General features: G+C 45.0%; 1 protein-coding gene across 1 annotated transcript; it reads left to right on the top strand.

The window, feature by feature from the left end:
• Positions 1 to 18892: 18892 nt before the first annotated feature.
• On the top strand, positions 18893 to 43879 carry ntn2 (netrin 2; the record flags this gene model as incomplete). Its single annotated transcript, XM_079183091.1, has 6 exons — positions 18893 to 19943; positions 30820 to 31008; positions 36704 to 36853; positions 39116 to 39169; positions 43327 to 43401; positions 43494 to 43879. The coding sequence occupies 6 exons, from the start codon at positions 18893 to 18895 to the stop codon at positions 43877 to 43879; spliced, it is 1905 nt and encodes a 634-aa protein (XP_079039217.1).
• Between the last annotated feature and the right edge of the window lie 28210 nt (positions 43880 to 72089).

Below are 72089 nucleotides of genomic sequence, written 5' to 3'. Positions count from 1 at the left end.
TTCCAGTAACGCCTCAGTGGAGTCAATTATTGTAGTCATTACACAGGGTGAAATCCATTGTAGAGGAAGCAGATGTTCCAATACTACATCATCAAAGCTCAACTCAATTGATCAGAATCTGTGGCAGCCTATAAGACATGTTAACTTGGTGCTGAACAACTGCTGCCACTTTAAAGCCACGGTGTGTAAAAACAAGACAATTCTGGTGGAAAATGGTGCGGTCAGTGTGTTGGTTTTTTGCAAGTCAAACTCTCCTTGTTGTTTCCAACGCACGGCCAGGGAGATCTCTTTATCTACGCACACAACCCACAGCTCAGTACAACAACTTCAGTCGACAGGCATTGTGGGACATGAAGGAATTCACTAATATAGGCACATGAGATGATAGAAATCGTCGCAAAATAACTTCTGGAACACCATGCATGAGAGATAAAACTGTGTCTAACAGTGTAAAGGTATCAAATGAATGTGTCCTTTAGCACTGATCACTATAAAAGGGGTGAAGAGGGCAGTGTACTCGATCCCACTGAAAGGACAGAATAGGCATTAAGAGTGGAGTCTCAAACACTCAGGCCATTGTTTTACTCTCTTTCTCCCGTAAGACAAAGAGCGCGAGGGAACCAAACAGGTGAACACAACTGGCTGTATTTTCCCCAATGGGCCGCCATGCACGACTTGGGCTGCTGAACCTGATGTCCTGACGCCTGCCTGTCTGTCGTATTCACCCGAGGTGGTCTATTCAGAGTGAGGGACCAGGGGACACACAACCCAGGGGGTGTGGACGTCTGTGTGTGTGTGTGTGTGTGTTCATGTATGTGTGTGTTGGTGTGTAGGAGGGGGGGGGCAGGAGGCACTGTGAGCAGCAGAGAATGCTTGGTGATGGGTTACCAAAAACAGAGCACCAGGGGACAATAGGACCCAGGACATTCCTGACATAACCCCAACACACCGGGGAGGAAGTGGAAGGGGGGGATTTATTGGTGTCAACGGCCCCTCGCCCCGAGAGGAGGAACGGGTGCCTCTTTTGTCCCCTCTGGCGTTGGAGATGGACTGAATCGAGACGCCTTGCATAGAGAGGACGCCTCTAAACACATACACACATAATCACTCCTTTGAAAGAAGAACCACCAATTAGGGAATGGACATATACGGCTATAGAGGTTTAGACTCAAAGGGGGCAGGTTTTTGTGTGAGTGTGTGTTGTTGCGTGCTTTCCTGCGTGCACTTGTCAATGGGATCTGGATGTAAAGGGAGAGCCGAATGGGATGCTTTTCAGCTCAGATTGCACAAGGGTTGACCCCATGGGAACACTGCTATGAACTTGTTTGAATCAGAGGGCATTTAGTCTCATTTAGGAATGGTTCATGTTACACTGAGAGAGACCACAATGAACAAGACAATGTAATACTCTATAGTAGTTGGCCGGACAATTGTCAAGTGAATTTCCCATAGTGTTACCCAAAACTTTGTATGCGCCACTTAAGACGTGGGTCATACTCTCGTGTCGAGTGAAATTTAATTTAATTAATTCACAATGTTGCTTTAATCCCTCAAAACAAAACATTGTCCGAACATTAAAAGTCAGTTTGTGTTGTCTTATGACAGATATTTAAGAATGTTCCCAGAAAAGGCATGGGTCAGACCATACCATTACGCCCATTTAATATTATTGAGCTGGTGAGAAGAAACATCCTTTTTTAGTAATGGGAGGGCTGGTTTTGAATTGCATTGTAATTACTGACCCACCCCAAGCCTCCTTACAGCTTATGTAAACCATATTGAGGGTAAATAACCCTTTTGTGAACGGAAATGACTACGGAAAGCTGACCACTGGGCCTGACAAAGAATACTTTTTCTCCAAAGACACTTGAGACTTAAACCCCACAGAAAACATCAACATTGGCCAAAGACTATATGTAAGTCCTTATATACCACCGCTAACTATCTATCTGTAAGGATTTACACTTGCAGAGAGCTACATTGATGACAGAAAATCACAGCATTTGTCCTATGTAGCCAGCAGCTACAGGAAACCTCTGGTATCAGTCAGCACAGTTTGTGTTACTACGCCGGTGACAATTTTGAGCATTTTGACCGGATATAGTCTTGGTCAATGGTCTTATACTTTAACCTGCCCTGCAAACCTTGAAACAGGTGGAAGAACATGTCAAACTAGACCTATATCGCCATCTAGTGGTGAAGTGTTGTGCTATTGCTCACTGTATTTATGGGTGCGCTTACATGCAGTGTGACCACACTGTGGTTATCTGTGATCCCAAATAACTGGTAAGAAGCTAACCCTTTGATGACCTGTTAAACCAATCGGTTAACTTGCATGTAATTGGTCTGGCAGGGATCAAATGTAGCTTCATAATCAGATAAACTGACTGTTATCTCACTCATTTCCAAACATGCTAACGCATCTTCAATTTATTTTGACAGCAGTGTGTAATTCAGGTTGGATAGCCTAAAAAACTCTTGCTGCTTGCAAGCTGAATGTTGTTCATCCAATCTGGAACACGCCTCTTTTTTCAATGTAATTATGAAAGTCTTAGATGAAACTGAGAGTCCACAGCCATTCTTGTGGCTCTGTGAGGCTGTACTTAAATGCAGCGGTGTTTTGAGCTAAATGCTAACATGCTCAAAATGACTCGTGCTGATTCTAAGCAGGCGTCACATTTATCTTGAGAAAAAAAAGTCATCCACCAAAGATCTGTGCATGTCTGTGCCACATTGTGTACCAATCCATCCAATAGATGGTTGTAGATATTTCACATTATAAGTGAAAACGTTGAGCTGCTGCTAGAGCTATAAGAAAGGTCAAGGGATCACCAAAGTCGTTGAGATTAATCCTCTCGAAATCATGAATATCCTTGAGATATTTCAGTCTGGATCAAAATGGCATTGCCATCCCAAGAGTTTCCTGAGATTATTGACACGGGCAAAGAAATGTGGTTCTCTGGTGGCTTTGGGTTAATTGTCCCAGTAAAGGACAAACAATAGCATACACTTGATCATTACATCCAGGAATTTATTTTGTCTCTTCACTCTTTCCAGTTGCCACAAGTGCATCCACCGAATTATCACCCAGAAAACAAAACTGCTAATAATTACCGTGTTGGATGTTGATGAATTTAGGCAAGAGGGGGGGGAAACTCAAACATTTTAAAGTTTTCTTCAAATAGATTGCAGACTTGTGTGGCTGTTGTTAATCAGTCTGCTTGAACTGAACCTTCATCATCATCCACTTCCAGCTCACTGGATTACAACTAATTCATAGAGAGGCTCTGTAGCCTTGGGTGGCATTGTTGTGGCTGCGCAATTTATTAGCTAATCGACAAGACAGTGCCAGATTATGCCGCTCATGAATATCAAGGCGGAATGAGAACCAGAACGTGAGCGTTCATTAGAGTGTTACGGCCCTCTTGCTCTTTCTACTTCTACAGAACACACATAGAGTTCAAATGGGAACTCCCAAGCGCTTCCAGCTGGCAACACTTTGGGATAATGATGCTGGATTCCACACAAATGAAGGGTCTAAATACCACCAGAGAGGTACCTGAACCCCCTCCTCAATGCATAGACATGCATACATGTATGAAAAACACACTAATACTTCCAAGTGATCTCCCCCCCCCCTCAGTGGGTTAATCACTCATGCACTACACACTGAGTGCAGGGAATGCCAATTTCCCACCGTCATTCTGGACCATCACTACTGTCAAATGTGAGCAGCTAACCCAAAAATAATCCCACAGCAAGTCAACAGTACCCCCCTCAACACACACACACACATGTACACACTGCCGGCACACATCCTCCGAGTCTTCAGGACTGCAGATTGGGTTACTGCAGAGTCCTAGCTGCGGCCTCAAGGTATCCTCATTTAAAAACTCTCTGCGGTTGAGTCATCAGTGTGAGCTGGGAAGAGACCACCTTCAGTGGTGTGATGTCAAAATGATGGATGGGACAATAATACTGGCAGAAGAGCTATTGATAGCTCTCGTTCCTTAATGTTGACATGCTGATACCGCACACCCCAAGCGATGGATGTGTGTGTGTGTGTGCAAACACACACACACACATGCACTGCACAAGGACATGCCGGTATTATACCCATTAATATCTCTTCCGTTCCCACTCAGGCCCTGGGTCTTTGAAGTGGAGTGGCAGCTGAGACCCTGAGTGAGTGAGTGTGTGAGAGGATGTATACAATAACGCCAACACGCCGTCCCGACTTAAGATGAGTCGGCAGAGGGAAAGTAAACAGGCAGGGTTCCCCAAGCGGCTGTCGTTATAAACAGGGGGTGTGCTGAGAGGGGCTCAAGCTGTTTATTTTTACATGGGACCTCAATGTCGTTTGAAGTGCCCTCAGTGCTCTCTCTCTCGCTCTCTCTCTGTCTTTTGACTTCCTTTTCCCATTTTCCCCCAAAACCTTGCCATAACCTTCCCGATGTTACCCCACCCCTTTTAACCCACCCGCCCATCCCCTCTGGGATTCTTGCCAGCAGCAACTAATTATCAGTCGGTTGGGTTCCACTGTGCTTGGCCCACTTCCCTACCACCGACTGTAAAGGCGTGTTGGATGTGCAGTGTCACGTTTCTGTACGGTGGCACAGAGTTGCGGTGCCGAACTGAAGGGCATCAGCAGGAGGCTGCAGAACAGCGAAGAACAGCACTGGCACAGTGGGAGTCAGGTGTTTGGGTTTGTGCAGAGGCATGGACATATTGGATAAGCTGTGAGCTTAACTCTTACTCTTGTTCATAACATACAACGGTACCACATACTGTACTAATAAGGTCACCTTTATGAAGGTTAATAGTAACCAATGGCAGTGGGAGAAAGTACACTTACTCATGTAGTGTGCATATACAGTATGAGGTAGTGGTTACATAGTGGACGAACAGCATGATAGTGATGCTATGATGAAGCTTCATATGATCTCTGCTGGGAGTTTGAAGACTGCAATATACACACCTGCGGGTCCATCCTCACAAATGTACAGACAAGCATTGTTGAGAAACCCATTGTGTTGCGTTCTGATCAACGAGGGATCCAACAAATTGGTCATAAAAACATGAACTTACTATTCTACTGAATTACAAGGACAAATGCGGTAATGCTCAAAAGATCTTGTTTCAGGAAGTTGAAGTAAATTTTGTAGATCAAAATGAAAATACAACAGCTGGTGATGTGATCCCAACATATCACATACACATGTTGTGTACCCAGGTCCGACACCCGTCACACACAGGTGTGTCTAAACTAAAATAGGGTCTATATGATTGACTGAATTCCGTTAAAGTGTTATTATTGTGTGTAGGCATTTCCTGGCTCACTTGCACTTGCAGGGCTTATTCTGCATTCACATGGAATCAGGCAGACGGTAGACAGTTCAGATCGCTTTATCATTCTAGTGATGCTTGTAGTTACAAATACAGCTTTCTTCTTGGGTGAGAGAGACACAACATCCGGTTGTAAATTCCGTGGCAGGGGACGGCCAAATGTTTAAATATTTCAACTTTGGACGCAGGATACCGTTACCGGTTTTCTCTGCCGGTTTTCTCTGCCGGTCTTTCATGTGGATGCATTACCGGGACATCTAAATGCAACAGGGTTTCATTCTGTTAACGTTTACTGTGCTTTTGTGGCTATGACAACGTCTAAACGTCTGCATTGACAAAGGTCTGTTATGGCTTCCTCATGACGTTAGTTGATTATTTCTTTTAAACGAGGACTTCTAATATTATAAGGACAAGAACGACAATGAATTAAGTGTTACAGAATATAAATCTATGGTCATATTCCAGACGGAGCTTTATTCGTTCAGCCACACGATGGCGCCTCTGTACCGCTGAAAACCAGGTACGGGGGTCCATGGTCGACCCCCCCGTGCAAGGTAAGCGTCTGTCCTCGCGCCTAACAGCAGGGGCGCTCAGCAGCGGGGGTGCCAAAAAATTGGAGCGAGGAAAGAGCCGAAGGCTGACATTTTTCTCCAGGGTGCCCGCCGCAGGGAACCCAGTGCTGAGAGCCCCGGGCTTTGAACAGACAGACCACTTGAGTCTTGTTTTGTAGACAAAAATCAGCAGACGGATCCAAGTGCAACAACTCTAAAGGACCGAGGAGAGCTCCCCGCCTGAATCCCTTCTGACAGCAAGTGAGTGTGTTGCCTGTTGTTAGTGTTGTTTTCTTTCATTATGTCTTTAATGCAGTCTAATATCCCCCAATTGTAATTGGAGAGATAATCTAACTAGATTAGTGCTTGGCTGGCGGGGCTCCTTTATTTCACAGAAATGCGTCAAACTTGGCCCTGTATGGGGAATTCTCGTGGACATAGACTATTCTGTCACTGCGTATGTCTGTGATGGAAACAGATGAGATGAGAGGAGCTGACAGCAGAAGGTTTCATTTTGTTGTTTTGTTCCTGAACTAAAAATGTGCAGTATTTTGTTCAATTCCAAGAAACTCTGTTGGCCCAAATTATTGAAAGCCTGCCGTGATTGTTCCAATTGTTCCGTTTACTGGCCTACTCTCTCTTGTCTCAGTTTAAACTCAAGCGTTTTAATTGAAAACATATAAAGCAAATGATAACAGTGTGTTTGTTGCACCACGCTATGAGAGATTTCAGGAAGTTCACAGTGTGGGGAATACAAATAAACAGCGTGGGAACACTGGGGGGAAAAAATGCAAATAGAAGAGAATAATGAAGATTAATTATAAAACGTATTTAGACTCCCGTGAAGCACAAAATAATATTTTAGTCTGATTCACCTGAGGAAATTTCAAATGAAGAATTGGGTTCAGACAAATAAGAGAATAAAAAGGGCTAATGATAATAATGCTTTATTTGAATGACACCTTTCATACAAGAAATGCAGCATATAAGGGGAAATAGACATAGAATGAGCATAACACAGGGAGGACATTTAATTGGATCAAATTGAACAGAATATCAGAAGAGCAAAAGGAGTCATTAAAACAATAGTCTGATGGCAGATACAGATATGTGTCACGTTTTCACCTTCAGAATGTTGCTGTAATTCTTTACAATAATTGATGTGCTCATTTATTTTGGCTCGAGTTTGATTCAATTTAATTAATTTGAGCCTACTTTTGATATAAGCTGGCATCACATTCCCCTTTGTGTTTAAACCCATTAATCGGTGTCCTTTTCATTTGATTTCTGTCCCATTGCGTCATTGACACCCTTAATTATAGTATTGGCTGCAGGTGTGTTCTAATCGGCACCACACACACGTACACGAACATAGGATTGAGGTTAATGCGTATTATCTTAAATTAAACCGCGGGTTTGCATACATATTTAAACGGTCTTTGTTTTGAGATGAATTAAAGGCACCAAAGCGCAGCTCGGTCCCGGGGCCGAGCCGGGCCAGGCCGGGCTGATACCCCCAGAGGATGGTACAGCAAATACAGGAGGAATGTTGATCAGCTTACAGCGGAGCCGGGAGGTGCTCGGGATTTGATCGGCCGTGATGCTCGAATAATGAGCCGTCGGTAGAAAGGCTGCACCTGCAATAACATGGAGAGCAACACGCCTTCAGTCGCGTATGAACAGAATTCCATTAAGCGGATTGTGGCCGTGCTTGCGCCTCTACTGGACTGGTTTTACAACATTCTACACGCATTTTACAATATTGTGGTTGTCGGATACGATTGGCTGAGACAATATTAATATTAATGTCCCAAACCAAAGTTACCACTTGTGTTCGTCCACCGCTTTATGTGTCAATATGCCAAATAGGGTTCACGAGTCAATTGTAAGAAATGTCACCACGTAAACCAGTGACCTTTCCAGCGTGCTTTTACGCACACTCTGATAGGCTACATACAATTGCAAACACTCATCATGACAAACCAGATTTAGCTGTTGCTCTTTAACCTACACACTGAGAGAGGGGTATGAAGCCATATGAATGCAGTTAATGAGGTAATGTGTTGCTGTCATAGCCGAGGGCGCAGGGGGCACTTTTTCTGTGCCAGAACGAACCCCTCTCCCTAAGCGCGCGCGCAAACACACACACGCTCACACACACACACACACACACACACACACACACACACACACACACACACACACACACACACACACACACACACACACACACACACACACACACACACACACACACACAGCAGACCATCCTCAAGATGCAACCACAAGCCAATACAATAATAAATTGGTGCTCCACTTATATTATTACACATTAATAAAACCATTAAAACGTTAACATTTTTTTGCTGCTTTGACGCACATAGGCGATACACTAATACATCCAGCATGTGTTGGACTATTATTAGGATTAATAAGTTAGAGCATTCTGCATCTGCCTCTTGTTTCTGTGGGCCCCGGAGCCCTGCTAGGGCAACTCCTTTTCAACAGGTTCAACGGTGTGTTCTCATTACGACCTCCATATGGCTGCCTGCGAGCCAAGGGGCATTTAGAGCAGGCAGCGCAGTGAGAATCAGTCCGTAAAGCGGCGGAGGTATTTGTTGTAAAAGTGAGAGCAGTCGAGTTGTTTGAGAAAGAAAACAAAAAATCTTGAAGCAAGCGGTCGTTTGGTCAAGTGTTTATGTTCGTTTGCGCGTTATTTTGGCTACACGAGTAAATTACACGCTTCACCAAGTTACAGGTAAAATTAAACGTAAGTTAACAAAACCCAGAACACAGTGAATATTTAGACTTCTCTCTCTCTCGCTCACTCACTTCCACCCTCTCCCCCTCTCTCTCTCTCTGTCTCCCTCTCCCTTCCCCTCTCTCTCTCTCTCTCTCTCGCGCGCGCATACATGGTTGAGAAAATCTGGGTTTGATTTTAACGGGGAGTAGCCTACCTCGGGCTCGCTTTACAACCTATGGATGTACTGGACGGCTTTCAGTTGGTTTGAGCTTTGGGCGCGGATGCAGTGGTCCCCCTTCTCTCGGCTGACGCGTTTCTCTTTAATATCTCTACAACGCAAGTGTGATAAACGCGAGACACTTCATCGTTTGGAGAGGACAATTTCCGACGCAGGACAACCTTTAGGCTAATTGGTGTGGATCTCAGGGGGACGTCCTTTTTTAATTCAGAGACAGCGACATTCAAGACTTGACACTGGGGTAAGTTTATAATTTACGGTTCGTTGTGTCGGTCTATTTTAGGCTACATCCAGCGTGTTTTCGGGAGCAGATTTCAATTTTACGCACCACTTATGCTGTTAGAAAAGAAGCGAGTGACACATAACGCTTTATGTGACGGGTTGTCCATTAGGCGACCTGTCATTTGTTTCAGATAAAGGCAATGACTGTCATTACTTTATTATAAGCTGAGGTCGTGTGACCGTAAGTAGGTGTTTGGGTCGCTGAATCAGCGGGGCGCGTTGGATCGCAGCGGCGGACGCCACAGACAGGTGTCAGCCTCCTCGGTTTACAACTATAGCCCCTGGGTCGCAAGCAAAAAAAAGCAAGAAAAACAGCCGAGGATTTAATACGAGGTACAAGAGGTGGACTATACGGAGCCAGTGAGCTTTAATAGCGACTTGGAATCAGAACCAAGTGCGGATGCCAAAGCAAGCAGCGCGCTTCTCGTTGCCGTCTTCCTCGACACTACCCTGGCCAAGTCTCCAAAATGCGTTTGTCACTTCTAATATTTTCCCCTTTCACTTTAACGCCACCACCTGCATATTGAAAAACATTTGTGTGAGAAAAAACATCATTTTTCAGTATTGAAGATTGATATTGTAGATCAACTTTTAAAGAGAAAAAGTACAAGTACTTCTCTGTGGTTAAAGTGATGATGAGCTTGATTTGACAGTGTGGTCCACTGTGGTCAAGGTGTGACAGGTAACATCACGGTAAGGATGCACTCTCTTAGCTCATCTACTCTCCACTCACAAGCAGCAACAAGCCTGGAAGTGAAAGCGAGAGTCCCGTGTAGATTGCTTATCTTAACTGCTTCAATAGACTTAAAGTATGCCCCTATTGCACTCCGAAACAGTGTCAGCCACTTGACCTACTTCTCACCACAAATGACTGGAATCAGTCCACGAAGAAGGCCTCTGAATCCTCACGGCTCACCGAGGTCAGAGAGAATGTGAACCGCCAAACCAGGCGACATGTTTGAGTCGAATGCATGTGGGAAAGCGAGGTGCTGTTAATCTGGCAATCGCTTCCCTGTTTCTGCAAATCAATCATCATTGTTTAATTGCATCATTCCCTGCTTGCATCAATAACACAGCGAGGGAGGTAGAGCCATGCAGCAGCTGAGGGCACATGATGTGGAAGCTAATCCAAGGCAACATAGTGCAGATTTTATTCACTCCTGGCTCTGTGTGTGTGTGTGTGTGTGTGTGTGTGTGTGTGTGTGTGTGCACTTGTGTCATGGTATTTATGAACCCCAGAGAAAAGCGGATGGATTGAGATGGAGAAAGCTGCAGTAACATAAGCAGATCATTCTCTTCTGCTTGGAAAAGCAGGATTCCTCAGAACTCTTGGCTCCGTCCACCTGAGCGAGTAAAATCAACACATCCAATATATTTCTTTCTCCTATATGGCTTGAACAGTTTGACGGGGCAAAGTAATCTCTCTTTCTGCCAGTCCTTCCCTTTCTGTTTTTGCTGGGTTTCCATCCCTTCTTTTAGTCAATCGTTTGTCATTTTGAACAAATGAGTTTGAGCCAATTTTAAAAAAAGTTGCTCTGTTCATGACCCTGCTGGTGAATCAGTGAGATCGGAATGATCACCTTTCATAATACAGATGTTTCTCTGGAGCAACATCCGGCTCTGGCACCTGATTCCACAGTAACTATAACACTCTTGTTCTTGAATTCCAGTCTAACATTGTTATTTGACTCAATTTCTCATGTAGAAATGTGATGTTCTTTCCCTCCTGGGGGATTTCCAGCCCCTATATGATTTTATATTTAGACCTGGATCAGGAGGCGGTGATAAAGTAGACACTCACAAACTCACACATTCATTGTCTCCACTAAAGAGGTGAGAATGCGGTCTTACTGACTTAAGTGGCCAGGTGTTTTCTCTTCAAGTGACAAATTGGGTGTGTGTGCACTTATGTTTCCTGTTAAAATACCTGTCATTCGTCAGCATGACACCCAAGATGTCTCACACTGTGTGAAGAGGATCCAGGGGAAAAGATTCACATGCTTCCTCCTGCCACTCCCTGCACCCTGCTAGGCCTGGATGTGTCAGCCACACATTTTATCCAGATGCAGAGTAATGTGTGTGTGTGTGAGGTCCGCAAGTGTGTCTGTACCCAGTTATCAGTATCCTTTCCTGACTTGGACACACACACACAGTAGATGTCTTCTGTATTGATTTACAAACTCTGAGTTCTCAGACATAATGAGCAGACAGTTGATTTCTCCTTCCTGTCTGATCAGTTGTTAACGGATTGACAATTTACTGGATTGGTGTTTGGCTCTCCCTGTACTATATGCTAGCTGCTTAGCTTAGATCTGCTCATCTCGTCGACAGTTATTTAGAGTGAAAAGCAACATGTTTTATTGTATACCTGGAAAAAGTATTAAAAAAATGGCATATCAGAATAAAGTTAAAATAGGAGGCTGCAGCCATAAAGTTTGACCAACTCCTTGCCAGCATGTTAACTTGTTAGCACAGAGTATCCTCCCAAGTAGAATGACCGCATCAGTCGTTTCAGCGTGTCGCAAAATGGCAAATCACAATCTAGTGACCAAGATCTTTAGCAGCTGGTGTGGGGTTTGTGTGTGCACCGATTGTTCCTAAGGATCGAGGGGGAAAACCGCAAATTCCCACCGTGGCTCCTTGGGGGCTCTGTATATTTGTGCCTTAACCAAAGCGTTATCACATCATGAAACAGATTCATTTTTCAACAGTGATTTGTAAAGGTTTTGGAAGTCTCGGACAAATGATGTCGGGACAAATGAATAGCTACTTTCGCCTTTCCGCTGACCTTCGACCTTTTTAGGTAAAGGTCCCCCGGTCTGTGTTAACGTTACAGTGGAGGTAGAGGAATGAGTGGAGGTGGAGATATGGAGAAGAGGAAGAGGAGAAAGGGAGTTTTCTGATGAGCCATAAGCTTTGGCATCCTTCACAATGAGTCTTGTTGTGTGAGTGAGGACACACGCTGGGAATAAAAACTAGTGGAGAGCATGTGTTTGTCCGTCAACAACGTGTGTGTTTAAGTGTAATGTACGCAACCGTGTGAGTATTCTAAGCACTTAATAAAATGATTTGTGGGTTTTTTTTCCCCCTGTGAGTTCAAAGCGGGTCCTTGCTTTCGGCTGTGGGGTAGAGGTTGCTCTTGTGCAATGGAAAAAAAAAAAAGAGAGAGACTGTTTTCCTGTCAGGGGGGCTTTTTGGGAAAACCGCGGCTCTGCCTACCGCAGCCAGCCTTCAAAGGGCTTTGAAGGAGTGCTCACCTCTCCTCTCCTTAAGTCCTTCCATCCATCTAAACGAGCTACTTCCTCTCATATCCACCTCACCTGCCTCTCCCTGTCCAACCACACTGCCGCTCAGGTCCATGGGAAATGTTCAATCAAGGAGCCCTCAGTCCACCCACACGCTCTCAAAACAGCACACTTGAACCGCTCAGCATTTTTTAGATGTCTTTATCATCTCTGTAGCTGCTGCATGGCCTTCATCCAGTGACCAACACTGAGAATGAATCTGTGTCTCTGCCCACCGTCTCAGGGCGGTGTGTGTCATCACTTTCTCTGCGCATCTTGACGGCACATGTAGAGGAACTATTTCTTGTATTTGAAAGCAGATCACAGTTTGACATAGGAGGCTGTAAATCTTTGAACTCTTGTCCCCTCACTCCCAATTCCCTCACCCTGTCAGTTAAAAATCAGAGTACAACTTTTTCCTCCTTCACGCTCAAGTTCACAGCTATATTCTTCTGTTTACTTTATTCGGAACTGAATGTTGGATGTCCTACGTAGTTTTAATAGGAGTTTAATTTACTTTAGCGGAAATCTGGCTCATACTCGGCATCACATTTGTGCTTTGTCTCCATTTTCTTCACTTTTTCTTGCTGAAAACAAACACTCTAAACAGCAGCACGGTTTGTTTTCACTGCAGAAACCACAACGATGTTTGGATGTGTTGGGACATAAAATCAGTGTGAATTTGAAACACAGCCCTTCTTCTTCTACATATCTTTTCTTGTTTCGCACTAATTAACCCTGATTAACCCAGAATCTGAGTCACTGTTGCGCAGAACTTTCGGCCTGCTCAGGTCTTTTACCCGACGCTTCCTTTTTCTCACCAAAAACACTGACCTCACACAACACTTCATTAACAGAAAAATACTCAACTTGTCCTGTCAGCATGTTTCTCCTGCTTTCGGACTAAAGTGTATATGTGCATTGAATAAAGAGAGCGGTAGCTTTGTACAACTTCCTGTCTTTGAATCTGTGAGAATTATCCCACCTTGCACTGTCTGTGTTCTCTCCTCCTGTTCGGTTCTGGATCAGGTTCTGTTGATTTAAAGAGCCGCTGTTGGACTCGGGGCCAGCCGTGTGGGCTTGGCCACAGAAGCTGCTGCATTCCTCTACTGGGCGTTCTGCTTTTCTCCCTACAGTGTCTCTTTCTGCCAGAGGCAGAGATGGAAAGGCGGAGATTATTTCATATTATATGTTTTATGATGTTTTTTGGATCCTCCTGCTTTGTGATTAGCCTCACAAGCACTGGAGAACCTGAGATGGATTATTGGATTATTATCCTGCTGACAGATAGCAAATAGTTCTGGTATGGGCAGAACTATTTCGGCAGCGTTTTGAAGTCATTGTGAACAGTTTTGAAGGTTGGAATAAGAGTAAAGCAAAAAAAAAAACAATGGACATTTATCAGATTAAACCTTCCAGACACACTCACACAGAGACTCTGAGAAGAAATAAGCAGACTTTAAAAATTTGTCAGTGATCCCCCGGCTAATGACGCTCTCAGCTGTGAGAGTTGACCCCCTCCTGCCCTCGGCCCTCCCTGCTCCTCCTCCCCTTTTCCTCAATCCCTAATGAATGCCAGCGAGGAACTCGCAGCACCCTAAACCCACCCACACACACACACACACACACACACACACACTCACACACACTCATGCATGCTTACACAAACAGCAGGATCGTCGTCACCGCTGCGGAGACGGCCATCATCAAGTGGAATTCAGGCCACTAATTTCTGACCCCTGTTACCTGAGGCCTGTCAGTCATGTTGATTCATCTGGACAGGTTTATTTAACTATTAAATGTGTGTGTGTGTGTGTGTGTGTGTGTGTGTGTGTGTGTGTGTGTGTGTGTGTGTGTGTGTGTAAGGATACAGATGGTAATGATGTGATTAGTGCTGAAATAATTCTTTAATTAATCAATAAGTCAATTGACAGAAAATCAATCCCTTAAACTTTTGATAATCGAATATCATTTCTTCAAGGAGAATTGTCTTGGGTTAAAATATATATTTTTTTAAATCTCTGAATTAGACCCACATGAGCTGGGACGTTATTCAGGCGAATAGTGCCAACAACAACCTCCTCCTCAGTGTGTGTACTTTGTTGCTGCTCTCACTGTTCCTTTTATATTTATACAATACATCTTTCTATAACGATAATGAGAATGGAGGTGGTCCTGTTGTTAGCCTATTAAAAAGCCCTCCATGCTTGTGGGCAGCCACTAATAACCCCACCAGGGATTACTGTACAGCAGGCTGGAGGGACAGCAGGGAACCAGTTTGGGCCTCAGCTTGCTGTCATCCAAGAGAGGCAACCTAGTAGACCTCCATTCACTCCCAGTCTTAGTGGGGCCACCACGCCAACTCTCTAGAGCAGCGTGAAAAGCTCCCACTTGGGATATACTAAGTGGCTCAGCTGTCCCTCTCCTATCCTCACCTCCCATGGCGCCCCCTCCTCTACACCCAAGCCAAATAAAGCCTCTCAGCGACTTCTGTTTTCCTAATCTGTGAACTCTGACAGAGGCGCCCACGCTTGAAAGAGAGACAACTCAACATGAGATGATCTCCCGGTGACAGGGAGAAGCTGAAAAAACGTTGCTGAAACCACCAGACCACCCTGTCATCTTCCTGTTCCTGTCTTTCTCTCTCTCTGTCTGGCGGTCTTTCTGCCTCTGTGACTCCCTCTACTCCTAACCCGCCTCTAAAATAAGGGGAATTTAAAATAATTTCCCTTCCTTTTACCCTCCATCATCTACCTTCTCTAATTGTGCGTCACTGAGTGATTAAGACCATTGACTGTGTTCCAATAGCCAAATGGCCTGAGTGGTCTTTGTGGTGAGGCACAACATTTTATGCAGGGATCTTCCACTCTAAAAGCCCCATATATTTTCATGCATTCACACACTGCGCCCGTATTACTAATGGGGAAATTATTTAACGCTGCAGTAGCTGAGCTGCTGAGGATTGTAGCACGTCGGCACAAGTACATTTTCCTCGCCATTAATCCACAGAGGAATGTTGCCGTGATGAATTGGCTACGCTGTTTGTATTTGTCACCACACTCCCAGCAGCCTTTCACTTGGAGATGGCTTAGCTGCTACATGAACAGTTTTGTCTTTTAACATACCATATGGTGGTAGCGGTTGTGTGCTACTTTAAAGGCACATTGTGTGATCTAAATGTGGACACAAGAGTAGCCAATACGGAAACGAAAACATTTGGGAAATGCATTCATTTGCTTTCGTGCTGAGAGCTTGATGCAAAGATCAGAACCACTTTAATGTTGCCGGCAGCACTTCTGCGTGTTGTTCATTGTCTTCTTCAGAAAGAACGGACACGTGAGCCTGCAGCTGTTGCTAGTTGCTACTTCAACCACATTTAACCAAAGACAATGTCTGCCCCCACTGAGGTGAAACTGTGGCTTGTTAAGCAACACTGTCAATGCTGAAAGCAAAGGATTTTCTTGCTGTAACAGATTCTCAGTATTTCAAAGGTCAGCCAGCTACACCACTGTGCTGACATCCTGGCAAAGCGTTACGGATCCAGGAAAGATTTTGTTGAGCTGGCTCACATTTCGCAGCGTTAATAGCTGTGTAGAGCACGTTTTTAATAAAGACCTGCACCTTGCCAGAGCACAGTGTTGCTGGACTGTCTCAGAGGAGCGTTAACACTTGCTGCGAGGCTAGCATCTATTTCAGAGGCCTTAAAGAGTGGAATTAAACAGCCTTGTCACTGTTCTCTCTCTCTGTTTAACCTACATGCTCGTCTGCCAGACGCGCCTGACAGCACCAGAGCCGGGAAGAATCTCCCAGCAGGCCCGGCAGCACACGGGCCGCACCATATTTAGTCATCCAAAGTCCAGACCAATGCAGTCCTCCACCTTAATCTGTCTCCTCTCTCTGTTCCTCTCTCCGTCTCTCCCCCTCTCATTTTTTACTTCCCTCCCTCGATCTCTGTCACTTTCCCTCTCTCTCCTACTGCTTCCATTCATATCTGTCCTCGCTCGCCCTCCCTCGAGTCATTTTTGCTTTATCACTGTCATGCCCCTCGCTGTTTCTCTCCCCCCCGCATGTCCCTCTTTTCCTTCTTATCTACTGTAACTCTTCTTTCCTTGTGCCTGTTTATCCTCTTTTTCAGTCTCTTAACTCTGTCAAGTAGTTTCCTGCCTTTTTTTTTTTTTTTACTTTTCTAACTTCCTCTTACTCCCCCAACAACATGCCCATCAAACACTAAGTCTGAATAATTCCCTCTCTCCGTCTTTTTTCTTTTTCCCCTCACCTGTCATCATTTCCTCCCCTCCCCCCCCCCTTTCCTTCCCTCTCAGAGCCTCCCCACTGTCTCTTTTCTTGGATGAACATGCTGCTGATGGAAGCTGGGCCTGGATGCTAATGAGTTGCTAATTCTATCAGCCGTCTCTCCATGCCCTCCCCAGTGGGTGTCGGGGCCGCCAGCTTTACCGCGGCCAGCCTTTTGATGGAGTGCCTAGGCTGATGAACTCCCTCCTGCGTGCCCACTTTAACCTCCACGTCCTCAGACACATGTCATTGATCAATGTCCTTATCCATCCTGGCAAGGCCCACTCTTACTCCAATCATTTATGAGCTGGCCCATTCCCTACAATTCATTTTTCATATGTTAAATATTGTAAGAGCAGGGGATTTTTTTATTATTATGTTTTCATGTTCAGGTCTTCAAATTTCTCCAAGTGGCTACTACAGAGCTTGACGTGACGGGAAATATACACTTATCTCTTTATCCCAAGTATAGTATAAGTCTGAAAAGACATTTTAAATTGTGTGTAATTATCTTCCGTTTTCTAGGATTGACATAAGAAGCAGTTATTCTTCCACTTTGGGACATTTTCTTCCTCACTGTCTTTTCTGCGCTGTATAATTCCCTCAGACACTATTTTCCTTTAACACCCAATCTGGGCTTGAGAAGAGGCCAAATGGCTGGCTTTAAGCACTTGAGCACAGAAGAGTGGTCCTATTTACCAGGCCACTGGGCCCTTTTTTGAGGGTTGCTAGCTCAGGACCCCTCACATAAGAAAAGAACGAAACTTTTGTTTTTCCGACTCCTCTTAAATCCGTCTGTCTGCCTTCCCCGCTTGACTGAAGTGGATACAGAGGCGGCCTTTTGTTCTACCAAGATGAAGAGGGATGCTGTAGTATAAGAGGGAGAGTGAGGGTAAGAGGAGGTGGGTGGGATTCATTGTAATTTAATAAATACCTCGCAAAGAGGGTTGGGGTGCCTTCTCAACCCCTCAGCTGTCTGTTTTGAAATGGGGCTCTTCTGGATTTGACACCCAGGGAAGTAAAAAGGGGATTAGGGAAGGAAAAGCCTCAGGCTATAAACATCTCTTTCTCTGTCTTATTCTTTGCCCCAAGCCCCCCCGCCTCAATCCTCTCTCTTTGGGACCGAGAGGCCCCTCGTCTAGCTGTGAGCGTATGAATGATGTCATCCAGGTACCTATCTTGACCCAGAGATTTAGAAAGGCTTGAATGGAGTCTCATAGCCTCGCTTCTTCTAATGCGGAGAATAATCCTCACTTTTGGGGAATTTTCTGGTTCACTGAATGAACATAATGCTGCCTTCTCCAAGGTCAGCGCTGTGCAACAATACTGTTGCTATGGTTGATTTCCTGTCACATTCCCGCAAAAATCAGCAAGAGCTTAAAAGTATAGAGCCTAGAGCATATAAAGAAATGGCTTCCCTTTTTCTGGACGCTCTCTTAAAGCAGAGGTTGGACTGGGGTCACACACGGTCCACTGCTTTGCAGCATGACCAGGGATTATAGGGTGACTTCTGCCATGCTGCTCAAGCATGACCAGAAGGCTTGGCCAGTTTTGACCTGAATGGAAGTACTGAATGAGAGGCCGGCATTAAAATTCAGGATGCAGTCACTTGCAGCCACTAATGTCTCTCTTTAAATGGTCACATCCTTTCTCTAGGGGCCCCCTGTCTAACTGTCTTATCCTTTGACAGGCTTTTAGGCAATGAAAACATTCACTTGCAATTGTACAGTACAAAAGATGCAATGACATTTACTTTCTAAGGGCAAAAATAATTTGATTTTGAAGATGCACACTTGCTTTTTTTTATACAGTAGAATTAGATCAGCGTCACTTTCTATTTTATACCCTATTATGGTAAAAGTATGTCTATGACATTGACCTTTGTGTTTGTTTCTCTCTCTTACAGGAAGGACTCTGGTCAGCCTGAAGTGAAGGGTCACTGAGCTCAGACACTCTCCTTCCATTGACTCTCAGTTATACACACACAGGGGAAAGTCGCACAGACGGACACATCTGAACGACGACGCGTACAACTTCACATTTACACACACAGACTCTTGGGTACACACACACACACACACAAAGACCCATCCGTGCACAAACGCAGACACACACACACACACACACACACACACACACAGAGCCTCTGAGCAGGATGAGGGAACCCTGGAGGTGCCTGCTGGGCCTGTGCATCCTGGCATGCTCGGCTTCCACCCACAGTGCCGCCAATCCCTTCGCAGGGCAGCAGACCCCGCCAGACCCTTGCTATGATGACACAGGCGCAGCCCGTCGCTGTATCCCCGAGTTTATTAATGCTGCCTTCGGCAAGGAGGTGATGGTGTCCAGCGTCTGCGGCCGGCCGGCGTCCCGTTCCTGCAGTGTGGTGGAGCGGAGCGACGATCGGCCCTCCGTGCGCACATGCCAAATCTGTGACGCGGCTGACCCCCGCCGTGCCCACCCCGCCTCCTACCTCACCGACCTAAACTCGGCGCACAACCTCACCTGCTGGCAGTCAGAGAATCTGAACACCTCGCCGCACAACGTGACCCTCACCCTTTCACTCGGTAAAAAGTTTGAGATCACCTACGTCAGCCTGCAGTTCTGTTCCCCGCGACCCGAGTCCCTGGCCATATACAAGAGCATGGACTACGGCAAGACCTGGGTGCCCTACCAGTTCTACTCCTCACAGTGCCGGCGCATGTACAATCGGCCCAACAAAGCATCCATTACCAAGCAGAACGAACAGGAGGCTGTCTGCACAGATGGCCACACTGACCTCTACCCGCTGTCTGGAGGACTCATTGCTTTCAGCACTCTGGATGGACGGCCCTCGGGCAAAGACTTTGACAACAGCCCCGTCCTTCAGGACTGGGTGACTGTCACTGACATCCGCGTGGTCTTCAGCCGGCCCCAGCTACCCCGGGAGCTGGGACTGGGGGCTGGAAGCAACAGCGGAGGGAGGGACGACGACCCCATGGCGGTGACGACAACGCTGCCTACTTATTTCTATGCAGTGGGAGACTTCCAGGTGGGCGGGAGGTGTAAATGCAACGGACACGGCTCACGCTGTCTGAAAGACAAGGAAGGCAAACTGGTGTGTGACTGCAAGCACAACACAGAGGGACCCGAATGTGACCGCTGCAAGCCCTTTCACTATGACCGACCGTGGCAGAGGGCCAATGCCCGCGAGGCCAACGAGTGTCTGCGTAAGTCTTTACCTCGATCTGTCATTCTTTATGTGCTTTTAACACGTTTCAGTTCGTGTGATGTGGAACATACGATAGATTTCTCTTTAACAATACAGACAAATATAGCACAACAGAATTCCTAAGAGGACACACAATGGCTCTGTTACTCTATGTGTTGCATTGGTGATGAACAAAACAAAATCATAGAAGTTATCATAGAATTAATTTATCGTTGTAGATTAAATCAAATCAGTCATTAGGGAAATACCCTTTGGCTGTTTTGACAACCTGCTCCTTCTTCTGCTGCACAATTCTTAGTGCATGGAAATAAGAAATGATTTAAGTTTGATTATTTCTTTGTTGGATAGACTCATGGCCTCTTCACCGCCCGCTCTCAGGATTTGGACATCAATGTAACACAAATAAGATGTGTACACATTCACAGAGGGAAAGAGAAGGAGTCGGAGAAGAAGAGATTTAACTGTGGTGACCTGTGTTTGACGGTTATGGGTAATTAAGAGTCTTGCCAGAACACACCGGATAGGTTTGTGTTTGTACAAGTGAGGAGTTCTGGTGGCAAATAGTGTTTGAGCTTGCAACTTTGGCAACGTTTCTTAAAACCATGAGGCCCATCCTTTTCCTTGCATTTCCCATCAGCCCCTTCTGTTTACCGTTGCTCGACAGAGAAACAGCCCAATTCTTAACAAAATCATGATTTCTGGACTTGACTGTGAAAAAAACCCCTCTTTTTCACAAGCACGTCTAAACAGTGGGTGACAACAGCTCGAGTCATTGGCACACCGCTACAGCTAAGCCATCCAAGAATGTTTTTTGGCAGTGTTTGCCTTCACCTCAAGACATGCTCTGTAAAAGTCATCCAGACGTACTCTGAAAGCTTGCCAAGTAAAATTATAGCAATTTCTCTGGCAATTTTTGTTAATGTAAATGGATTACATTTGTACTGCTTGAGGCCTTAATGTGATATTTGGTCCGTATATTAATTTCATGGGTGTACAAAGGTTTTAGACGCATGCCATGTTAGCCATGTTTTCAGCAGGAATACGTTCTCTAATATGTGGATGTTTCTTTGGTGGTCATTTTAACAGCATTTCTATGTTAGTATAAATAGACATAGGTGGAACTTAATTCGGGTCAATTTTGCTTGTCATAAAAATTTGTTAGCGTAGGAAAATAAAACCATTTTAGAAACCACTGTCCCCATTTTAACCTTTCCCCCGTAATGAAATAAAATTGCAGCCGGAGAGAAAAAAAAACAGGAGCAGAACATTGAAAAACAGTTTGTGTTTTTCTAACTTGTTATAATTGCCCTGTGAGCTGGCATGAGATCATATTTAGCATTGAACTGTGCCAGATCTGTTTAAAAGCGACAGAGAGTGACAGAGCCAGAGGAGCAAAGCCAGTTTAGCCTTAAACCGGCCGATGAAGCCAACATTCCCGCTCTCTGTGCTCTGAAACCTCTCAGGCCAACACTACCTAACTTTGACTTCTCATCTGTCCTTGACACCCTCACTTACTCAGCCCTCAGATACAAGCACACACTCACACACTCACACACTCACACACCTAGCTCCTTCTACAACAATATCCTGTAAATCCCTCAGTGTTTTCTTGCTCATACTTTGTGCACACGCCCTCTTTCAAATGTCCCGTTGCTGTTTCCGAAATGTTACACCCGCTTCCCGTCGAGCTCTTCTCGGCGGGATTGATATGTCACTTCCATCCACAATTCCTGGACTAAACAGCCCGGCTGCACTGGCCAACTCTGATGACCTAATCCCAGTGTTGATTCGGGGCAGTGAAAGCTTATTGCAAGTTGCACGCTATACCTGATCACACATCCGGACAAGCCAAAAAGTCAGTCCCAGATGTCCCCAATTTTATGTTCCAAAAGCCTCTTTACAGCTTATTCCGGTAGAACTGGATTCCAACATATCCTCAAAGTAGCAGGAGAGCCTTTAAATAAGACTCCCCAGTGTATATTAAAACCCATTCTTAAAATGCATCCGTCCCTTGTTGATTTCTCCGCCTGCTTTTCTTTCTGATGCGGTGCAAAAAAAGGCGGCGGGCTGCCGTGGGAGCCACTGTGGTAGCGAGGTAGAAGTATTTAGCCTTGGCAAGTGCGTGAGGGTGGCAAGTTACAGATTCAAGGAGTCCCTTAGGTGTCACCAGAGCTTTCATGAGGCCCTGTGGGTGTTTGGGTTAGAGGTAGGGTCTGAGGGGGCCGGGCTGAGCTCATGATCCTTTGTGGGGTGGTGACGGGGTTAAGCTGACGAGGAGATGGTTTGTGGGTAATGACGGGTTCAGAGTGGGCAGATGTAGAGCCAAATCAATCGCTGTTTCACGGGCTAGCTCAGAGTCTGTCAGTCCTTGAGAAAGCATGTGCCTGGAAGCCGACTTCACCACTTATTCACACGTTACTGTTAAGATGGTTTTAAGTTTTTGCTCCCACTCGGACCAGTCTTGACTTTAATCTTTACCCTGCACTGCAAGAACATTGCTTCTAACAGGCTGGTTTGATTGTTTGCTGGTCTTACTAAATGTTTGACATGCACCGCACCAAGATTACTGTCTGCGCTCTTGGCAAGCTTGTGTACTGTCTCCAGACACAAGCCATGCACACACACGCCCCATCTGCCGCCTCCCTCGCTATGAATCCGGCCTCAAGACATCGGTTTACAAATCCCTGCTCTAGTAGTCGGAGAGAGGGCAGCCTCGTAAAGGAGCGTGTCTGTTTGTATTGAGGGAGACATGATGGAAAAAGCTGTGATTTATCTGCCCGGAGTTTGAGCCACGGGACAGAATGAGGAAACAGATGGATAAGAGCTATTTGGTTACTGGTTGTGATGGAGTATTGGCTTTTCTGCAGGCATGGGTCGATGCTGAAATGTAAATACTTTGTTGACTTAACAATGCGAGACAGTGTGTCATGCTATAATAGAGTCTGCCAAAGTCACTGCATAAGATGAAGTGGCCTCTTGTGGAGTCAACGACAATGTGACATCCTGAGTAGTTGATCATTTATGGCGGTGTAGGAGCTCTCTACTCTTGGCCGTGTCTGCGGTCACCATGGCCCTGTTTGGCTGAGGCACCAAGCTGTTCTATTCTTTATCCCTTCCTCTGCCTCGTTCGGACTCGGCCGGCAGAAAGTCCAGAGTACTGCTCTGGGACGCTGCGAGCCCAGGGCCAGACACCATCCATCCCTAATGGACCAGTCAGGCCAGGTCTGCTCCCAGTGTTGCTCCAGGCACACTGGTATGCATTCATAGGATTAAACACAGAGGTCATATGAAGGCTGTTTGAATTGCAATTTGGGCTGATTTGCCAGAAATGCAGGTGAGCGGTTATAGTCGCGGGGCTGGGTGTTCCTGCTCTGCTGCAACGACTGGGTGTGGTGTTGAATATTTTTAATAGTAGGTTTTGACATATTGAGTCCAATGGGGAATGAGTGATACGGTATTCTGTTTTTGCACAAGAAGAGGTGTTTCCTTTCAAATTAAATCAATCAACCAAACAAGTATTCACTGTAGACCCTCATTTTACACCAGTCCACGTCATCACCTGAAGGAAATTCCCACAAATTAGGTTTTTACGTCTAAAACGTTATTGCCTGTTACATCATAGATGTTATTAGATCGTGTCTTCCACACTAATGAATGAGAAGCAGAACAGACAGATTTTGAAGTCAAAAAGCCACGTCACAACCCTCTCAAACCTTTTCGTGGTTTTCGGTGAGCTCAGTCTCTGTCTTTTGGAAACTATTAGCTGGAATTAGGGGGAATTTGACAGATGGGTTTCTTAGGGAGCGCAGTGCGGATCCAACAGAGGTGTGTGTGTGCGTGCGTGTGAATGTGTGTGAATGTGTGTGTTCGAGGAAGAGGCCAGCCAGGAACACATGCTCAGAAACAGGACTCAGAATAAGCCCTCAGATCTGTACAGAGCTGTGGAAACTCCGAAGACCACAGAAGCACAAACTCTCTCTCTTTTTTGTTTTTCTCTCTCGTCATTTCCCTCACCGACGAGGGGCAGATGTGTTTTTTTTTTTTATGCTGATTAGAATTTCAAAATAGGCCTCCATCCTTTCACACTATTTTCCTCCCTCCACATCTCCTAGCTATGGCAAGCAGAGGTCAGGCCCGTGTTCCAGTCGTAGAACAGATTTGTCAAGACACTTCTTCGGCCCAGTGATCGAGAAATGACCTCATTCTCAAACTAACCGCACCTGAAACCGTGGCGCAGTTTGTGAGTCTGCATGCTTCAATCGTGGCATGAAGAGGAGCAGGATTTGCGTCCTTTTGTTCCTGCAACACAAGGTTGTTGGGTCTTAGGTTAGATCAAAGTTAACCTCACTGGATTGCTTTGAATTTCCACGTTGAACCCTTAGAATCCAGCACACAGCAGCCCGAAGGCCAGCTGAAATGTAGCTGTCTATCTCTAGAGGGCGACGCGATATGAAGCTCAGTGAAATGCCGAATATAGACTGGTATGGATGAAGAAAGCCAGAGCTGCCTTGATATTACATGTATGTGCCTCGTTCCTAATTTCGCTAATTGACTTAAAGACCCTCCCACCTCCGTCGCCTGTCGCTGGAGGCTAACAAGGAACCGACACTTCAATTACCTACAGTGGGACACACAAATGAGGGGGGGGGGGGGGGGGGGGGGGGGCGCGAAAGAAAGTGATTTTTTAAAAAGGAAACCTCCTGTGCTTTTAAATAATTACACAGCCGAGGAATGTTGTTCTAAAATCAACAGCCCTATGAAATGATGCCTCTGGGGTGGTTAGCGTGAGACGCAGGGGCTGCTACAGAACAGCGAGGCCAACAAACATGAGATGTGTGTGTGTGTGTGTGTGTGTGTGTGTGTGTGTGTTTGAAGCAAGAGTAACCTCCCTTATCTGGCTTAGCCAACAGGGTTTGGTCCCTTTGATTGGTCTGTACTGTAGCTTTGCTTTTATTCCGTCTGTCAGTTTTGCAACTTTGGTCGTCGGCCAATCCACAAGAGATTGATGCTTTTCTCGTTCCACGAAGCCACCCGTAAAGGCCCTCTGGCAAGCAGGGAACACAGTGAAACAAATGTTAAGGACAGCAAAGTGTCAAATAACAACGTAAATGTCAGCCGGGTTAAAGCGCTGGATCCCTCGGAAATGCTCTGCGGCTGCCTTGAGGCCCAGTGTGTAGGTGTGTGTGTGTGTGTGTGTGTGTGTGTGTGTGCGCGCGCATGGGCATCTCCTTGTGCATTAGCGAGAGACGCATGTAACCTAGTAGTGCGATGTGGCGTTTCATCCCCGTGCCAAAGCAAACTGGTGGAGCTGCAGCGTGCCCACCCTGCTCTCCCTGCAGGCCCCCATCGACTCTCCCCCACAGATGGTAGCAATCACCTCCCGAGGTGCCCGTCACCGCCGGCACTCTCTTCCCCTCTATCCTTGTGTAACTGACTCTTGTCAAAGATGAACCCTCTGCCTGGACTAACCCTTCTGCTACCTCTTCTTTTATTTATATTTCTCTTTTTGCTGAAATCAGCTTTATTTCTTCTTCTCTCGTTCGAACTCTCTGTGTTTTTAACAGTTTGCTTCTTTTTTTATGCTGTCGCAGGCCCCTGTGCTCTATTGCCTGAGAAAACATGTGGTTTTTGGCTGCCAGCCGGTGTTGCTGGTGGCAGCACGATTCAGAGGCTGTTAGGAGAAAATATCTCTTTTTTCTTTTTTTTTTTAACAATGAGTGTGTGATAATGGCTTGGCTCCCTTTTCTAACTGTGGTTTGTCTGACTGTGGCTGACACGGTTGCGGTCATTGTATTTGAAATCATGTGCATGTGTCTCAGCACATTCATGTTACTGTATGTCAGTTTTCGGGGGCAGTATGAGTCAAAGTAGAATGAATTACAGCTAAATGAATCCCTGACAAATTAAAGGGGCACTCCATCGGTTTTCACAGGTAAAGATTAGTTTACTTGTAAAAAAAGAGAGTACTGCTCAGCCAATATGTGGCTCTGAGAAAAAGACCCTTATGATGTCATCAGGGTAATCTCAAATTGGGCTCATTTAAAAAAAACAAAAAATGACACAGTGTTCGTTACTGTAGAGCCCAGCTTCTTATCTTAATGTTTTTCTCCTCACCCTGTCATTTGACCTTCCATGTTACTGCTCTGGGTTGCCCGTCGTCAGCCCAGGACTCTTTTGCTTTCTGTGCATTCACATACAAGCTTACGTCACAAGCTGACCAGAGACAAACATTAGGCTTTCCCTCAACAATTCTACTTTCATCTCTGGCCGCAGAGGTAAATTTACACAGTAGGTTCCATCTGTCACTTCTATTTCTAAACCAGCCCAGGCATTGCATGCATCGCCCAGACTGGACCTCATGGTTGTGTATGCCAAGAGTCATGGCAGAAGTACACCTGATTTACCTCGGTTTTTTACTGATTCACCGTGATAATTTGATTCCACAACAGTCGTCTACTTCTGCCCCTTTGCGCAGGACTGCAGGAAAAAGAGCAACCGAGGCAGACAGAGAAGGAAGGCAAAGAAGGGAGACAGATAACACTGTTTAGATGTGGGGAAGTAAAGTGGACCAGAGAGAGGGAACAGAGCTAAAAACTCAACTCACCACTGACACCCCCCCCCCAACCCCCACACCCCCCCCAACATGGCAACCCTCCAGGCTAATCTCGTTAAAATCTTTCTTCGCCTGATGCCATCCAGAGAGAGAAACGGGAGATGTAGAAAAGGATGGACACAAGCAAAAGGAGGGAGAGGCAACCAGTGAGAGTATTCAAGATGGGGTCTCATGAAAGTAAGAGGAGAGAGGGGGGAGGGGGGCTTAGGGAAGGGGTGGGAGAGGAATTAAGGGGACTCTTAGTTCAAAAGGGCTCCCAAGTGCCGGCTCTTAAGCCCACGGCGTGATGCTAACCGCAGAAACCAGTGGAGGGCGGGGAGGGTCGAGACGTGGTGGCTAGAAGTAAAAGATGTCTGTGAGGAAGAGAACCAAAGAGCAACTGGTTCTGAAGGGGCTTTGTTCCAAAGAGGTAGAAGCTCCTGCATGCCCACGTAATGCACACAGCAGGACTAGTTGTAGTTTCCTGTCAGTCTTCAGCTCGGAGTTCTTAAATCTTTGTCGCAGCTTGTTGTCCACAGCTCATTAGAGCCGGCGTTGTTTAAGTCTCACTTTTGTTTGACTTTCTTTTTTTTTTTTGCATCTTTGTTATTTGATCCATGTCATTTGTGAGCAGTTACTAGAAGAAGTGTCTGTGTGTGTGTGTGTGTGTGTGTGTGTGTGTGTGTGTCCACACTGTACACTGCCTTGGCTCTAATGAGGAGCTAATTAACCGGGTGTCCCCCCCCTCCGGTGCCCTGAGCAGGTGGCTGGAGCAGCCAGGCGGAACTCAGCCCAAACACACAGACTCACAGTGAACACACACACACACACGCATACACATGATGGAAGGAGCCCGTATAGCAGAGCCTGTTTGGCCAGGCGGAGAGGGCACCCAAGGGGGGGGGGGGGGGGCTGCAGCAGGTCTGGAGAGCAGCCTGGGCCAAGAGGGGAGAGGTGGCGGTGGTGGACGAGCGGCCCCTTCGATTTGAAAGAACCAATTTTAGCCATGGGATTTGGGTTTTGCACAGGCATCCAAAATCAATTGGCTGTGCATACTGGCTTGGCTTTGGAGCTGAAGGAAAAATGAGGTTAGATTTATCCCTGACATATGGAGGAGAGCCGAGAGGTGGTGCACTCCACAAACACACTTGCATTTTATTTGTTGAGTGCAGTCTTTACGGGCCAATTTGTCATAGCCGACGTGACAGACCAGTCCGTGAGCTTGTTAAGAGCACATTTACTTGTTAAGGAACCTGATATGCAAGCTGAGATAGAACAGTGGTTTGTTCTTCTGCCGAAGTAAGATCACAAACTGAGATGTGTGCAAACTGTGTAGAGGAAGACATCGGATAAAAACAAGGCATTTACTCCGGCAGTTATTCCTCCAACATTTGCATTTGGCGCTGTTCATTTTGATGACAAAGTGGTGCAACTGTTCTCTACTCTAATATTTTCCGAGGGGTTTCTTGCCATCCCCTCATTTATTTTTGCTGCAGCGTCCCTCTGTTTGCCAAGCCCCGTTGCTTGTGTTTGTCGTTTGATTTCCACGACAACACGACGATCCAGATTCACGCATCCTCAAATTGGACACTGACCCATAAAGGAGCCGCGCTTACTGGGCGATCTGTTCCTTTGCTGACTCGCCACCGCCCACAGAAACACTGAAGTGTCCGATTAGTTTTTTCTCCAACAGATAAGAATTAGAGTTTTTTTTCTTCTTGCAGCGCAATAGTGAGGCTTTGATGTGTTAATTAATTGAAAAATGGCCTTCAACAGTGTTTAGTTATCCCTGCTGAGCCTAATTTGGGTGAGGGGGGGGGGTGCTGCGGTGGTGGGGGTATCAGATTGGGGGGGAAGGTGGGGAGTCGGCGTGTGTGTGTGTGTTCACAAGCACTTCAAAACAAACCCATAAACATTCCAGGATCCTTGGGCAGCTGCAGCTCCGAGCTGAAGTTAACTGCACACAGTATGTACAACATAGAAAACACAGACACGGAACCTACTCGAGTGCTTTTTGCTTATTTATTATTCTCAGTCAACCTTAGATCACATTTTCATTCATGTTTTTTTTTCCCTTGTCAAAGAAATACCAAACTACTATTTCTGTCACTAATTCGACCTGTCTGTCACAGAAAGTCTGGCTGTTGTTAAAGCCATCACCGCTACACATGTTAAATGATTTAAAGCTTGGATTCTGGAGCTTTCTCTACATTCTCCACACTTGAACATATCCTCCCTACTTCAGACTTTGTTGGCCGATCTTGTTGCAAAGCGGCGAATCGAAAGGATGCCATAAGAGGTACCGTCGGTACTTCAGCCGGGGAGAAAATGTGATCCATCGCTTTCATGTTCGGCTGCGAGGTGTTAATGGACACAAGTGCTCACAGCTGTGTGTGTGTTTGAGACGCTTGATCATAATCACAGTCCCCCCACCTCGTTCTTGCCCCAGCCGCTCACCGGAGCTGGTGTGTTCTTTGTCACATTCCCTTCAGAAGAAGTCGGGCAGGCTCTTAAGTTGTTCACATGCTCACACACTAGATACACACACATACACACACACATGCACACAGATTCTCATCAGTTTGATGTGTTTTTTCAGTTAACACACGGACTACTTAAGATAAGAAGCTTTGTGAAATATGTAAGCATACTTCGGTATCCTACACATCTCTAGTTTTCTCCAGGGTCAAAGGTCAATCCTCCTCTTGAGTTTACCAGTTCACGAGAGCACACCAAAACATCCAGCGGTGTCTTCACACAAACGGCGCTGCCTCGATACGGATCCATACATGAAGCGGTGTTTCATTAACTGCAGAATTCCATACAAATTGGGCCGAGTAATAACCAGATGGAATTGGGAAACGGTCTGGGAATGTGCTCCCCCCCTTTCCAGGGTCTGAAACCAGGGAAAACTGGACCTCTCCCAACCTGGTGCCCCTTCAGCGTGGATGGAGGTTACATAGCGTTCACTGCTCGCATATTACTTGACATATAAGTCATTCTCCTCCTGCGAGAGAGCCACGAGTCATTAACAGTCATTTTCAATCAACTGCAAGGAGCTCATCTAACGTTCTACAGATCATTGAGCTCAGTGTAACTGCAGAACTGACCTTGACTGCAGCAGGATGTGTCAGCTAGTGACGACGAGGAAAGAGAATTATTTTCGCTGCCTTTTCTCATGAAAGGTCTTATATTTCTATAACGGCCACAGTATTGTACACAAAGTCAACTTGCATAAAAGCCTCCCAGTCCCTCAGCCAGTCTGTCTTTACTTACTCCCCATTATTGTGTCTTATTCTCTTCTAAACATCCATTGTTATAGCATTTTTCTCAATAACACTCCCACCAGAATAATTAATATCACCTTCTGTTGTGATGCCCTAATAATCCTTATTTTGCCATAACTGTTGACATTCTTTGAAAAGCAGCTTTGCTGGTGTTTACCCCTTCCTAATTTATCTGGGGATAACTTTAAGATCCGCAGCGGTCGTCTTTGAAGCCACGGCCAAGACTTCAGGTCCCAGGTCTGACTCTGATTTAACCAGCAGAGGGTCTGGATCAAACTTTGTTACATAAACAAGAAGGGCAGGTTTCTCATTGGGCCTCTCAAATGCAAACCCAAAATGTAGAGAGTGAACAGAGTTCATGAATAATGTCAGAGCTGGTGAATGTGGTCTAATAGGGAGGAATCAATGGAAAAACTTGTGAGGCGAAGAGACATAAAGAAACCGGCTGGATTTCAAGTGGAACTGGGAGGGACTGCGAAGAGATATCACCTCACTTCCCATGTCCCATATATTGCGGCTCGCCTCATTTAGGAGACAGCCAGCTCGAGTCCATTCCTTTTCTGAATCGCTCTCGCTTTTAATAGATCTTATAGGAGTCTTCGCTCATCAGTGATTCATGAAATTAATGTCTCTCTATCCAGTGATTAATAACTAATGGGCTGAGAGAAGCAGAATTCATTAATTATGAAATGGAGAAAATGAGCTCTGCAAATATCACTTTTGATTGATGAGTTCTGGAATAGCAGCCAAGCACAGAGCCGCAGTGTAGGTTATACACCACTCTCTATGATACCGCCTCACTGGAAAATCTCTGCCAGCTCTCTTGTGATATACTGTATAGTAAGCATACGTTTTACTGCAATGCACGCCGGCATGTGAACATTTCATCTACGCCGACTCACATTTAGACTCTATGAACATAAATACTGTGCAGATACTTTTACATTTACTCACCTTCGATCCCACCGCTGACGACTTTCCTCCTCCCTCTGCAGCGTGCAACTGCAACCTCCACGCCCGCCGCTGTCGATTCAACATGGAGTTGTATAAGCTGTCGGGGAGGAAGAGCGGAGGGGTCTGCATGAACTGCCGCCACAACACCGCAGGCCGCCACTGCCACTACTGCAAGGAGGGCTTTTACAGAGACCTGGCCAGACCCATCACCCACCGACGAGCCTGCAAAGGTAAAAGTCCATTAGTTAATGCAATGAGTTTGATTAATTGTTATTTTTCAAGGTGGTAATCATGATATTTTCTATGGTGCTAATTGCTGTACTGTTTTTTAAAAATCATACATACACAGTGGTGATCACTGCTCATGCAGCACTAAATACCCAGTTCTTCTTCTGCTGTCAGGATTAAAAAAAAACGTGTGTATTTTTGCTGGGAATAAATTATGAACAAGGATCACTTTGTGTCGCATCAATCAGTAAGAGATTAGCAAAAATGTATATTTATTTAAGCTCCGTTTGACTTTTCATTTGGCAACGTGCTGTGCTAAATGTTTACAAAATGTTCAAACAAAAGCTGATGAAGACATTCTAACCCTGCTTATACTTGTGTAAATATGTCTGAAAAAACTTTAAAAAGTTATGATTGGAAACATACAGGGTCATGGTAAGTTTTAATAGAAAAATATCAGCATGTCTAACTTGCCATACCATAGCAGAGAGAAACGAATTGATACTATGCCCGAAGCTTTTCTGGCTGTCGCACCAAATGTTTCCCCCATACCACACACCACATATAATATTATCACTTGACCAAGGCATTTCTCCTGGAAAAATGTTTTTACCCGTTTATTAATTCACATTTGCAGTGAATATCTTTCAGCCTAATAATACGCTGGAAGCATTTCTCTCCTCCTACTGGACCCGTTGCAAAAATAGCACCAGTTTCCACTACTTGTTGCTCAGGAAAGTATTCAAACCAATAGCAGAGAGAAAGCGTTTTTTTGATCCTGTTGATCCTGATGAAGGTAAAGAATCACTTCCAGGAAATGAGAAACAGCATTAGCGAGAGCAGCCAACGCTCATAGCCGTAAAGATCTTTCGGTTGAAAATCTCCCACTGGCTTCCGCTCAGTTTTCCTTCTGTAGCCGACCCAAGCTGCTGTAACCGAAAACCACGAGGTTAGAAATGGCACGGTATCAGGCCGCACTTGCCCATGTTAGTTGCGCTGAGATGTCGTGCCATTCATCATGCAATGGCAAAAACTCCACAGTTACTTAAATCGCATGCCTTTAAAGCTGAAGTCATTTGACCTGCCGCTGCACCAAAACACTGGCAGAAATGCCCTCAATCCTGACAGGAGATCAGCCCCCCCCCCCCTGTGCTAATTGTTCCCTCTTCCTTCATTTCCTGCAATACCTGGGAGTGTGACGCTCTCACACGTACGCAAGCCCCCCCCTGACACTGCAATTTGTCCTTATCAAAGCCTTATGATCAGGTGGTAAACAGTTTATCTCCCCTGCCCCCCCCGACAAAGGCCCCAGATGTGACGGAAATGAAAGTTAACGTCTGAAAAGCCTCTGCTGAGCGTCTGGCTCCATGATTGATCAGAGCAATTCCGCAGCCTTCTAGGAGCTGTCATTTTCCTCTGCCTCGGCCCCTTGTTCTGTTCTTTCACAGCCCGTGATTGTTTGTAACCATCCTCTTCCTCTTCCTCCCCAACTTCTGATTTCTTTCACCGTGACTCACTACAAGCCTGTAAAACCACTGTCTTTTTCTCTTACCATGGCGTCCCTGATTTCATTTTTCAGCTCAGATTCTTTTGCTCTCCCTTTTATTCCCATGTGTCGGGGTCAAGATAGAGGTCAGAGTTGCGGTATGGCTGAAGGGGGTCACGTCTGAAATGGATTTACAACAATAAAACACAGGTGTTTTCTAAAGTCGAGACAGGAGTTGGGAGGGCTCTGAGAGGACACACAGGCCCATGTCTGTTTCTAATGATACCTGCTTTGTAGATGGGTGTCCACACACAATGTGTGGAGTATATGAGGTGGGGTAAGCACCCCTCTCCTGCCTTCATCGCCTCCACTTCTTACCTCCCACGCACACAAAGCTGCAGGACTCCTGCTCTCTAGAGTTCAAATGCCCAGGCACCAGCCTCTCCACGAGCCCTTTACTGTGTCACAAGCATTAAAACAGCCAGCAAAGTGAAAGAAACATGGCAATCACCACATGGCCTGGCTGCAGTATATGAGCTCTTCACAAGGTTTTTATGTGAATCCAAGCCATGCAGCTGGTATCCGTTGACCACAAGGAACATTGATAAAAGGCATTCAAACTGAGGCCTCGTGAAGAAACGCCGGCCAACATAAACCACATTGACCGTACGTCTCAAATATCTTTCTGAAGCAGGGCATGAGGATCTGTGGACAGAAAAATGCCGTTATGCAACCTAATTCTAAGGGTAATGTTAGGTTAGTAATGTATAGGACCTGGCAGAATAACACCAATTCTCTAACATTAGTATCAAGGTTACCCAGTACATGTGACCACAAGATCTTAATCTCAGGTGTCACTGCGAGGGAGGAGCTGTTCAATTGATCTTCTGTTTATCAATCCTTCAACATAGCGTTATTATTTCAAACGCTAAAATAATGGTAGCATCTATTCAAAAAAGAGTTGTTCACGATTTATTTGTGCCTTTAGAATTACCTCATTCAATCTCTTGATTTAATGCTATGTGAACTCATGGGATGGTTTATAAATAGCGCGCCACTTTTAAGGACATTTCATCATGTCATGTCAAACATTTTAAGCTTTTCAGGTGTCATTTATCCGACTGTTTTCATTCCCAACTTGACGCACGGTTGCAGTTTCAAACACATTGTTCAAATTCTGAATTCAAACAAAACTACTTGGTTAGGTTGAGGAAAAAGATCGTGATAGGGTTGAAATAAGGATGTTTGTTACGTAAATCAGTATTAGTACAATGTAAATAAATCAACGGTGGCGGCGTCCTGGGTGAATGTTCTGTTTGTTCCATCCAACCTCCTCCCTACCCGGACTTTCTATGGTATAGCCGCGGCATGAAATGACTCCCAAAAATCTAAAAAAGAGAAGCAATAACACACTTAATGACTTAAGAAAGTGGCATGTAATTAAGTTGTCATTTTGTGAGAGCAGGCTTTTTAATAACTACATATTTTAAGACCTTTATTTTCACAATGAAGTATACCGATGTCAATAACTGCAGACAAAAAGCAGTCCTCGCAAGTGCTTTAGCCCATATGCATGCACACATGCACTGAGCAACACGAATCAGTTAAACTGAGCCTGTCAAAGGACTACAAATCCCAACGCAGTGCCTGTCACGTCTGCAGTCGCGAAGGCTTGAAAAGTCATCAACCTCTGAGGACGTTTTTACTGCTTCTTAACTGGCCCGAGCCCCTGCACATAAAACTTCAGAAAAGCAGTTCAAGGAGGAGAGCTAGGGGGTGGAGGTTGACACCACCACCCCCCATACCCAGCCCGTTCAGATCTGGCAGTTGCTGCTTTTTTTTTCTTTTCTTTTTTTACTGAACAATGTGGACTCTGACAGTGAACTCAAATGTCTCAACAGCCTATGGTTGTTTATAAGGGAAGTGAGAATGTTACTCACATCTTGTTCATGTTGACGGGATTGAGATGGTAGCTTGTGCTGTTCAGTGATCAGCCGGGAAACAATGGCCACATGTCTCTGCAGGCATGACAGACCAACTCCAGACTTGTATCAGACAGATCAAATAACGGGGGGTTTATCCCACATGTGCTTTGGACAAATCATTTCACAGGAACGAAAGGGGGGGGGGGGGCACAAACTCCAGGAATGACAAGAGTTTCTCAAATGGTCCTGTAGTTCCTGGTAACAGTGGCAGGAGTGCTGACTGATGAGGGTGGGTACGCGGGTGAGGATTTAGGTTACGCGGTTGGCACGGAGCATCAGACACGCAGTGGGGAGACCCTTGTTGACTTGACCTCTGACATCCTGCCATATGCAGATGTGTATTCCCTTTAGGTCAGTCAGGAACACTTACCAACTGTCATCCAAAGCTCGAGTTTCCATGTTGGGCCTACGTGTCTCAAACGGTGGGGATTTTGCACGGACACCGGAGCATCAGATTTACGTCTCTGTGCACAGCTTCAAACAGCGCGCAGCCACTTTGACACCTGTGGACCGGTCGGCCTCGCCGGGAAAAAAGGCAAACGTGTTTCTGAAGATCTGAGCTGCAGTTAATCCCTCTCCACCCCGCAGCCAGACACAGATGATCACTCTTGGGTCAGTTTCCGCCTTTTCAAACCCTCCCTTTGCCCAGTCAACAGGTGGTAGGGTCCTCAGGCTCTCCTCTCTTGTAGCAGCTCAAATATGTCCGGCGCAAATAAACACATTCACAGTTCCGTCAAGTGGTGGGAAGAAACCGTGGCATGTTAGCAGCTGCCTTCTCTGGCAAACCCTGTAAAGCACTGCTGGGTTACCGGGTTTTTCCCCAAAGTGTAATTTTGGCCTTTTTCTTGTCTTTTCTTGAGAAACCTGGACAATTACAGCTATCCTGTTACAGTCGAGTCACTCTTTGCTGAAGTCATTTTGCACCACTGCGCCTGTTTTTCAAAGACGTGCATCGAAAATAAGGAAAGGAGCAGAACGTTCACCTTGCATTTTCACGGTTTGTGGTATTTTTGGCAGCGTGTCAGTAGATGAGACAGGAAATTAAACTTTTTCTGCACTCTGAATTGTTTCGTTCTGGACGGAGAATGTCCAATTTGAAGTGAAAGCAATCATTCACACCTCGGAGGACTGCTCAAGAAGATGTAAAAGTCTTACATTTGTTTTGATATGTCACTGATGTGTTTGTCTGGCTGGATTGCTGTGAAATGTTAAGTATGTGTTTATTACTCAAAGAACAAATGTGTGTTTATTTAGTGGAGTCGGAGTAGCCACAGTTTGGTTAGATTCACTGTTGTTTATGCTGTTGAGCCGGAGGCTGTGTTTGGACTACGCTGACGCACTGTGCCTCTCACTCACTACCCGTTTCTCTCAAATCCTCCACTACATTTCTCACTCTCTGATATCTTGCCCTCTCCCTGTCATCCTCTTTAACATCTTGTAAAGCTCTCTCAGAAGGCTTTGGACCGACACGCCAGCTCTTGTATTAAACAGCTCTTTAAACCCCCCCCCCCCCCCAAAAAAAAAGAAAAAAAGCCTCACGTTGCTTAAAGGGGGCTTGAATAAATTGCCTAGAACCAGCAAAAGTCGTAAAGCCTTGCCAAAGCGAGGTGACCGGAGCATTGCTTATTGCTGTTGGCATTTGTTGCAGCGCATCAACTGAACTTTTGGGAAGTGATGATGAAACCGCAGTGTGTGTGTGTGTGTGTGTGTGTGTGTGTGTGTGTGTCACCAGGCAGGCACCGAGCAGAGCCGAGAGAGAAGGACACAGTGTGCCTTTCTTGGGTCTCCCGACAGTGTTGCACTATAACTGCATTACCCCATCCCCTACTTGTCACCTGGCGCCTTCACGTTATTTCTCTCATTCACAGAAGTTATTTCTCTCATTCACACAAACATACACAGTGTTTCTCCTTGCGGTGTTCGGGGAATCCAAAGCACAGAAGCCGACAGGAAAGGGCTACCTCACGCCCCGACGTCTTTAGCCAGACATTCAGACCTAATGCATATTCTGTTGTCTGCTGGCAAACAGATACAAGATTTAATCCAGTACCCTGCGGAGACTCATTATATCCGAGGAATCAGTGTCTTATGTGTGTGTGTGTGTGTGTGTGTGCCATTTTGGCAAACATGTTAAATGAATCACCATCTAATAAACTTTCTCCCTCCCTTCTTTCTGATATCACCACCCTCCCTGCCCCCCTTCACACCTGTCCCCCACCCCCCCAGCCTGTGACTGCCACCCTGTGGGCGCAGCAGGCAAGACGTGCAACCAGACCACAGGCCAGTGCCCCTGCAAGGACGGCGTCACCGGCATCACCTGCAACCGCTGCGCCAAGGGCTACCAGCAGAGCCGCTCGCCCGTGGCCCCCTGCATCAGTGAGTGACTCAACTGCACACACATCTATAGCAGCCACTGCACGACACTGTCTTCAGCTTGGTAATTTAATCATCTTGGCAATGAGTCACTGCACAAAACTGTTAAACACTGACGAGGCTTAATTCATACAATAAAGATGTGAACTACACTAAAAGCAGCACATACTCAAACCAGTGAGATATAATTGAAAGCACACTTCCCTGTAGCCTAAAGTCATTCTGGCCCTCTGACAGGCACACCCAACCCAGACTCTGCACTGCATATATACAGGACATGTGTTCTCTGGGTTTGCATTGCCACCGAAAATGCAATGATCATTTTGATAGAGAACAGCCCAAAACGTGTGTGCAAACAAGTGCCCAGATGTAAAGTCAGGCAAAAACTCAAACGTGATCTTTTTACGAGAGCTGGTGTGAGAACTCAAGACTTTTGAGACGTTTTTGTTGTTCCACTTGCTGTCAATGATGTATAGTGTGTGTGTGTGTGTGTGTGTGTGTGTGTGTGTGTGTGTGTGTCTTCTAGTTGCAGTAGTTTGCATGTCGACTACATCAGGTTTTTAATTTCCTGTGACAAACGTGTGCGTGTGGGTTATTTTCATGCAGGCAATGCGTAATAGAGGGCAACTTTCCACCGCACTGTGTGCCAGGCGGTACGGTCGCACATTGCACACACTCACGAGACAGCCTCCACCAAAGCAAACCGTGCCGCCCAGTGCCGTACCCGAGCCCCAGCCACACTGTGCCACATGGTGCCGTGTTGTTTTCCCCTCACATGCGGCTCCAGTAGCAGATGGCGGATGGGCGAGAAGGAGAAAACAACTGTGGTCATGGATGGCAGACCCCATTTATTTGAGTGCCACTGAACCATCCCAGTGAGAACAAGAAGAGTTGCGTATGTGCGTTTAAGTACATGCGCTCATTTGGATCCATTACGTAGAGCATTAATGACAACTGTGTGTGTCAATATGGCCTCATGGTGGGCATCGTACCTCCTATTGAGGCTCCTAGATCCTAAGACAGAACTAAGCCCATTAAGCAGCCAATTAGTATGATGGCAGCAACCCTCATCTGAATGATCCTTTCATCATCTGTCTGTCTTCACAAGATGTGGCCATGAGGGCACACAGACTCAAAGTGGCTTCTAGCAGCTGCGCCTGCCTCCGCAAAGCCCAGTGCCCTTGTTTGTTTTTGTTGGCGGGGTGTCCATAATTTCAGAGACAACTGCAGCCTCCTCCCCCTCCCCCGTTCCCCACCGCCAACACACTCCCACTCGCTCGGTTCAAACCCTCAACCTCCAAATCCAATCAAAAGCAGATCCTCCTGGGTGGATTCTAAGCCTGCGTTCCAGTAACTCTGTTTACGGTAAAAGCAGAGGGCCCGTTGTTAGCGTTAGCATTTGTATTGGAAAGTTGAATACGGTTAGAAGAGAAGTCCTGGAGGAATTCCACGAGGCACTTTTTAGAGTAGCCAGCGGGCACAGCGAGGGTGGGCTGCATCTGTCTCAAGACGATCCAACCTAGATTGCCCCCTTGCCATCTGTCCGTCTGTCTATACATGCTTGCATGGGGATTACACAGCAGCGTTAACCCAGCATCTGTTAGGGGAGGACGAGGACTAATCTAGTGCAGCCACCTTTCCATTTTAATCAGTGTGCCTCAGATGTATCAAGTGTGCCGACTTTGAATGGATTGACTTCTCCAAACTGGATTACTGGGTGCAGTTGTGGTGCGTCTGCTGAGTTTGGCTCAGACTTGGTCCTCTGACCTCTGATTTTTTTCATACACTTATACCGTCACAGGATCTTTCAATGTATTCCTTAAACATCACAGTGAAACCACCACATTAGTCCGTGGAATGCATGGTTCATTTGAGCCCGTCTTCCCTCTCACCACCAATAAGTTATAAGTATCTCTGTCAGTGTTTATCTAGCATGTCTGTCTGCAATGTCTTGTGTGTTTTGATGTGTGTACTTGACAAATGTCACAAGCCTACAGTAAGACAACCCTAGCATTTTCTCTTATTGGCCTTGGTTAGCAAATACACGTTCTACTTCTCAATACTAAGCTTACCCTCTTCATTTTGTTGTGGGTTTATCTATTTATTCACAAAACTGCCCATACCAACCCTTTTATTAATGAATTCAGACATACTTCTTTGACCACACATGCACTCTTACATACAGCCAAATCACGTAGACCATAATTAATATATGGATTTACATTTAACCAGCAAAAATAAGTTTGTATTTCTTGTGTGTTTCAGAAATCCCAGTGGTCAACCCCACAGCTGTGGTGAGCAGCACAGAGGAACCAGCAGGTTAGTATTCGCCCTCGCCCATAAGCACCACTGCTTTATTAGAGGAACAAAAATATATTTTTTTATATTTCTGGACTTTTAAAGTTTAAAGTTAAAGTTTTAAAGTGTGGAATAAATATTAATGAAGGGTGGGTCCGCTCTTTTGAAGTTCGGCAAATAAAAACGAGTGCACTGGGACCTGCAGAATTTTTCCATTGTCTTAAAAAACCTGTGTCCTTGGCACGGTTTCCCCCAACCGCTAACCTCAAGTTAGTGGAGCCTCGCTGTGCTCAAAGTATAGCTGCAGCTGAGAGCCAAGGCCAGCAGATAGGCAGCAGAAGTGATTAGTTAAAGTTTTAGCCGGGAGATTTAGTGGAAGGGAGAGTTTTGAGGCGTGAAAAGAGTGTTGGCAAGTGGCTGGGGGGAAATTTGTTCAGTCTCTCCCTCTAACTGTCCAATTTAAGCTCCGGTCAATTACCCTCCCTTTATTTTTCATCCTGCGGGTGATTTGAATGGTGGTGTTGGTTTGGAAATGTTGATTCATTGGTGGGTTTATAAAATATATCATCACTCAGGCGGCAGATCACGCCCCCCACGTTGCCACAGATACTTTACTGAGCTAGTCAAAGCATATCGTTGTATTGTTCAAAAACAGTTTGAGGGGTAATGATGTCTTTAATGGCTGATACTTCACAGGAAAATATTAAAGCTGAAGGCCAAACACAGTCAATGAACATCGCATACAGTTACTATACCTATTAAATCAAATGTTATCGAATAAATGTTTTTTATTAAAGGAAAGGTTTGACTTTTGGGAATTAACTTATTTGCTTTCTTGCCAAAAGTTAAATGAGAAGGTCTATATACCACTCATGTTTATGCGGAGGATGTTGTAAATTAGGTTATTAAGCACAAAGGCTGGAAGAAGATGTAATCCAAAAGATTGTTTGTACAAATTAGTGTTTGTCAGATATTTTTCTTTTATTTAGTTTTAGCCCTGCGTCAAATGTCCTTTTTCAGTTTTTATCATATTTAATCAACCAAATCCTGTTTGTTTTTTTGTAAAGTTTTAGTCTAAAGTTTAGCTTTCATTTAGTCAATGAAAACTGTTTACATTTGAGCCTTTTTTCATTATATTGAACATTTCAGTCAATCTATTCTCGCCAAAATATCGCCTTGTTTCTTTCTTCCAAGCCCTGTTGTTGTCATTGATAACTTTAAGTGAGCAAGCCATGTTACTCTGAGTCCTCCTGGACACGCTCAGTGTGCTCTGCCACTGTCGTCCTCATATGGCTCACAAAGAACAGGAAACGGAACTATAACTATAGTTTTCGTTAACAAAATGAACACATATTAAACAAAGGAGAGACAACAGATTGGTACCTTTGGACAAAGCCAGGTGAGCTGCTAAGCCAGCCGGCCCGCTGGCTCCAGCTGCATATTTAACGCACATGAAAGCAATTTTGATCCTCTCCTCAGACTCTCAAGAAATATGTCTAAATATTTCCTTAAAGGGGAATATTCCTCACATTTGCAGCTTCTTTTCTCATTTGCGACTTCTCTCACTCTGACTCTCGTATGACTTGGGCCTTTGAGCCTTTTTGAAAAACAAAAAGAATGCACAGTCCAGCTCTTTCTTGCGTTTACTTTCTTGTGTCTACTTCCCTGGGAAAATGTTTCGGGGTCTCAGAACAAAAGAGTTGTTGATCGGCAATTCACCTCAGGCTCTATACCTAACACACCAGAGCATTCCCCCCCCCCCCCCCATCTTTCTCCTTCCTAAACTACCATAGAACGAGCTTCAACATCAGAAACCCAAGGCCCCAGAAGGTTTTTGTGTAAGGGGCGGTGGGTGCAATTTGTCCTTGTCATGGCACAGTGAGCGGGGCTCAAAGGAACGAGGGCATCGGGGAGCCCCGGAGCCAATTGTGAGTATTTTCAGTGGGCCGGTCTTCTGGGTCAGTGGCCGGTTCACCGAGAGCTTTTCCAGGTGAACAGCCAGCAGTGAGTGACTCTTCATGGGAAAACACACACACTGTCTCCCAGCCAGCGTTTTACCACTGATACCTTTAGGCCAGCCACTGTATACCACACACACCCACGCACAATGTGGCAGTGATCTAATGAAATCCATGCACAGCTCATACGAATGCTTGCCTGTCACAGTTGCATGCACACTTACATGATAATGATCTGCACATGAAACCACACGCTCACATATAATGAAAAAGACCTAAAGCAAGCTATGATATTCATCATCATCTATTTAAAGTATGTGAGAAATGTACAATCCACATATATATATATATACACACCCACACACACCCACACACACAAAAACACACAAATCCATCCACACGTACACCTCTGCAGCCGTCCACATCTACACCTTCACTCATCGTTTTTTTAAAGTCACCCTGTCTGGAGGTTATTGGAAGCTGCCATCTGCTCTCTCTTTCTCCCTTTCCTTCCTTGTCTCTCCTCTTTCTGGCTAATAAAATCTGCAGCGCTCTAATATACAGCCAAGCCTCCTGGACATTTTTATGGGCTCCTTGGTTCCCCAGTTTCTTTCTCCTCCTTCCATTGCTCCATCCGTCCTTCCTTGAAAAACGAACGATGCAACACCCCTTCTCTCATGCAACCCCAGAAAGCGTAATTTCTCTCTCTCACGACCGTTTTCTTTAATTGCCGCATTTTACGTCCGGCAATTTTATTTGGTTTGCTTTGGGAAGCAACACGACTGAATGGTTTTCCTGTTGAAGGCAATGAGAAGCCCGACCGCGGATGCCAGTCCAGTCCACCAGCATGTGGCTTTTCAGTTTCATGAAACAAGTGAGCAGCACGGTCAGCTCTTCGTGTCCCATCACTAAAACTAACCGGAACCATGTTGAGATATGACCCTTCTGGCATTCTCCACATTTTCAGTCTATCATTTGCATTTTTTATTAACTTTGTGACCTTCTCATAGTTTTGTAATTGAAATAAGTGGATTCAAAATCCGACGGTTCATAAAATCCAGTGGCATCCAGTCAAGTACAGCAGAGCCTTGCTAATGATCGACAGTGTCTCTTTCTGTCTTGTCACCGCTCCAGTAGCAGTAGTTACCATGAGAACAATTAAAAAACACAACACAGTGCTATACATTGTATCAAGGATACTTGTTATTGATTGCTAAAATGAGCACTTTTGAAAGTTAATTTAGCTTAGCTTGTCTTTGTTCTCCATTCCCCTCTGCTCTCAGCTCATGGAAAACGCATTTCGTGATCACAGAGAAGCAAAGCTTTTAACGTCGAGATGACGAAATATATATTTCAGGATCGCAAAAGAAACAAACTAGGAGAAATAATAACATGCATGTGTTCTATCTTGTTGTACAGAGTCATTTTATAAATTCAAAAATGATTGACATTTGTTGTTCTCGTTGAAGGTAAAGTTTGTGCCATTGAGTGTAGAGATGTGAGGCTGCAGCCAGAGACAATGTTGCTTCAAGTCCCATACTGAGATAGGTCACTGAGGTCCATTTTAACTGTCACAATCTTAATTATAACACCTCATCCCTGGTGCTATGAATGGTCAATGGAGGTCATCTGTCCAATGTGTGGTCTCAGTCGTCACGCTGGCAGCCAAGGTCTATTCACATCCATCCAACCATGACCTGCTTCCACCTCGCTCTGTCTTTACTCAAGACCCCCGAAAACATGTCAAACTAAACACTTTTACAACTCTGGTATGTTTCAACCGGCTGTTGCAGCGGGATTTGTCAAAAGTTGTATTTTAGCACACAAAAACCAAACCAAGCCCAATGTTATCCAACCTGCTCCAGTCTCTCGGTCCAGTCGGTGAATGTAGGTACAAATGATCCAAAAACGTAGACGTGCATGTGCTGAATCAAGCACAGAGGGGTTTATTTTGATGCTTTTCAGTGTGCGTATTGGTGGTTTCACAGCACATAACAGTTTACGGGGTTTTGTCACACTAACTTTGCATTGCAGATGTGGTGGTGCTGCCACAAAAGCACCACATAACACGCTATGAAACCTAAATTGCAACACAATGACGATTCAAATTTCAAAGTGTGTAAGTGTCCCATTATGTGTGTAACATGAGTGTCAGTAAGTGTTGTGAAGTTGCAGCCTGCATTACAGGAGTGAGTGACGGTTTCCCATATGTTTTAGCAGATTGTGAGTCCTATTGTAAACCAGTGAAGGGCAACCTGAAGATCAACATGAAAAAATACTGCAAAAAGGATTATGGTAAGAGAGGAGGATTAAATATCAACCATAGTTAATAAATGTACTGTGTTTGGAGTATTGGCCTGACTGTGTTTTCATGAATGTGTCCTCAGCGGTGCAAGTGAACGTGCTGGACATGGAGACTGTCGGGGACTGGGCGAAGTTTTCGGTTAATTTGGTGTCTGTGTACAAGAGCCGCGGCGAGCCCTTGAAGCGAGGCGACAACATCCTGTGGGTGCACATGAAGGACCTGGCCTGCAAATGTCCCAAGATCCAGATGAGCAAGCGGTTCTTGGTGATGGGCGGCAGCGACGGCGGAACGGGCACAGGGACGGGTCCGGGGGTTGGTCCTGGCGGTGGAGCCACCAGTCCAGGGGCGGAGCACATGGGCCTAATGGCTGATAAGAACAGCCTGGTGATCCAGTGGAGGGACGTTTGGACGAGACGCCTGAGGAAGTTCCAGCGCAAAGAGAAGAAGGGGAAGTGCAGCAAAGCGTGATTGGAAAGCGGCGTTCCTCCCCACCGCTCCCTCCGTCGCCCACCTTCATGAACCCTTTACCCCACCATCTCCCTCTCCTCCCCCTGTCTTCCCCCTTCACGGGAACACTGCACATTAGAAAGACTGCATGTACCCTACCTGTTTTAAGGACCGTTTTGTGTATATTGTATAATTATTTTCCTTTTTTTATTTTTCAAGGTGTGTCTTTATGTCAGTTGTCTTTTTTTTTTTTGTCCAATTGGTTTGCCTTAAAAAGGGACCATTAAAAAGGGTATGAAGTGTAGACAAAAGCAGACGCCATTCCCTCCCTCGACGACGACAGCAGAAATGTCCACTCGTCCCCCGACGACGACCCCCTGACCCTCAGCCTCCTCTTACCGTCAACACCGACTGTCTCCTGCCACTTTGTTTGACACATACCACACTTCACACACTTCTCTGTGGATTTTATTCAACAGTGTTTGTCACTGGCGGATTTCAAGTAACAAGACGAGCTGCAGCTTGTCCTCCTCACGTTTCATTGTTGAAACGACTTGGATCAGCAATTCAATCAACTTTTGCTGTTAAAATGTTCCTAAAAAAATGGGGCCTACTTGCTTTAGGTCTCAGCAGTAACTTCTACAGACTGTACCTATGAAACTCTTCTCCCGTGAGGAACCAAGGGCTCCCTTTGCAGGGACGTTTTTCCACAGCAAACCTCAGTCTCAACACCACTGCTGTTGCCATCAGACAGCTCTCACAGAACAAACTGCTCGTGTAAGCTCTTATATCTGCAAGTGTTTGATGCCACTGCTCATAGTAGAGTTTATATTCTCTGTGTGGCTACTTTTATCCCATCCATCCATATCCCAGCCCTGTCCTTATTTGAGATATATCTTTTTGTTTCATTTTAGGCAGAACAAACCCTGTTAGCATGTGTGAGTCACATACCAGGCCCCCGGGACTGTGCCTCTTCACCACTAGTCCCTCTCATGAGTGATTTATAAAGTCATGCCTCACCATCATGACTCATTGCTTGTCACTTTTTCTGGAAGAAAGATTAAACGGTGTGGACAAATGGCTGGAATTTCAGAACAATACCAATATTTCCAAGGAGATCTTTTTGCTTTATGGATGATGTCTTCCCCGAGGCAGTGTCCTTCCAGATGTTGCTGTGTGGCCAGTCTCATTTGTTTGTATTTAAATGTCTGAACATTTTTCGGATGCGTCCAGTGACTGGCAGACTTTTGTTTGTCGAAATAAGAGATTGAAACGAGAGTTCCTTTTCATGCAGTAAAAAGAAAACAAAGTCGGATAAACAGCATAATCGTGTTTTTCTCTAGTGTATTTTGACAAAATGAATGAGCCTGGAAAGTTTTTAGTGCTCACTGATTGTATTATGACATGAGAGGATCATATTTCATTCCTCATGTGCTTTGTTATGTTTGCATGTTTGTGGTTTTTGCTGGTCCATCAAAACCTTACAGTGAGCAGTGAAGAACTAAACTAAAATGAACATTGAGATCCAAAGGAAAACTTCCCTAGTTATCGTCCCCCACTTGCCTACCCTGACACAGTCCCTGTCATCCTTTGCCAAATAAGCATAGTCCGTTTTTAAATTCAATTAAGAGACTATGGAAGTCGGGACCAACAAAAACCACAGAGAGAGCCGTCTGGTTGCTCTCAAGCTTTTTATCTGCCTCTTGCTGTTATTTCATTTTGTAAAGCACATTACAATTTATTTAAATAGAGTACAAGATAAACACACAGATTCAAGGGGCACGTCAAGCTAGCGCAGCAGTGAGTGTGCGGACAGGCATGTCATGCTAGCGAGTGGTTACGCTCCTCTGGCTGCGGCGGTATGTTTGGTTTGTCATCCTTCCAAAAGTGTCTCTCCTCTGCTCTCTTCTCTGTGTCAGCCACCACCCTCCCCAAACTCCCTTTTTAACCCATTTTGCATGTTGTGTATTCAGTGTCTTAGATAAGTGACAGCACAGAACGAGGCTGCCAAAGCTCCTCAGTGGTGTACTGTACTGCACTGTAGCTCTTGTTTTCACGTCTTCCGAGAATGTACGTCAAACTGTGAAGAACAACACTCACACAGGTGTATGGTCTGATTGTAAGTGTTTGTGAAATAATGTCACCAAGCTTAAGAATGTGGACACCATGACAGTTTGCTGCCATTATAAACTCTGAAGGATGTTGTGGATATTCATGCGTATCTGTCTGTCTCATTATGACATTTTGAATTTTCTAATCCGAAAAAAGAAAAAAAACGTAACCAAAGTGAGATATCACCCACCATGATTTCTGGTGTGAGACAAAAGAGCAAAGAAGGTCAAAAAGAGGACGGCGCTATGCCCAGGACCCAATTCCCACCGTTGGAATTTAGCAAAAATGCAGAACCAAACAGTCAATTATTTGTGTGTTGGCTGTCCGCAGCGGCCCGTCAGACAGGTGGTGTTACAGTAGCACCCAGTCTCCTCGTCGCGGTATGCGAGTACGGCGTGACACTTTATGATTGATGGTCAAAGTACGTGCCAGTGAGGCCTCTTTGGTGCTCAACTCCTTAAGCGACCAACACACATTCGGAGGAATTGTGGTGTCCTTAAATCTGGACTTTCTCCCGCGTAGAATCGCACAAAAAGAAATATCCTCCTTTCCTTGCCATGGCTCTCCTTTTCTCAAGTGCCCACCCTGATTGTTGGAATAAAGATGAGAGGTAAGAGTGGCCAGATGTTGTTTGGGGGGTGGAAGCATAGTCTTGTGAAAGCTATTTAGTGAGCCTCATAGGGAGAGCCGTCCTGTTGTTTTACGTTAACAAGCCCAGCAGATTGGCAGTGGAACTGAGGCCATAACTGCTTTGCTTTGTTTCCCCCCCTTCACAGCATTTATAGCATTCACAGGTGTGTGTATGTGTGTGTGTGTGTGTGTGTCTAATTAACCCTACCCGTGTAAACAAGTGATGCGCACGTGAAACGAAGGTGCAGAGCGGTGAGAGAGCTCTCATTTGAAGGCGAACCTTTTTGGGGGCACACAGCTTCTCAGATTTGCCACTTTTTAATGTTTGCATCGACGAGTGTGAACAGCCTATGATGAAGAGTTTTCATTTACTTTCCCCATTTCTTTCCCGGTTCGCTTCCATCTTGCGTTGTTTTAATAAGTCTTGACACATTTCTTTCGATGTTGTAAATATGTACTGAACGGCCTCTGCCAATCATGTTGTCTTTTTGTGAAGCGTCACTTGGCCTTGGATGACTCACGTGTATGGATGTACAAACCAGATGATGTTATATGGATGTGGAAACCAGAAACATATGCTTTTGTGATCACGGCCAGAAGATGTGGTTCAGATATTACACAGAATGTATTCCTTTTTTTTTTGGTTTTATGTTGTTTCCAGACAACCGCCCAATAGTAAATGACTTTGAGGAGAATGGAGTGCAAATGTGACGCGGGCTGATCGGACGCTCTCCGTTTCCCAGAGAGGCACAGACACAACAACCCACCACTCGCTGTCACATTCATTTCCTGGGGATAATGGTTCACTCACACAGAAATTGTCAACCTACCTTCCTGGGGGAACAAAGGGATTCTTCCCTCAGTTCAGTCCTGCTCTTCACTTCTGTTATATCAAAGTCTTCCTTGTACATTTTTCCTCTGAGGCAATGAACCACTGACTTTTTAATCTAAATGATAAAAATAAATTATTAGTTAATGAGCTGTGTGTTGTGCGGATCATCTGTCTCTTTAATTACAGTCATTAGCCTGAGCTGCGGAAATAATGTCAAATTGATGTGTGTGTGTGTGTGTGTGTGTGTGTGTGTGTGTGTTTCCCACTGGAAAGTATGCTCGCATACAGTGGGCACTGCACTGGTGTGTTTCCACTCACACCGGGGTCTGAAGGGGGAGACGACTGGGGAGAGCGGCTCCCCTCTACGAACATAGCAAGAGCTAAAGCTCTGTAAATAAACAGGCAGGCACACACACACACACACACACACACACACACACACACTTGAAAGTGTACCTCACCTCTGAGGAAACCCAACTCCAGAGTCGGATCCAAAGCAGGAAACTCCTTACTCTCTTTCTCTCCCCCACTCGCTCACCTACAGTCTCCTCTCTCCTGGTCTCCCCGCCCTCTAACCAAACAGGCCAGCTCCATCCATCCTCCTGAAGGTAAATTACAGGAAAGCAACCATTTATCATCACTCTCCCCAGGCCATCAAGGCTTTGAGAATAGAGGTAGCTGAGATGGTCTGGACACACAAACACGCACACACACACACACAGACACACACACACCAAAACCATGACACATGTCTCTGCATCAAGCACATCCATCCAGGACATCCTGGCCTGCGGTGAGCTTGCTTCCCTTTCTATCTTCCTTTGTCTCCGTCGTTCACTCAGTGTGTGTTTGAACTGTTCTGCATCTTTTTGCTTATTTTGCCACAAATGTAAACGGGATAACTGTAATCTACCTGTCCCTTGAGGTTTTTTGTGTGCGACCAGTGTTATGCAGGTGCAACAAAACAAATAGGAGTAAACGTAGTGGCCTGTCTTTTGGCTGTGTAGACTTTTTTTTTTTTTTTTAACTGGGAACCTTATTTTTGTGAACTTTTGAACTGGTCTTTCCATCCCCAAAGTCTCTCAAGCCAGTAGGCCACCTTCCCATCCCTTCAATGTATAAAAAGGATGTGTGAGACAGCGTACTGTTTCGGTTGTGAGTATGCCTCTGCACTAATATATCAAAATCAACAACCAGATTTCAAACCAAGTTTAAAAATAATAGAATTGAACGGTATCCCTTCCAATGTTATGACCTGCACCAAGTTTCTCATTCATTGTTCTGCTTGTGTTTCCTGAGGTTGCAATGCATTGTGCACATTCCACCTTGATAAGTGTACATTTGCACACTGTATAAAGAGTTGAGGGACTTTCTCTGTTATAGCTATAATGAAATGGATAAAGACAGGGTCATAATGATTATTGGCACTTACCTACACTGTGTAGAATGACAACTCAGTGATGAGATCTTCAAGTGTGTTTGGGGAAACCACTTGCGGAGCAAACTGGAGCTCTAGAGAGTGACTGGTCTGAGAGAGAGAGAGAGAGAGAGAGAGAGAGAGCTGCTGCTTAGAGCGCTGGAAAAGAGCAAAGAGGATCCGGCCAAATACTGTCCGTTCTTCCCCCTCCCTATCCTAATACACACACACACACTTACACACACACATCCATCCCCACAAACACACACCACCCAGCGGTAGACGAGGGGGGGCTTACCAATTGTGCTTTCATAAGCTGCCAAAGCGGCTTCATTGGCTTTAAATGGAGCCTCATTACCACTGTGCTTCAAAGCTCAACAACGGCATTTTCCAGCATGGGGTCTGTTTCCTAAATCTTCTCTTTTCCCTAATGCTTTACTTTTTGCCACATTCACCACTTTCCATTCTGATGATCTCTATGACTTATTTCCCCCCCTTTTTTTTTATTTCCCTCCATCTCGGTCCCCTTGGAGACAGCGAAAGCATGTGTGAATATCTGAATGTATCTGTGAACACTCATGTAGGCTTGTCTGTGAGTCTGTGAGTGTGTGTGTGTGTGTGTGTGAGTCTGTGAGTGTGTGTGTGTGTGTGTGTGTGTGTGTGTGTGTGTGTGTGTGTGTGTGTGTGTGTGTGTGTGTGTGTGTGTTTGGAGGGGGGTCACCAAGCACTAACCCCCACTGAAAACCGCAAAAGAAATGTGGCGAGAAATCTGTGTGGACCAAGATCATAAATATTCAGTGGTGAAGGTCCGATCTCTTTCTCTCGCTCTCTGCTGCACGTCTTTTCTCTGAGTGAAACCAGCTGTCGGCTGAAGAGACACCACTCCCTCTGGATCTGACAACATGCGTGACAATGACCACACCGCCGTCTCGCACATCTGTCACCCTTCAATCTCTCCATCTTTCCATCTTTCCACTCAAACTAAAAAAAGAGCACATTTCATGCCTCCAAAAGGGAAATGTCTTCTTCTCACTTAACTCTTAATAAATCGGCCAATCACATCCATGATACTCGTGGACAATTTTCCACACGCAGAAGCACAGTGTCGAGGATTGTTAGGGACTGCTGTCGCACCAAAACTGGGATTCAGTGTTCCTTTGTTGGTCTTTTTTATTGGGGAAACAAACTTTATTGGGCCAGTGAGTGATTGAAAATGAGTGAGGAATAGGGGGTAATTTAAAACCAGTGTGGTCCCTGATAGGAGCATTGTGCAGCACAAGCCTGCTCCTAATCCGCCCCTCAGCTTTGTGTTTGATTGGGTACTGTTGAAAATGGGGATGAGTCTGCCTCTTCAAAGCCTGTAACATAAGAGGAATGTGTGTGTATGTGTGTGTGTGTGTGTGTGTGTGTGTGTGTGTGTGTGTGTGCTGCCCATGTATTAAGGTGATCACAAAAAGCGGATTGTGTGCAGATGGACAAATAGAAATTACACTGATACATTTTGTGTAAGCTCTTTGTGAGTCTCCTCACTTATTACGGCACATTTTAATAGCTTTGCTTCAAGAATTACAATCCGTGGCTTTAGGGCTGAGTAATTATCAAACTTTTTTCACTTCAATGTGAGCACGAACACTTTTAATGATGTATAATAAAACACTTTCAATATGTTGCAGTGTTGTGTTTGGCCCGAGAACGCTCTATCGCTTCGCGGCGGGCTACTTCAGGATCAAGGCTGGCTCAGGCATTTGGCTTTGGGATGAAAGTTGGATGCAAAAATCAGAGAGCGTCGTGGCTTTGATTTTGCCATGGTTTTATGAGAGGGGAATGTCAAAAAGATAATTCTCCTTGCACTCTTTAAAAGTTGGACTGCATGACAGATGGAGAAGACTTTGCGCCCACTGGGTTAGATCATTGTAAAGGGTAAATGAATCATCTTTACAGGACGTGCGCTTCATCAAACCAGATTAACTCAAGTATAAAAATGAGAAAAATACTCACAGAGGAGCGCATGTGATGATTCCCACATTTTATCGTAGAAATATATTCTGAATTGATAGATTTCAGAGAGCATTATTCATTCATATATTACAAGTGATGACAGACTGATCGGTAAAAATTTGGCATTTGAGGAGTATCCATGCTGAATTGGCTTCGAGTCCCAACGGCCATCTCAGCCAAACACTTGATTAAATAGGCATAACTCAGTGGTGAACTAGGGGGCAAGCTGTGTTTGAAATAAATCTGACTCATTTTTTGGAATGCATATACACGGTTTCTTTATAAATGGACGGAGAGTGACACGTTTTGTTACAGAGACTATAGAGCAAGGGAGGAATGGTGTAGTCTTAAAGCATTATCCAAAAGACTCTGGTTCAATGTTTCAATTAAGACAAGATAAGACAAGATAAGTTCACTTTTCCAATAAAATCATAGTCCTTTTTAGACTTTACATTTGTCTTCTTCGCTCTCTCTCATCTTTCCATGCTCCGGACTCTTCCATTTCTCGCTAATAAAAAACTACATTTAGTACAAATGCTCCTCTTTCCTCAAGGCTCAGCCCCTCTCAGCTCTACACCCGAGGCTATACTGTACCGTACTGCGTTCGGCCCATCCACTTCAGGCCCCATCTGTTGGCATTTAGCACCAGCTTCCCCGCCTCTGCACTGATCTCCGGTCTACATTAACTGCCCTAATTTGTCTGCCGAAGCCCACTCTGATTGCTACCATGTGATGTTATGTGAAAGGTGAGGGATGCCTACTTATCTGTGAAGACGGACGGAGAGTAAGAGAAAAGGGGAGGGTTCAAAACAAGAAAGGGCAAGCCGGGTCAGGAGGAAAAAAAAGGTTGAGAGAGGAAAGGAAAGTGATTAGAGAATGACATGGACAATAGAGACCGCATGACAGGATGGGAAGAATGGACAGCGTGAATGTGTAGAAAGTGATCCATGTGGTTTTGATGGTTTTGTGAAGACAGGGGCCTTTCCCCCAGGAGAAAACAAAGACAGTGATGAGTCCAGACTGAGATGTCATCAGGCTCCACAGTCCACCAGGACTTTTGCAGTCACGCTTCGATGTCTGCAGGCTAACACAACGCCCCCAGTGAAAAGCACGTTCCCCTTTTTCCCCCTCAGAAGTTTGTATTTTAAGACATTTTGCTCTTCCTCTGTGTCCACTTCTTACGAAAAAGGCATGGAAGCTTCTTCCAGTGGGAATTGGGGTCTTTAAGTTTGTGACAATCAGGCAAGTGGAGAACTGGCGCAAAGAAGAGCCTCAGCTCATGCTGTCCTCCATCACATCTACTTCATTACATTACATTACAGTCATTTAACAGAGGCTTTTATCCAAAGCGCCTTACAATTCAGATTCTATCACATTCATACACCGCAGGCACAGCTACGGGAGCAATTTTGGGGTTAAGTTCATTTGGTAAACTCCATGAGGTCAGCATGTACTTGAAATCAGATTTTCAATCAAATGATTACCATGGCCAAAAGAATTCACGATAACGACATTCAAGAGAACCCCGAGGACCATTTCTAAAAGAATAGGAGTTTATTTCGGTTTTGAGTGACCACATTCAATGCTGCGATGGAAACTTATGAAACAGAGAGACCAGACACATTGGATATTGTCACCCACTTGTGGACAGTTGCACTTGATTGTGCACGCGAAGTGATGCAAGTCGTCTATACAGCAAGTGGAAGTAAAAATGTACTCCCATTACTGTAACTGTAAGTTGTTTTTCTGTGTGTATGGGCTACTATTCATCAAGTATTATTGGCTACTTTGCTACATTTCTTTTGTATAATTCATTTGATTGAATTTTATGCTTTCCCGCCAATAGGTGTTGCTCACAATCAAATGCCAACAAAACGTATTTAATACGTCATGTATAAGATAATATTTGGTATGTTATCCTGGGATGTGTCCGGCTATAACACAACATGAATACATTAATATACACAGTACATAAGACACAAGACACAAGTACACTTTGCTAAATTTTAATCCGTTAGAGTTAAAACAAAGGTCACATGAAAAAGTCCTGATAAACTGTGCGAGAATGGAAGAAAGCAAAGGACATGAAATAGCAGCTGCAGGCATACTGTACTCCGGCATTAGTTAATTAGTAACTGATTGCACCACCCTGACACACCCACGTTGTTCGTGACCTCAGCAGTAGGGGCTCCATGGGTCTGGCTAACATGCTAAATGCTAACACGGTGTTCTGTGTTCACTGAAGAACGTTTACCTTCAGTGAGGTGCGTGAGGACGTTCTGATGGATGAGTTGAATCCCTGACGTTCAACACGTTTTGAATTTGGGAGACGCGCGGTGGGACCGGAGAGGCCAAGTGAACTGGCTACACTGGGACAGTGGACTGGTTGTATCCGAGTATGAACGAGTGCAGAAGTTGAACCAGGAGCAGATTGTGAAGGAGCCGTGAGTAGAACAACACGCGGCTGAGATGATGAGAACGTCAACAACCTAATATGTGTGTTGGTGGCCGCAGCCGCTGTTGACTTTATATTGTTCGCGTGCCCATGTTGTCCGCTTTGGTGATGTTTAAGTCAACTGTTGATTCTAAAAGAAGTTGCAGGTGCTGTTGTGTCCAAAGCTCGTTTTATTTAATGTTGATCATTTGTGTTTAATTGTCTCTTTTCTAGTGTAAGGCTACACTGAGGAAGGTTGTATATTTATAATTGGTAGTCAGCTGTTTGCACTGCAGTGCCCATCTGTTGGTTTGGACATGAGGGGTCTTGTTGTTGTCCCACTTGTCAATGTCTTCGACAAGTTGACATTTAATGCAATATATTTTATAGCCTATTCTTTCATTTAACAGTATAATAATATGTCATCACCCCCCTTCCCCTCCCCTTATTAAAGTGTAACGGAGTACATTTTAACGGACCTACTTTTTACTTTTACTTGAGTAAACTTTCTTTAAAGTCGCAGTACTTTTACTTGAGGACACTATTCTTGTACTCTTGTTGTGGGAGGTGGTTTCAGACGCTCTTCAAAGATCCAAACAAGTTCTTCATTTGATTTTAATTCTTTAACTCTTACCAGAGTTAAATTAAGCTTTGGCTGGTCAACGTCTTCTCCCCATGTCACATAGCCAACTAAACATCTACATCTGACCCCAGATCGACATCAGCAGGCGTGTGACGGACTTCCCCCTACTATCACAGCCTCAGCCCAGCTGTGGCGTGACTTGAGAGCAGGACGTGGTTCTGCCAGGCGGACTCTAGCCAGAGACTCATCACAGCTAATGACAGCTCCTGGACCATTATTATTCCACCATGTCCGCCATGGATATTTGCACTTAAATATGTTGACGTAGTCTTAAAAAATAATCAGAGAGCAGAGGACTTGATCCGTGGTGCTCTGGTTCTGTTGCTTTTTGAAAGTCTTCACATTCAATCACTCACTGGCCCAGTAAAGTCCTGTCATTTACAGACTTGGTAACTTTTAAAAAGCAGTGTCAAACTGTGCAGCTGTATATTACAAAATGAGTGCACCGTGACTCTCCAGAGCAGCATCGCAGAAGTGGTATCAATCCGACCCAAATGATTCCTCTCATTAACACAAATCATGTTGACTTACAGACACATTAATTCAAGCTCCAAATGATCGATTAAGGGAGAGAGGGTGGTGGGATTTTGAGAGAGGACCATTTTCAAGGGGAATGCTTCCTAAGGGAGCAGAGGGGCACACCCGCCCCCCCTCCTCCACCTCCACCAGAGGAAGTTCTGGACAACCAGGGCCTTGTGTCTGCCAGGGAAAGCAGGAATCAGGCTCTTGGTTCAACAACACAGGCACCTGTGAAAATATGGGCAGCACACCACGTATCAAACCAAATAAACTCACCTTGGCGTGGAGCGAGGGCACGCTCTGATGACAGATGCCACTCGGCAGCCACGCCCGCAGGCCAATAAAACACCTCGCTGGGGTGATGGGAGAGCTACGGACCAGATCTGGTTTTCGTGGCATAGAGGCTTCATTTGTGTAATAGTGTCTGTATTCAGAGTCTGATAGAAGCACAAATGGACGGCAAAAAAACGTTTGAACTGTTCTGGACTGTAAAAATAAAAACATAGAGAGGCTGCCGGCTATAGAAATAAGAGCCAAAGCAGTTGAGAAACACCAAAATACACTTAAAATGAGTGATTGAGGCTGCAATCAGTCATTTTTTTAATAAAGGCAAATTCCTATGAGTGTGTGCTCAGTGGCTTGCTGGGCTGCTGCAGGACCCAAGGCTTGACATGGTGCCGTAAAACCAGAGGAAACCACACTTCCCGTCCTCTACTCCTGTTTCTCGAGCGGTAATGGCTGAAGCCAAGCTACGGCCACAGCAACACAAGCAGCGGCTGCGTGTAGTAGAACCAGGCCACAAAATAAGAAAGCCGTCACAGTTTACTTTGGCACCCTAACCTCAGGCCAGCGGTACCAGCGCCGACTGAGACCGCCAGGCGCTCAAAAACACACAGGACATGCTATACGGGTATCCAGACACAGGCGAGAACCGTCCTGGCATCTTCCGTTCCTGTTTCCTTTTCCTCCCGACGGGCCTAACGAAAGACTCATGCTTGGCAGGATGTTGACGAGCTTTGGAGTGGTGCGGCGTGTTGGTAAATCGTTATTTTTTTCGTGCTCTCGGGGAAGAAAAGGTACATCATTGTGCAAACACTAGTGACTGGAAAAAACATCCATACCAGCGCCATAGGCCAGAAGCTCATAACCACTGGCTGCATAACCAGACTTTTTAAAAAAATACGGCAGACTTGCATCCACACATATAATTTCCATCATAATGTTCAGTGAACCTCAAATCACTTGTTACACTGAATATGGTTAGTGGTTATGTTTACCTCATGGTTTCCATTGTGTAAAGAATGTCATATTTGGATAATTTTACCATGTGGCGCTGCTCAATGAATTTGTCTTGATGAAGTTCAGCTTGGAATGTGAAACCTGCAGAATTCAGCCTCACTAAAGCAATTCATAAGGGACGTGAAGATGGGATGACAATGTTTGCTTTGAAGTTATCGTCCAAAGGACCTACACTTGGAAAAAAAAACTGATGCAGGTGTACAAACCTTACCTCACAATACAAGAGCAATGATATTCTGAGATATGGGACTGTCAGTAAGGAGCAATAGAGAGGATCTGTAATGCTCCACCTGAATGTGCACCTGTCCTAGCATTCCCAGAAACCCGAGATAGGAATGGGGGCAGGGAAAGTCCCATCCAAGTGATTGAGACAGAGACAGATGTTCCACTTTTTTTTGTTTTTTTTTTAAGAATTTCAGCAGACGTTAGTGTGGTTTGTGTCTGCCAAAGGAGACCATCTTATAAGCAAGAGGACATCGGCATTCTACATGAAATCTACGTAAAATAAAGACGCTTCTTTTAATGCTTTACAATCCTCTTCTCTCCTTGAACCAGCATGCCCTCATGTGACCTCTAGGTTCTTTATCGTGCTTTGAAAAGTCAACACTGATGTTCATATATGAAGGCTCTGTGTTTACATAGCCCACTGACACAAGCGGGCCCATTTCGCAGAGAGATGAGGCAGCTTTGTGCATAATCCAAAACCCAGCAGCCCTGAACGCAGCATCATGAAGAAGCACTTAACTCCTGAATCCAGTTATATCCCCTCTGCTGCAGCGCAAGAAACCTACAAATGACCGTTATCTTTGGGGTCCAAGTTCAGAGGCAGTGGGCTATGTGTGTCAGGGTGCCATGATGACAAAGTTATGATTATTATTTCAAGGCAGAGGTTAGGAGAGGGTTATTTGGGGGGGGGGGGGGGGCCGTACCACACAAAAAACATGCATAATAACAACCAGGTGAGAGGGCTTCGTAAGCTCACTGGAATGCAACAGTCTCCTGAAGCTCTGTCTAATTTGCAAAAATAAAAACTAGGATTAAAATCGAGTCAGAATCGACATGAAGAAAACACAAACGAGCGAAAGAGCGATTTTGTTTATGCCTTCCTTGTCAAAAACACCATACTCGACCTTCACAAATTGGCAAGCTCGTGATCACAATCCTAATAGAGTTAAGTGCAGACGGCACATGCCAAACTTGCTTTCATAGTACAAAATGTGTTTATTTTGTGGCAGAAAACACCATAAGTGTCTGGCAGCTCTCGCCTGTTTCACTCTCCAACCAGCACTCCTCTTCATTGGTTATTTATCTTTCAACAAATCTAACTACTCAGTCAGTCAGTTAAGGGCGGCTTTCAGTGGGAGTCAATTACAAGACACCTTTTGAGAAGTCCCCGAAGACCTGTTGGTTTGTGGTGTGAACAGCGGTATCAGATTACACATCTAAAGTGAGCCGCAATAGGCTGACGGTCATTAGAAGGTGTTGAGCTACAATATGGCTAACACCAGCCCTACAATAACCACTGTGGTTATGACTTTTCAGCGGCGGTTAGCGCGGCCTACTGTGGAGTTTGATCGACTCAAGCGCTTTGGAGAGAATTAATGTTGACTTGCAGCCATTAGCGTTTTACCTCATAAATATATGGACCTGTGTAGTTATTTGTGGGTAGATAATTTGAAGCATATTCGTGACATGTGTTATCTGAAAAATTCTCTTTTGACGGGCAGGTTTGTTTTGCTGGGAGGTTCAGCCAAAACAAGAGTTTAGAGAGGGGGACGTTTTTACTTTCATTACAGTTTCAAGGCAAAACATATTTCACGGTGTAAAATAGTGAAATACTGAGGACAAATGACTAAACTTCTTCTAGCATAATGAATGAGGACTCTGAAGTACTCCCTGCTTTCATATGTTAGACTTTGTTATTACTTCTTTCTGTCTTTTATTGTTGTACACTTATGATTCCGCACCAACAAAAGATGAGCTGTGTCATCACATGCCATTATCCAGGTGACTATATATTTCTCAGTGTAATACATGAATCCATTCATTTGTCCCATTCATTTTTTTTGTTTCCCTGCCCCCATCTGGTTTTAATTAAGGGGCCATCTGGACACCCCCACCACATACGCCCCACCCTCCCCCCAACCCCAAAAGATGGAAAGTTACATGCAGCGCTCACTTTTGTACCTGAGAGCTGAGCTCTTTCCAAGAAGGCCGGTGGCTTGACAGTGAAGAATTTGGTAAAATGAATAAGGATTTTAATAAGAAAGTGATATGCAGGCTACTGTTGTTAAAGTCTGAGTCAAGCTTTTATCCTTCACAGATGCATGTGACCTTAGCAAACCAGCAAAATAGTGAAAAAGCTCTAAAAGTCCACTGCACACTATACCTGCTTGGCACCAAACGGCAGAGAGATAAAGTTAGCGACGAGCTTGTGAACATTGTGGGACATTTAGCAGCTAAAGAGGCAGATATTTCCCTCAGGAGCTGGTAGAGACCAAAAACAGAGCTTAAAAACTAGTGAATATTGGACTTTCATTCATCAAGTGGCCAGAAACACAACTCCAAATGATTGTAATGTTGCTCTGTAACTGTAAATAATAACTGTTTACGAGGAAGTTCACGCTAAATTATAATCAAGCGAATGTCACCTCCTGCATAGCACAACAGACTATCTTCTCAAAGTCTTTTACACGTTTTTTTTGTCAAACATGCAGCGGTAAGTTTGTCACAAGTACAGATTTTTTTTTTTTCATTATGTAATTACCAACAAGTTTACCGTATCAATTTAGAAGGTGATGCTATGTTAATATTGTGTTCACAACTTGCTTCTGCTGCCCCCTAGTGGCCAAACTAATCTGTTATTGCAGGTTTAAGTTAAGTAAGTTTAACCAACTTCTTCGCCTCACTATTAGATTGTACATTTGTGAATTAGTCTCTGTCAGCAATTGTGCAGATGACAGTTTTAGTGTTACTGTCAACACCGAAAGTCAGTCCTTCATGTTGTCTGCCAACCCCTAAAGCTAGCCTACATGCCTAACAGCTGCCTCCATCTACTCAGCCTTGGTGCAGCACAAGGATTCCCCTCACTCTCTCCCTCTGTCTATTTGTCTTGACATCTTTTACCACCGTGCTAGCCGCTTCGTCTGTCCTTCAGCTTTTCTCCCACGGTACGGCGTGCAGATGGCATGGACCTCCGCCCACTCTGAGTATTCCACCTCGCAGCCTCATACATACCTGTGGCCAAGCCCAGCTGCAGCAGCACAAACATACAGAAAGCCTGCATTCCTATACACCCGGGGTCTGCCAGTCTGCTTACCATCAGCCTCTGACTTCTACAATGTTGTGGCAATGTTAGCATAACGTTGGATGACGTTGAAAGTGAAGAGAGCTCAGCTGCTGCAGCCAAAGCAGCATGCAGAGAGCATAGAGTGTAAGAGGACGTAGTCACCCTGACGTCACCCGTTGGTTTGTGGACTGCAGTTTTGAAGCCTCAAGTTTGACATTTTGTCTGTCGCCATCTTGGTTTTTGGAACCAGAAGTGACATGAGAGGGTGGAGCTAAGTACAACCGAACGCTGAATAAGCCATTTTTAGGCAACCAAAATGATACAATTAGCTTTCATGAACTGAAAAAAACACTAAACACCGACAACTCCCAGACAGGACAATGCCGTTGTAGCGACCCTTCAATCACATGGTAGTCACACCCTAAAGCATACCCTGCTTTATCGTCTGTTATACTCCAAATAGGATCCTAATTTACTGAATGAACATCATGCTCTATTGAAGAAGACTAGTGATTGAGACCATTAAGTCATGTTTACAATCTTTACTGAGGTGATAAAACAAGTCAGAAGAAGGGTCATTTTCTCATAGACTTCTATATGACTTCTGTTTGGGACCAGAGTCGCCCCCTACTGGCCATTAGAAAGAATACAAGTTGAAGCCACGTCCGCATTGGCTTCACTTTTCAGAACCAGAGGTTGCTGCCTAGCTGCCTGGATGCAGTGAATCCTGAATGCATTGGGCTCACTACAGTTTAAAAACCTCCTACATATCAGTATGAGCCCATTTTTAGATTAGCATACCTAAACTTTTCAGATCATAAATTGTATTTTTACACAGAGATTTTTGTACGTACTGCACAAAAGTGCTGCTATATATTTTGAGTTTAAGAAACCCTTGAAAAAGTGTTTGAATACAATTACATAACTGGGAAAATCATGCGATGTGATTGAAAGTTCCAGCACAGCGACTAAATGAACCTTGTGGGGAGATTGTTTTGTCAGTTCCTTTATTAATATAGTTCAGAACAGCAATTTTGATGACTGTAACTTAAGTCAACTCCTTTCAAACTAAAATCATGACATTTCTGAATAAATTCTGAAAGTTAGAATATTCTGTAAAGAATCATTAACCCTGCTCCCACTATACCCATACTAATGTGAACCCTGTGAAGCTCTAACTTCCCTGCTTTCTCTTTGTCATGAACACAAATATTCACACACACTAATACAACACTCTCCAAAAGACACAAACCACCAATGTAGTTCACTGCCTCACAACTATTTTCCCCGAAGTAAAAACATGTCTTGGAGCTTTTCTATCGGACCCTATTCTGACTCAACCTGTAAACCAAAGTTAATTCAATTAAGCAGTGAGTGAATGTTGGATCCATCTAACAAACAAAGCTCTACACGGGATTCATCATTTGCCTAAACAGAAAGCATCAGGGGTGGATCTTATCCAGGTAAAATAGAGGAGACTTATTGTGGAAAGACTGCTCACGTTAAAAAGTAAACTCTGTAATTTCATTTTGTTATTATAGGAACTTGAGACCCTTTTAACATTTTTTAAAATCGTAGTGTTGATGAATCTGTCTGAACCATAACTCTACACTCGTCTTTTAGATCATGCTCACTCGCCTAGATTCAGCCCTGAGTATTAGGAGTGTCAGACCCCAACGCCTACGATAACAGCAGATTTAGTGCCATATTTTCTTTTAGTTAAAATAGTTTATAGTGAAATGTTTTTTCATGCGTATGGAAATAAACATCCTGAACCAAGCTGTAAAGTTATCTTGCATAGTTTCTGTGTTTTGCAGTAGCTTAATCAGATGGACAGCAGGTTTCCTGCCACAACAACACTGGCATGTTTTTTATAGCTTAAACTCTTTTTAGTGAGCACCATTATGTGCTTAAAGTCAAGTATTTCAGCTTTAGCACGTTAATGCATGTTGTTAAATGCATCAATCATGCTCAGTTGTGTTATCCAGCTCAACCTGCAACCCTATTGGGGCTCTATATACTCTACAAATAGTTAAATAGTTAAAAAAAATAGTTTGGAAATATGCTTGCTTTCTTGGCGAGAGTTAGATTAGAAGATCAATATCACTCTCAGCATAAAGCTTAGCTTAGCATGTAAGGAAATGTGTGGCTGTGATTTCAAACATATGAAAGAAAAATCATTGTTTCATACGTCTGTGTGAATATGCGTAAGTGTGCCTGAGCATATGTCAGACCCAGCCAGGCTCATTAAACGCATCCTCAGGCTTGTAAAGGACCTTTCTGAGACGCACACCTGAGTCGACTCGTAAAGCTTCCGGCCGCAGAGACCAGAGCAGCTGTCGGCCCTTTCTTGCGTTGTGGCGGTTCGCTGCCTGTTACACATCCCGCACGTTCATCGCTACCTCATCACCTGGTAATGTACACGCAACTTATTGCCTTCTTGATCATTTTTGTTTTGTTTTCTATGTGCGAGGGACACGATGACTCCTTTTCTGGTGTGCATTTATTTCAGAAGTTCTTATCTGTGATTCAGCCCCGACACCTCTCGCCACCAAACACACCTGCACAGTCACTTAAATACCTGTTGTGGTTCCAAACCCCTCATTCACTTTCCCTCCGTAGCTTTTCCTTCCACCGACAAGTGAATAAGTGCATGTTTGTGTGCAGCTTAGCATTCCGAATAACCTATGCTCACATAAATGTGCCTGCAAACACACAATTTGCGCACATAGAGACTACACTCTCCTGTAGGTATGCATTCATATGAGTGTCTAGCTTATGGCCAGCAGGGTGGAAAGGTGAGCTTTTCCCATTGGGAGCTCTGCCAGTTTTCTTTTCATTACTCTAGCTGGGGGCCGAACCCCCACTATCACAATAAGCTTTATTTTTATCGACATGACCAGACGGAAGCGGCATTCCAGGGAATTAGGCTCAATTTCACTTGGCCTCCAGTGTTTTTAGGGAATACCTTGCTCCCACAACTGCCCCCCTCTTTCCCCCATTTCTTTTTTTGCATAAAGAACCTGCTGCTCAATGAATATCATACCACCGCTATTATTGTTTATTGTTATGCCAAAAGTGCATGGATTCATTCCATTTTTTTTGTGTAGTCAATTGAACACTGTGTTTACATTCACCATCCATCATTTCCATCTGAACTTGCCAAATAGCACACGTAAAAAAAGACTTATTCATCAGATTATAAGCAAAATCTTCTCGAAAATATGTATCATGTGTTGTGTGATAACACAGTAAGACATCCCACCGGTCAGCAAGTACAGCAACTGTTATGTGAAATGTAGTATCTACTAGTTTGCATACTTAGGGGAGAAGTAAAGCCACAGATTTGTAGTATTCTGTTAGTGTACATTAGAGCAGTGTTATTTTTGAGGAATGGTCACAGTTGTTGTCGAAGACCTATACGCACCGCACCGCTGTCAACTCACAGAGATGGAGAGAAGCCAAGACGACGACGACGACAAGAGTTAACTCCAATGTCTTTAAATAGCCTTTAAATGATAATATACTAAACTGAAATAATATTATATTTGACACAACTGTAGCACAACTGTGGGACAGGGTGTAATGAAAACCTCAATATTTCTTATGTTAAAACAACCAATGCAGGGCAGGTCTTTCCCGGGGGAACTCCTCTGCCAGGATGTGATGTGTTCTATAGATTTGCAAACAGAGCTTTTATTTGAGCAAACAAGAAGAACTCGGTAAGCAGTTTGTCCACAGCAGCAACCCACATAGAAAAGAGTGACCTGATGAAAGTTAAATTACCTCAGCAGAAATGTCAAGGAGGCAGTAGTGGCCATATTATTTAAAAAAACAAGTGATCTCTGGGAACGATTTTGAAATCCTATCCCCTGCTTGTCATGTAAATGTTGTTGTGCACGTTAATGCGTCATAATTACGTTCGTTATTCAACAAAAAAGGACATTTTCTGAGATGACTCTGAAATAGCTGCACAGAGGATGCAGTGCAATCTTTGGTAGAGAGCTTTTATTTGCTATTTGTCCCTGTTTTTCATAATGGTTTGTTTTGCTCAAATCTTTAATGCAGCTAGTGCTGGAGGCACACTTAAAACACAAACCCTTCACACACACACACACACACACACAAATGTGCAGGAGCGCCTGTTTTTCATCTCTCTCTTTCACTCTGTTATTTGTTCTTTTCTGTCCTGATCAGTTCAAGAAACTCAAGACAATAATTCAACAGGCCCTTTTCTCATTTTGATCAACTCAAAATAAACCACATTCTGTATTCATTTATTAAGCACCGTAACGTTTTCCCCTTTAATTATCCGACTGTGTTGTTTTATGCAGGATGGTTTGTAACTCTAGCCGTGACTATGTCAGCATGTCTGGTATGAGAGAATGCAGGAGAAACGCAACCATTAGTGGAAGAGGTTCGAACCACTTGCTGTGGAAACTGTATCTGCAGCCTCTGGGTCAAGCCACAAGCTCTAGTGGATGTCCAATACACTGAAGCCGTTTCATAACCCCAAAGTAACCCTGCAATATAAATAGATAAAGGGGAGTTTTCCCCCAATCTACGTCGCCTGTGCTGATGCTAGTGCGTTACCTGCACTCTGTCGGTGTCTAATCAGAAACAGTTGGTGAAAACACTTTAAATCCAACTGTTAAACAGTTGGCAATAGCGTGTGTTAGCCTCAGCCTATTAGTGTTTTATCATCCATGGTTTGAGGTAGGGGAGTTTGGTTGGTGGGGGGTGACCTTGGGTAGTGGTGCCTCCCCCTAAGTCTGAGTCTGTACATGTTGCACCCCACCTGTAATTATTTGGGGATTACCTCTTTATATGAGTAAGCTTTGTAGCGTCCGAAAGGACTTCCTGCCCCCTCCCCCCCCTTGAAAAAAGACCTCCATTAAAAATCCACCTCTAGCATCTCAGCAGGGCAGCAGCCAATCAATGTCTTTCCCCAGAACCCCGTGTTCATCAAATGGATTTTTTTAGGGACATTCATGTCATATGGACTCATTTATATGTGAAAAAAGAGGAGAGAGTCATAGTGCCTGTCACATTACTCGCAGCAGTATTTAAAGACGGTCGTTCAGTAAGTGTAAAAGTTGGCGTATTTCAACCACCTGCTCTCACGATATGGACATTTTCACGAGCAGCGTGCCCACAGCTGGAATACGTCTTCTCTTTTTTGGGATCGTGTAGCTCACTTGCCAGCTGTATTGAACAGGTTGCTGGAACAATTTCTCAGCAGACTAGACTCTTACAGTGGAACTGATCGAATCACTAGATGTCTCGTGTATGTGGCCTATAAAGGCACGACGACCCCTAATCCACATTTTGTTGAAGGGAACAAGGAAAAGGAAAGAACTGTAAAATCAGGCAGGAATTCTGTTTATGGGGCGCCAGAACACAGCTGCCTGCTGGAGCTGCCGATGGAAGTCCGCGTCACGGGCGAATCTGCGAGCTGGTTAATCTATAGTGGCGTTTGCCAGATGGTTAAGTCTTTTAAGCACACACGTGTATGTAGACTGACTTATTTGAAAACATTCCTAGCTTATTAAAAAGGTGCATCCACTGTCAGTAACATGCACACGCAGATACACACCTCTACATTGCACCAGCTATGTTATTGCTCCTGGACTGTGCCTTTTCCAGCTTGGAGCGCCACTGTCGCACGCAATGTGCCGACTGAAAGCTCCCCAAGTCACAGAGGGAGAGGGGAAGCCAAAGTTGGGATGGAGCGACAGAGGGAGCATGCAAAGGATTTAGACATGAGAGTGTGAAAAAAGGCTATTAAGTGAGTTGTCTAGGTTTGCCAGACACAGTCACACCCAACTCAAAGGATCAACTATGTTCCACCACTAGTCCACAGCCAACCACGAAAAATGTATTTCATGGATTAAAATTGAAATCTCCATTTAAGTGAGTGATTGGGGGAAATCCAAGAGAACATTTAGTTAAAACTCTGTTTCTGTTTTGGTCAGAATGTACAGGTTACATTTCACAAACTGAAAGATAAAAGCAAAGCCAGTGTACACAGGTGGCTTAGAGAGAGAAAATGGAATGAACACCCTTTTTTACAAGCCTCAAAATCCCCAAGGTGTATGCTGTGTCCCTCAATCTGGGTTATATTTGGACGGTTTCCCTGGCCCGTAAAAACAAGCATATTTCAAAGGAAGTATGTGAGGCGCAGAGATTTGAAAGGCACTGCAGCACTTTTATAAACAAAAGCCCATTAAATGTGACAGTTTCCTCCATTCCAAGTGAGAACAGCTTTGGACATCTTCATTACGATGATCGCTGTTGACCTTTAGAGGACTGAACAATAACGGGGTTGTAGGCTCACTAAGTTGGCCTTCCTTCCTCTAAGGAAAAGGATGAATCTGAAACCTGCTTTTTTTTTGAGAGAGAGAGAGAGAAGAGATGCAAACACAGACATGTTTCTTCATGGAAGTAGCATACAGTGGATTTTTCTTTTTGGCCTGAAAATCAAAACAATGCGCTGAAAGAGGCTAAAGGTTCTGCTCAAACACAAGTAGTTCTACCACAATTACAAGTTTTTGTCTTTAAACACTATATTTGACTCAAAATCAATGCTTTTTCAAGCTACAGGAGACATGTTTACCCTCACAGGTCTCTGAACTTGGCAAGGCACTTCCCCCAACAATTACAACCAGATGCAAAGTGGAGGGTCAAGAGGGGTCATTCTCTTTTATTAAAGGGTTTATTGAAAATCATACGGGTGGAGGGGTAGAATCATACTTCATCATTCTTTTCAGCGGCTATTTTTTCCTTGGCAGTGCATGCAGCCATAGCAGGTGCTGACATTCCTTCTCCCCTCTATTCCAACCCTCTTTAACTCTCTCCTCAGTCTAACCTCTCTCTCTCTCTCTCTCTCTCTCTCTCTCTCCTCCCTCTTATTGTTCCCTTTTTAATTGCAGATATAAAAATGGCCAAATGCTGCCCTTTGATGGGGAGGGACATTCCTGGCATCTCTCAGATGTCTGTGCTCCTTTGCTGTAACCCAACTCTGGTTGAAAGCATTTTCCTGGGAAAAAAAGAGGCGGCCCACAACCGACGGGGCACAGGGACACCTGCAGCTCTGGAGCAGCGGTGACTACAGATCAGACCTGGACGTGACTCAACACCGAACGCACAAACGCACACACACACACACACACACACACACCCTAACACTTGCACTCACACAGAAAAAGGACCCGAGCACTCGTCTACGCTTCCACACGTACGGTACATTCCGCTGTGCAACCTCCCCCACCTTTTCTGCTGCCTCTCCGGCTCATTCAGTGATGTCCAGGCTGATGAGAGTAAGATGGTGAAAATGAGGACAGCTGCTCCCATAAACCCTGTCATCAATTTGTCCCAGTCATTAAAATTGGGTGTAATTGGCCTAATTGTGGTCAATCATGCTTGCCAATGGTGCAGAAAAGTGTAGGGTATCTTTTTACAAGACGAGTGGATGATGAAGTGGGAGCGGGCCGCTCTGCTTCAGAACAATGATTGGTAAGTATAATCTTCGTCTAATCCTCACCACAAATGACCTATTTGATCAAAAGGAGAACAAATGACGCCCAAATGGCAGACAGGTTGAAACAGTATCAGGACGTCAACTACAACTTATTTTCTTCTTACTCTTACAATCCAACTCTGCAACGCTCTGCTTAAAGTCAATATATCATCCGATCAGTCACAGCGCCTCATGACAGGAGCTGAGCCGCCGCAGGATTACATTCTTAGACCTACACGGCGAGGTCTGCTGAGACAAAACACTTTCAGGTACTGTGGAAACTAAATCCGACTGTCACTCTCGGCAGTGAGATGATTGACTCGCAGAACACCGCTCTCCTCGAACGCCGCATTTCTTATGCACACAAACACGGACACTTCAGGCGTGAGGAGAATGTGACAGGCGGCCGTGAGTGACAGCCGAGCATATGCTGGAGAGCTTGGAGGTGGGCGAGGAGGGAGGCGGGCAGAGGGTGTGAGTTTCTAGGGAGGTGTGCTGGGGCAGCTCAGGTCGACCGGGACACATGGCTGCGCTGAGAGGAATTTGTATTAAATTTATCCCCCCCCACCCTCTCAAATTGTTTCCAGCCTGTGCCCATCAAAACGCTGTCAGATCAGCAGCTCGCTCTCAGTGTCTTCTCTCCCTCTTCCCCCCCCCCCCCCCCCCCCCCCCCCCCCCCCCTCTCCACTTTGAGTCTTCGCTTACACAAATAGTCAGAGAAAGAAAGTGTGTATGTGTGTGTGTGTGTGTGTGTGTGTTGTGTGTGGGGGGGGGGGGGGGGGGGGGGGGGGGTGTATGGGCAGTCTGGCTGTCTGAGCTGTGGTGTGTGTGTGTGTTCAAGCATGTGCACCGCTGCCTGTATTGTTGTGTGTGGTGTGCATGTGCAGCCTTGTTCTGGAGCCATCAGGAAAAGGTCTAACCTCTAAAATGCGGCGCTTGGAATAATTTAGGCGCAACTGAAAATATGTCTCGTGATTTCATGCATGCTCGGCAGCAGTAATCAATCTCTTTGAAGTGGTGGCCTGTCTCATTTGGAAACCAAATAAATGGCCAATTCCACTGAGTTGTTTGACATCAGGTTAACTGATTGAGGAAAATAGGACCATGATTTTAACTTTTTTTATGTCATGTCATATCACATCAAGTGCCTCTCTTTGTTTCCCTGCTTCGTTGTCTGAACTGTCTTTGCCGGTAAGACCGCACCCAAAGCTTCGACATTATTATGAAAAAGGAAACCTTTCAGCACGTTTTAGTAACCTACATTCATCGCCACCGCCGCTGATATATCTGACGTCGCTCTGGAGAAAGCAGGTTTTCCTCTGAGTCCTGGTCCCAGGTCACGGTTCTGGGTCCCAGCTGTGAGCGGTTTGATGGTTGGTTGAGTTCAGACAGCAAAAACAACCTCTCCCCCTGCTTCTCAGGCCAAAGGTACAAGGCTGCGTGTGTCAATGGAAGGAGGGAGAGCGGAGCCCATTCTCCTCTCTGGGATGTGGAGATGCTGCGTGGGGTTACTCGGGGCGACGAGCCACGCCTGACTGGGGGGCCCAGTCGAGAGGGTGGAGGTCAATTAGAAGCAAATGTCCTCCATCATGATCGTTCCATTGTAGTACGCCTCGCTCATGTTTTGTTGCTCGCAGGAGGACTTGATCTGACCCTGGCCGTATCACTCTCACTCCATATCACTCTCAATATCCATCATCCATCTGAGAAAGGCCTTAAAGTAGGGCGAACCATTTTTTATCAGCATCTTATGTCTCAATGCTTTCACAGAGTTCCTCAAGTCTCAGTAATGCAATCCCATTGTTGATTCTGCGATAGAGGGAGACTCCAAAATCAACCCACGCCCCCCCCCCCCCCCCCCCCCCTCCACCACCCTTTAAAGAAGTTGCAGACAGTTTGCATTGGCCCTCTTCTGGCTGTCAAAATTGAAACCACTTTCAAGAAAAGACAATCCATAAGATGTGATTTTTTCCCCCTGTTTTCCTTCAGAGCTGTGGAAACATCTTGCATTACTGTAAACAGCAGTTCAAGACTCCAGCGGGGATGAAATAAGTTCCGTGAGGTGGACGAGTCGATACAGACATCTCCTTTTCAACCGTCTCCTTTTATCATGCTGAAGCTCTCAGCACCAAGAGACCACATCTCTTTCACACTTGGACACAATTATGCTTATAAAACAGCCTCTTGGAGAGGAAGTTACTTACTCCCACTCACAAACACACGCCTCAAAGCGAAGATTATCCACCACAGATTTGTACTTTTTAAGTCCCTGGACAGTTGTGAAAACATACAGTATGTTTCTCTGATCCCTCGTGGTTTAGGACACAACTAAAACCGCTGATGAAACGCACACGATCACACAGCTCTGGAGGAGAGAGATGTTTTTGGCTTGCCTCTCTCAAAGCGGTGGGACGTGAAAGGTAAAACAGAGGAGAAGTAATAGATCCTGCAGTGAGACAGTTGCGACGCTCCTGTAGGAAAAGATTTCAAAGATCTCAGGATAGAGTGAATGACGGGTACACGGATGGCTGATGTGAGCAGGAGAGACGAAGAGGGGGGGGGGGGGGGGGGGGGGGGGGAAGAAAGGGCTTCAGCAAAAAGGTGAAACAATGTAGAAAATATCCTGGCAAGGGATATGAGAGATATGAAAGGGAAATATATATTGTGAAAGAAAGGAAAGACTGCTGTCAAAGAGGCAGGAAAGGGAGCAATGGCAGGACTGATGGGATAGATGAAGAGACACAAGAGAGGTTTGTGGGGGGAGAAAGAGATGCAGATAAAGTGAAGGAGTCTGTCCGTGTACGCTGGATTAAAACCACATGTGTCTGCCTGAGGTGAGGACACCGCAGCGCTGCGCACACATGCAAGGAAGAATGCCGTCACTTGCACCGACCGAGGGGCACCGCACGCTTGTTTCCAGAATCTATTTCTCCTGCCAACTCTCTGCCGCTCGCGAAAAAAAAACGCGTCATCTCCACGCCGTCTTTCATCTCCCTCGTCTCGCAAAGCAAATAAATAAATACGCCCGCTTTTGTTGCAAGGTCGTCTTCCCTCTTACTCGGCCTGCAAACAGAAGAATACTTTGGTAAGCGTTGCCATGACAAGAAGCTCCCTGAAGAAACCTATGCAGTCAGAGAAGTCATGGGAAGAGGGCAGCGGTGAAACCGGATGCCCGGGACGCACAGGAGGGCCTGGTACCGCGGTGTATATCTACCATGCTGCAGAATTTTCTTGCTCTCGATTTGTTTGTATCACTATGATCATTATGTTCTTCATCGTTCTTCATCTCCCTAAAATACAGTTTCAATTGGTATTTTGAAGATTCTTCGGAATCGAGAGATTTTATTTTTTTACATTTGGCATAACATATATTCTGATCACCTTAACATATGTTGATATGCACATGTTCATGAATTAAGATTAGAGAAAAGTCTGAGATACCCCGACTTTATGCATATCATCTTCAGCAAAACGTCTTTGGGACAGTTGCAAGAGTGAGAGGGAGGGAGAGATGAGAGGGGTAGCTGGGAGAAAAGGGGGCGAGACGGCCATGCTATGGGAAAGTGTTTTGGGGAAACCAAATTAAGGGGAAGAAAGGCCGGACACAAAGGCCTTTGAAAGCGGCAGACAGTTCCCTTGACATGTGCCTTAAAAGAGATGCTGCCGCCGATGCCAAGAAGGGGGGAAAGGACAGAGGAGAGAGAGACTGAGGGAGGAAAGGAAGGAGAGATCAAGGGGAAAATGGACTAGAAGTAAGAGGGCGACGGAAAGTGAGGGCAAGGACGACAAAACTTCAAGAAGGAAGGGAAGAGCGTAAGAAAGCGGTTGAGTTCATGAGAGGTGTAATGAGTACAAATAAAGGCATCGGTGCGGGTTTGTGGTCTGTGGAGCAGACCAATTCAAAACACTCTTCAAAGGTATGCACTATCAGAGCGTGTCTGTGTACATGTATTCTTATGCTTGTGTGAGAATACTTAAAAGAGATGGATTCCAAGTGTGCAATTGTGCACATGAACGTGTGTGTGTGTGTGTGTGTGTGTGTGGGAGAGACATTAGAGGAGGAAACAGTCTGAATTTTAAATGGCGCGTACCCCAACGTTTTAATCCATTCCTCAAGGTCTCACTACTTTGCATTGTGTGGAGATCACTGCTGGTCTGCTGCATGAGATCTTTCTTGCATGTGTGCGTTTAATGTTGCTGCTGCCTTTTCAGTCCCTGTCTGGTTTTATCATCTGGTGGTACATGTTGAATGTGACCAAATATACAGATTTTCTCAGGGGTTGAAATGATGATTAAATGTAATTTAAGGGATAACATTTCTTATTCAGTTAAATTTTTTTGCCAGACTTTTGTCAGTGCCCATGCAAATCCTTTCTCAGTTCTGTTTGATGCTATAGTGAGTGAAAATAGTGCTCGTCATGCATGTCATTGAAAATGACGTGTAGTTTAGGAATCTGTGGAACAGATAATCTGCAAACAACAAACACCCACTTCTTGTGGCGCGGCCTGCTGCCGATGTCAACAGCAAAATAGCAACATGCTTTTTCTCATGCAGATCAAGTCTCTTTGATGCAGGTCGGCCCCTCTCTTTTCCTGTCTCTCCCTCTCTGCTTCTGCCATTGTGTGCCCCTCAGAATTCACACTGGACTCTCTTGCTCTTCTACCCACACACACACACACGCATGTATTATTCCTTCCTTGTGGCTGTGTCTGACTCCGGCATGAAATCAATTTCGGAGCCTGCAACCTCCCACCACCCTTGTTCAGCGTCCATTTTCTCTCACCATGAAGCGAGACCGTTGCTGTGCCAGCCTGAGAATACTCCCTCCTCTCAACTTAATGCCCCCATCCCCGTCCCAGAATCCTTCAGTGACGTGCCCTCGTAGGGGCTCGCCGTCGCCATCCTGTCTCGCTTCCTTCTTCGCCATCACGCACCGTTCAAAGTGTGTCTCTAGAGCCCCCATATTTCTGCAATATATCCCAAACGTTGGTCTGTACATGTATTGTATATTTTAAACATGAAAGATAGATAGTTGAGACCACACACTGTGAATCAGTGAAAAACTATGTTTCATTGTCACCCTGAGTATGCTGCTGTTTTACCACCTATATGTAGAGCACCTGTATAATCTAAAGACTTACTTATTAAAAAGAATACTTGCCTTTGATCATCAAAATGCACTAGCAAGGCTAAATGGAAACCTGTTAAAACTCCTCATAAAAAAAAAAAAAATGAAGCTTAATAACAGCTTGGCAACGTGAAAGCAGCATGAAAAGGTTTGGAATCCCAAAATTGGTATAAAGTGACAAATAGTGAGCAAGTTGAAAGAGGGATGGACGTACAGAGGTGCGGCGGCACGGCTTTTATCACAGTTATCCCCTCCGCCGACGCACACCGCTCCTTCCTAATCCGCACTGACAGAGTTTTCATCATGTGAGGAGGTGGGGGACGATGGAGGACTGCGGGGAATCGGCAGAGGTGGGGGACTTTCCTCCACTCTCTCCCCAGTGGCGGTGCACCCTGAGCGGCCGCAGCCGG

This window comes from Pholis gunnellus, assembly GCF_910591455.1.
Source record: "Pholis gunnellus genome assembly, chromosome: 21".
Taxonomy (NCBI): domain Eukaryota; kingdom Metazoa; phylum Chordata; class Actinopteri; order Perciformes; family Pholidae; genus Pholis; species Pholis gunnellus.
The sequence above is the reverse complement of the archived record's forward strand: the minus strand, read 5'-3'. Positions and strand labels throughout refer to the sequence as shown.